Source organism: Ochotona curzoniae, unplaced genomic scaffold, assembly GCF_017591425.1.
Source record: "Ochotona curzoniae isolate NIBS_2020 unplaced genomic scaffold, NIBS_Ocur_1.0 scaffold_3835, whole genome shotgun sequence".
Classification (NCBI taxonomy): Eukaryota; Metazoa; Chordata; class Mammalia; order Lagomorpha; family Ochotonidae; genus Ochotona; species Ochotona curzoniae.
The window spans coordinates 37,131,942-37,204,030 of NW_024467114.1; the positions used below are offsets into that span (position 1 = coordinate 37,131,942).

Genomic DNA, 72,089 nt, shown 5'->3' on the forward strand with positions numbered 1-72,089 from the left:
GAAATAAACAGATATTTTTGAAAAGAACAAATTCAAACTTCTAATAGACATATAAAAGAATGTTAAGATTCCCTAGCTATTGTGAAAACACAAATAAATCTGCATTGAGCTTTTGAGATTTCACGAAACCCTACTTCACTGTTGGCAATAGTGTAGACTAGCAAAAGTACTATGGATATCTGCTATATCATCATATTAAATCAGTTTGGGGAAAATATTCAAAAGAAATGAAATATAATTATGAAAATGCAACCTTTAATGTTATATTTACAGCAGCACAATCTACAATATCAAAAACGTGGAAACAACCCACATGCCCATCAAAGAGAAGAGGATGAGGAAACTGGGTATATCTACTCCATGGGATACTACTCAGCCATTAAAAAGAACGAAATCTATTGTCATTTGCAACAAAATGGTTCCAACTACAAACCTTTATGCCCTGTGGAATTAGCGAATCCAAAAGGTCAAATATATGTTCTTTCTGGTATGAGAGAGATGTCATGCACAATGTAAAATCACTAAATATTTATGTAAATGTGGATACACATATATTTATCTATATTAATTATATAATTATGGAATCAAAAATACTGGTAAAATATGTTGCGGTATGCACATCTACTTCCAAATAAAATACGGATTTCAAAAACAACTGTTAAACATATCTTAGCAATAGAATGTTGAACATTATACCATTCTCTATACCTACAACTTTACAATACAATTAAACAGTGAGTGATGGTCTGAGATAGTTTTTCAAATACTATACCATTGTTTTAATATAGGGGAAAGCAGTGGTGTGAGAGGAATGGGGATGTGGAAGGGGACATTCTGTAATATGAAAAAACTGTAACATGAAAATTAAAGATGAGGGAAATCCATCTCCTGAGAAAACTCCACCCTCGAATTTTGCAGTAGCACACATTGCAACTGCTCATTCATAAAAACAATGATAGTACATATCATTCAGAGCAATCCCAGGATGTTGCTTATCCAAATATTCCAGAGACACAAAATCTGTGTTCAGAACTCATCCGTGTTCAAAAATGACTATAAACACAGCATTTCATATCTATTTTCAAGTGAACAAGCTTTGCTATATTCATATAGTAAGAATGTATGTGATGCAAAATGCTGCCTTTTTGGAGATTGCTTTAGAATTGGTTTCCAAACTGATGTTTTGTGGGTAGTAAATCAATCTGGGACTTAAGAAATGGTACAACTCCCTAAATCATATGAATGACACATGAAGTCCTTCTGCAGTGTTCATTTTAATGCTGCATAAAGATCTAAATCTTCATGGTAGAGAACCTACACTGAAGAAATAGGTTGTGAAATCACCAACGAAATGCAACGTGAATGAAATTTGTGCAGTTTCCATGACAGACAATTCCTTTTCATGCACCTTTCTGGGGAGTGTGTCTGGTGAACACAATTTAAATTGTTCACTGTAGGCAACCATTATGAAAATAAGCATGTTCAGTGCTCTGGGTAACAGAAGGTTGAGCACTCTTTGGAGACTCATCATAAATGGCATGTGCAGGGAACATTGTACATCCCAGATGATTTTACAGTAAAATTCAGTGCAACTGTACTTTCATGAAGTAACGTTAAACATGTATTATCAGAGAAAACCAAGAATGTGGGTGAACCTAATATTTCAGATACATTATACTTGTTTTTCTTAAAAACTTAAGAATCCCTCCTTTATTTATTTATTTATTTATTTATTTATTTATTTTAGTAAATTGAAACACAAACAAGAATTTAAAAGGTGCTCAATAACAAGTTTGCCAAATCATGTATTGAGGATTTTTTTTTAATTGTTATTAACATTGTATTATGTGATGCAGTTTTACAGGCACTGGGGATTCTCCCCACATCTCCCACAACCCTACCCCCATAGTGGATTCCTCCACCTTGCTGCATAACCACAGTTCAAGTTCAGTTGAGATTCCTTCATTGCAAACATATACCAGCATAAAGTCCAGCATCTTATTGTCCAGATAAGTTCAGTGGCCTCTTGGGGAGACCTTCTCTGGTCTGAAGGTAGAGCTAACAGAGTAAAGTTCCGGTCAGTTAAAAGCCCCAACTAAACATCAGCATCAATATACAATGTTATGGAATTAATTGACATAGTATTGAGTAGACAATATGTTAAAAATAATGCAAGTTCAATTCTTCAAAACATCTGGGTTGAGACAGTATCAATGACAGGTTCAAAAAATAACAAACAACCAAACAAAAATTACAGGTTAAATCAAGGCAAACATGTGGTATCTAACCTTTTGGGATTCGCTCATTTCCCTTAGCATTATAGTTTCCAGTTGGGCCCATTTAGCCACAAAGAACTGCATTTTTTTTTCATAGCTGAGTAGTATTCCATGGAGTAGATGAACCAAAGCTTTCTTATTCAGTCTTCTGCTGATGGGCATTTCGGTCGCTTCCATGTTTTTGCAATTACTGATTGTGCTGCTATGAACATAGGGGTGCATGTTGGTTTGTCGTGAAACAGGTGTTTTGGATATATTCCTAGGAGTGCTATCGCTGGGTCATACGGTATGCAGATTTTGAGTTGTTTGAGTGTTCTCCAGACTGATTTGCATAAAGGCTGTACCAACTTGCAGCTCCACCAGCAGTGGGAGTAGGGTTCCCTTTTCCCCGCATCCTCGCCAACAAGTGTCATTGGTGTTCTTTTTTATGTGTGCCAATCTTACTGGTGTTAGGTGGTACCTCATCGATGTCTTAATTTGGATTTCCCTTATTGCCAGGGAACTGGAGCATTTTTTCATATGTTTGTTTGCCATTTGGACTTGTTCCTTTGTGAAATGTTTGCCCATTTCCCGTGCTCATTTCTTGAGTGGCTTGTTTGTTTTGGTTTTTTGGTTGTTTTGGAGTTCTTTGTATATCCTGGAGATTAGCCAAAATGCTTCTTAAAAATGTTTAAGTATAGATTGAAAATTAATGTTTTGTGGGCAAATAAGACTTCTGTATTTATCAATCGATAGACTTTACTAAACTTTATAAATGGTATGCAGAATCCCTTCTGCGCCCATTTATTTCAGTATTTTAGCAACATTTACAACTTTAAAAATTCATTTGTGAGAACACTGGGATAAAAAGGTTGCTGGAATTGCTAACAGACTGAAAATCAACTGAAATTCCTGTAGTTATCATGACTTATAGATTTTTCAACTATGTTTCATGAAATCATGTGGTATGGATGCGTTGTCAGCCTTGTCTAAGGAAATCTATGTCAAACTAAGTAAGTTCCGTGCATTGAGAAACAAAATCTGGCAGACTCTCAAGAGACATGTCTTAAGCTACGCCTCCAGAAACAACTGCACAACCCAAAGTATTTCCCTGTGACTTTCAATACAATTGTTCTTTAACAAAGTAATCCTGAATATGCATTATACACAGAGAACTCAGAAGGCTGGTGCCCCTAATATGTCCCAGTGCTACAGAATTATTATTATTATTAATATCATTAGCTATTGTTATTTTAATTTTTGTCAAATGCCTGTGTTTTCAGAAGTAAGTTTATGGATAAACAAACATTAGCCCTGGCTGCATGAGAATAAGTGTCTACAGTTACAAAAACATATTTTAATTTACCAAATGGTGAATAGTGAGTAACATCTGTCTGCCACAAAGTATTAGCCCTTAGCCCTCAGAGATTCACCACAGGAGATTGTAGGAATGGCACCTGGAAAAAAGGCATGCATGATTTACAGGTATGGGCAATCCTTTTGAGATCTTTAATTGGCACATTTGGAAATTGATTATGGAGTCCTGTCCAATTAATATAGGTATGATCATGTAGCTCCTGAGCAGCTTGTAATGAATTAATAATGACTCATAAGAGCCAGAGTTTCCTCATGAAAGAAACCTAGGGATGTTTTGGTGATCCCTAAGATGTGTCGTTTACAGGGGCTGGGCCTGCCCTCAAAGAAACATTCAAGCCTGAATCAAAAGAGGGGTGATAGTATTATACAACCTTATGTATGCCTGAGCCAATTCTGGATCAAATTTACAACATAGAGGCTAGCAGAGAACAGATTAAAATGTTCTTCAACTTTTGAGAGAGCTAAAATTACAGCAAATTGTTCCTTATACTGTGATGATCTTTGACATGGCTCAAAATAGGTCTTACAGACATGCTCAGGCAGAACAACCACTGCTGCAGCCCCTTCTCATCCTCCATCTGTGAAGACATTACCAGTGTGGCATGATAGTTTGTTGGTAAAAATGGCAGGGTTTTCCCAAATCCAAATGGACCCACTTATATGGCCCATAATGGCAGTCAATGGTGCTGAGATAACCTTTAGGAGAGGCTGTCAGTCTGTTGCTATTTCTTTGAAATGGTTCACCTGCTCAACAATTGGATATAACCTGGCATTTCACCTGAGAATCCCTTCCCCAGCCCCGCCCACTTAACAGTCATCCTTAGGCATTCACCTTTCAGGAACAATCCTTGGGGCCTGGCCACAATCCCTACCAATCCCACCTCCATGCCTTGCAGGCTCACCTGAACTTACGGAGACCCAGGTGCCACCTTCTTCCCTTTTCTTGATGCTATTCCACCACCTTCGTCCTGTTCTGATGAGCTGGAAGAAACCTCCTAAAGTAGCTTGCTGCATCTGGTGTTTTCGGCTCACGGTAAAAGAGCTAGGCTATAGGAATTAGCTGTACATAATAATGTAAGAACTGTTAAATAACCAGCACAAGCACCAAAATCTAAATCCAGAAAACATCAAAGTATTAGTGGAAGATACAGAAAGCAAATATAAAACAAATATAAAAGTTTTTAAAGACTTCTTAGACAAGTCACCAAAAGCATAGTCAATTAAAGTCAAAATAAACAAATGGGACTACATCAAACTAAGAAGCTTCTGTACAGCAAAGGAAAGGATCTACAAAGTGAAGCAGCAACCAACAGAATGGGAGAAAATCTATACACTCTACACAACTGATAGGGGATGAATATCCTGGACTTACAAACAGCTTCAGATGGGCCTGGCACAGTGGCCTAGTGGCTAAAGTCCTCATCTTGAATGCACCGGGATCCCATATGGGTGCTGGTTCTAATTCTGGCAGCTCCACTTCCCAGACAGCTCCCTGCCTGTGGCCTGGGAAAGCAGTCAAGGATAGCCCAAAGCCTTGGGATCCTGCACCCATGTGGGAAACCCGGAAAAAGTTTCTGGCCCCCTGGCTGTGGATCGGTGCAGTACTGGTCATTTCAGTCACTTGGGGAGTTAACCATCAGATGGAAGATCTTCCTCTCTATCTCTCCTTTCAGTATATCTGACTTTGTAATAAAAATAAATTAATTAAAAAAAAAAAGAGCTTCAGAAGTCAACGACAGCAAAACACACAACACTGTGAATAAACAGACGAAGGAAATGAACAATCATTCTTCAAAAGAACAAATTAAAATGCCTAAGAGTCATATAAAAGACTGTTAAGGTTTCCTAGTTCTCCAGAAAACACAAATAAAAATCACATTGAGGCTTTGTGATTTCATGTAACTTCCATGAGATTGGCCCAGATTCAAAAATCTACTCACAACAGCTGCTAGCATTGATGTGGGAAGAAAGGCACCCTACTTCACTGTAGACTAGCAAAAGTACTATGGTTATCCATTGCATGATTACATTACATCATTTTTGGGAATATTTCCAAAGGAAATGAAACATTATTATGAGAAAGTGACCTGTAATGTTATATTTACAGCAACACAATCTACAATATCAAACACATGGAAACAACCCACTTGCCCATCAAAGACAAGTGGATAAAGAAATTGGGTACATCTAATCCATAGGATACTACTCAGCCTTAAAAAGAAGGAAATTAACCTTTTCAACAAAATAGCGTTGACTACAGGCCATTATGCTCAGTGGAACTAGCGAAACCCAAAAGAACAAATATATGTTCTCTCTGATATGAGACAACCTTCATGCAAAATATAAAATCAGTTGATATTTATGTAAATGTAGATATACATATAGTTATCTAGAGTATGCTTCCTATGTTTTTCTTTAATAGTTTGATGGTTTCTGGGTGTAGATTCAGGTCCTTGATCCATTTAGAGCTGATTTTCATATAATGTGACAGATGTGGGTTTTGCTTCTTAATTCTGTAAGCTGTTGTCCAGTTGTCCAAACAGCATTTGTTGAATAGACCAGGATTTTTGCCTGGATTGTATTTGTGAGCATTGAGAAAGAGGAAATGGGGCTGGGACAAGGGTGGGATATTCAAAGAACTCCTTAAACTCACCCTCCTTACCCTTTAAAATCTGTAACCTGTGCATAATAAAGTGGGTATTCCTCACCAGCTTGCCCCATGTGTTTCTTGTGGCTAAAGAGCACTGTTGCCATACCCTTGGTGACCCGAGGGGCCTGATGGCAGTTCTAAACCCTGAGAACTGGTGCCATGACCAGGGACTGCACAACCTCAGGACTTTAGAGCAGGGACTTCAAGACCTCAGGTAAAATTTAACAGAACTGAGATTTTATGCCCTATCCAGTGGGACTCTGAAATTTTGTGTCCTATTTTGTATCCTACCCAGTGGGCTCTAAGATTTTTGTGCCCTATCAAGTGTGCTCTTGAGATTGTGTGCCCTAACCAGTGGGTTCTGACATTTTTCCATCCTGATTTGTGGATTTAGATTTTGCCTAGTGGTGGACACCCCCAGTTTGTACTCTGAGACATTCACCCTTTGATTTAGTTTCTGTGTTAGATGATATTTTCCTTTTTGTGGAACTCCTATCTTGGGTATTATTTGCTGGTATGTGGCCATGGAGTATATGAATTCCAGAGTCTTTGAATCAGAAGTGCAGAGTCAAGCTGCACAGTTTGAATTTGAATGGAAAGAAGGTGAGATTACACCCATTGGAACCTTGGCTAAATGCTTCCCTTTGGTGTCAATTCTAGGTATGTTGATTTTGTTAGCCTGGCGTTCTATTGCCAACAGCTGGCTACTTTTGATCCATCCAGACCTCAATTACCTGATCCCAAATTTTCTGTTGCCTGGCCACCCATTTTTTAAATATCTTTATAAAGTGATAGAAAAACAAAAAGTCAAGAAAAAAAAAGAACTAATCCACAAAACTTGTCCTCTGGACTTGCAAATTCTACCTTGAAGATCTTTTATTGTAATGAATGTTTTGCAAACTGACTTCATCTGCATATCCATGGCAACTTTGGGAAACTTAGAATTCAAAAAAGACATTAGTCTCTCTTAACTCTTAAGCTTTCATTTGTGACATTTTAAACAATGTGAAATTATAGTGAACAATTTGTTATAAAACTGAACTCTAATGCACTATTAAATTATTTCAAGGTATAAGTAAAATTGATGTGGTATTTATCATATTCAACTAACTCTGTGGGAAACAGGTGATTTATAAGTGACTAACCTTAACTGCTATGGACATTAAAAAAAAAAAAAAAAAAGCTCCAGAAGCTTATAATGGGACATTTGAGACTCCGTATTACCTCTTTTTTTAAATATTTATTTATTTATTTATTTTACGTGATACAGTTTTATAGGCACTGGGGATTCCCCCCACCCCTCTTTTATTACCTCTTAAAGGTGATTACACTATCTCTACAGACCAGAAAGAGATCCTTTAGCAGAAAAGGAGGACAAGAGAAGGTTTGTAATCCCAGTCCCAGTGAGACATTCTGAGGTCCCCCAAGAGCTTTTGCTGTAAAAGCAGCAGACTTTTTCACAAAGGCTGTCAAGAGGGACTCCCAGGACCGTGTCCCAACTGCAAAGAGATCACTGTGAGGAGAAATTTGAAGGTCATCATGGATACAGATATATGCCTGGCACTATTCCTTCTTTCACACAGCTCACAAAATTCACACCGGTATAGCCATCCACCAGTCAGCTGTAACTCGGCATTTCACCTGAGAATCCCGTCCAGAACTCCCAACCCCACCCACTCATCAAACATCCCTAGGCACTCATCTGCAGATACCAATCCCCTAGGGACTGCTCTTAATCCCTCCCAATTTGCCCCACCACACCTTGCAGGCCTACCAGAACATAAGGGGACCAAGGTGCCTCCATCTTCCCTTTTCCTACTGATCTCCACCACCTCCACCCTGCTCCTGCCCTGCTGGAATAAGCCTAAGATACCTCATTGCATCTGGTGTTTTTGGCTTAGAGTAAAGAACCAGGTTGTGGGAATTAGCTGTGTGTAATATAATAATAGGCTATGATCTAGAACTTTGACTGTTTTAAATAACTATCAATCACTGTAGATTTAACTGTCCCTGCAGGCTGATAATTTGGGGCTAACCACATCCCCTTGAGTCTTCCACTCGGACTGAAGCAGCCCAGAATACACAGACTCCGGTGCAGCACTAGATCAGAATCTACCAGGCCTAGATGGTTCTCATGGTAAATGAAAACAAAGTTTTCCCACTCTACATGGAAGAGCATCTTACTCTTTCCTTATCTCTAGCTTTGGTATCCTTTCCTTTTAGAGTGACGAAAAAGATCTCTCAGGAACCGAAGCTAATTGACACAAAGACCATTGTTCCCATTCAGAATGGAGATAGAAGCTAACATAGAAGATTTAAACATCCAGGAACATTGATTTGCTGGCCTATTACTCTCAGCCTGTTCCATTGGCCAGGCCCCTACTGGGCTATTTCCCAGCCTTCCATCAAGATTTTTGCTAGAACCATGGAGGTGTAGAACACCTTTCCTGCTCTGATGCAGAGTCCATGTCGCCCTCACCTCTTAACTTAGTGAGGATTTCTGTTTGTCTACCTAAGACTCTTTTGTTCCCTAATTGTCAATGTATGACTTTTTCTCTTAGAAACAGTTAGTTGCTTGTCTCTGCCATCAGTATGTAAAATTCTGCAAAGTCCTACTATAGAAGATGACTAAAACCTGCTAGATCATTGTGTAGATCTGTTGCCAGCTACTATATGATTCATATAAGTCTTTACAGCAAGTGCTGTGTTATTGTGGTACGTTCTAGGATGGTATAATTGCTTTAGAGCATCAAATATTGCCTGTTTCCTGCCTAGATGCAAAATGGCCTTAGCACTTTAATGCTCAAGATTCAACAGGAGAAGCTTCCAAACTTCACTCAATGCTTCAGAAACTCGATGACTTCTACCTTCTATCAGGGACCTCTAGAACTGAAATCCCTGGAGAGTTCCCTGCTGATGCCCTTGGCCTTTCAATGCCCCTTTTCAGCATGAAGCAGCCAATGATTGTTGCCCTGTGTTGCTGAGAGCAGCCAGTAACCATTTTCCCGGAGGGATATGCCAAGCCAGATGGTAATAGGCAGTTAGGGTCTCTCATCCCTGGTGAAGTTACCTTTTCATTTCCACAGTGTATTGGACTTAGTATCAAGGATAGGCATTCTGCATGTAAGGTGATGCTATAGCTTATGAAGTTCTTAGGTTAAAATTGGTCCTCAGATCTCTGTACCAAATCCTAGAATCACAGGATTTATAACTGCCCCTTTGGTAGAAGTGTTTGTGGAAGAATTTGTTCCAAAAGCAGAGGGGGAAGATGTGGGTGATCTCCCAGGCCCCTGCCCTGCCCTGCTGCCTGCAGAGTGTTGCCTAAGCCTTACCTTCCCCATGGACTGAGGCACAGCTTTCAGGCCTACATATAGAATGTGACCTTCAACATGACCTCCAAGTCTAGGGGACTGCACGTGATACATGACCTCTGATATGACTGGGTGATCGAGGGAAATAGATGTCTCATACAGCCAATTACAACATTTTTGGTGGACGTGGATTCTGCTGGAAGGCTCCCTCCTGCTCTCCCCTTCCTTACCCTTTAAAATCTGAAATCTGTGCATAATAAAGCAGACATTCCTCACCAGCTTGTCCCAGCTGTTCCTTTGGAACAAAGAGCACTGTTGCCTCATCCTCAGTGGCCCAAGGCACCTGCTTGCAGGCCTAGACACAAGCATTTTTCAGGATAGCTTTGGCTATCCATGGACTCTTGTGTTTCCAGGTGAACTTTTACTTTCTCATTTCTATGTTTGAGAAGAATGATATTGTGGTTTTCATTGGGATCATATTGAATTTGCATGTTACCTTTGGAAACATGGACATTTTGATGCTGTTGGTCCTGCCGATCCAAGAACATGGTACATTTCTCCACCTTTTAATGTCTTTTATTGACTTCTGCTAATGCTTTTCAATTTTCATCATAGAGATCTTTCACATTTTTCACATCTTTGCTTAGGTTTATTGAAAAGCATTTCAGATTCCTCCCTGTTAGTTAAAAGTCGATATATTTGCAAGTGTTTCTCAGCCATGAAACTTTTTGTATGTACTATGTATGTCTATAAATGGTTATTAATTTTGAAGTGTGCTACGCAGGCAACTGTCTTATAAGTTCAAATAGTCTCTTGATTGAGACTTTGGTTCTACAATATATACCATAAATAATGTCTTATATAACCCTTTGTTCATTTAACATAATATTGTTTAGTCTTTTTAAAACTTCCTCTATTGTATTAATTACATTGCATTATGTGACACAGTGATATAGGCACTGGGATTCTTCCCACCCTTCCTAAACCCTCCGCCCATGGTGAAATCCTCCACCTTGTTGCATTACCACAGTTCAAATTCAGTTGAGATCTTTGAAAGTATTTACCAAGCATAAAGTCCAGCATCTTTTTGTCCTAGTAAGTTCAACGGTTTCTTGGAAAAACCATCTCTGGTCTGAAGGTAGAGCCAGCAGAGTATCATCCCAATTAATTAAAAGCCCCAACATAACATCAACAACAATTTACAATGTAATGGTATAATTGACATGGTATTAACCAGTGTGTTAAAAGGAAAATGCAGGTTCTTAACCACAACCTGTGACTTCTTCATAGACATTTCAATTTTGGTTTATATACAACCGGGTTCTATACACTTTAAAATGGCTATAGATTACTATTCAGCTGTGTTGTGTCTATTCTCATTTTAGTGTTTAGCTGTTTATAGTGTTGCAGCATGATTTTGCTGAACCTGGTTGTTTTTCAGGTGGTCTGAACTAGTTTATAACTCGAACAAGACATGTGTCAACAGTTGAAGTGCAGAACATTTTTAGGAGGAGTGTGCAGATAAATCCTCAATACCCCAGTGAGGCATAACTAATCTTTGTGTCCCACATAGTGAGGTATTTGTGAATCCACGCTGACCATTTCCTGTTTGATTCTAAGCTTTCATTGTCATTGTCTATCTATTCTAGGGTTTTTGTTTGTTTGTATCTTTGTTTTTTTTTTTTTCTGAGGGGTTTCTGGAGCAATCTGATGGTCATTGTCAGAGAGGATGGGGACCCAGAACCAGAACCAGGCAAAGACCAGAAAAATTCTCTTCCCTAGTCCTGAAGGAAGTTTATTATTCTTCTGTTTCTGCAGACCACTCAGGGCTCCTGGTTGTCATTCCGATGATGCTGGTTCCTGTATGGCAGAGTTTGGACTTCTTCCACCTGCTGTGGAGGATCCAGATGGGGGTGGGTGACCTCAGAGTTCTCGGCCTCTGAAGGCACTCCTATTCCCTGTGATATCCTTTGCAGTTGGGATGTAGTCCCTGGTGCTCATATTGATAATCTATGGTGAAGATCTGGGAGTCTTCAGGGTTGGGATACGAGCCTCCTCCTGTCCACCTGCTCCACTCTCAGGTTCCCCCCTCCCCCTTGCTCCACGTGCATAACCTCCTGTTAAGAGGCTGTCAGGATTGCTCCCGATTCCCCCCCTTATTCCTGTGTAGCTTTACGATTTTCTAATTTTCTAGTGCCAACTGGAGTCTGTTGTCTATGAGTTACCAGATATGATCCTGATAGGTTATATTTCACATCTTCCTCACACTTTTTAGGGAAATGGAAGATTTCTCTGCACTCTCTCCCCATTATGGAATAAAATAGGGTATAAGAGTGTTTTAGATTTTACAGTTCTTTGATGTAGATCATAAGCAGTCTGACTCACATTAATTGTTGATTTATAGATTACATTGCATTATCTTCTTGCATTAGAAACAGGCTGTTTGAGCTTGTAATAATATTGCAACCTACAGGTACTATTTTCCAGATTGACATCATTTCATCTCAAATTAAGGCAAACATGTGGTATTTAACCTTTTTCGGATTGTTCCTTTCTCTTAGCATAATGGTTTCCAGTTGGGCCCATTTGGCCACAAAAAACTGCATTTCGTTCTTTTTTTTTTTTTTTTTTGATAGCTGAGTAGTATTCCATGCAGTAGATGAACCATAGCTTTCTTATCCAATCTTCTGTTGATGGGCATTTCGGTTGCTTCCATGTTTTTGCAATTACCGATTATGCTGCTATTTACATAGGGGTGCATGCTGGTTTCTCGTGTAGCAGGTCTTTGGATATATTCCTAAGAGTGCTGTCGCTGGATCATATGGTATGCAGATTTTGAGCTGTTTGAGTGTTCTCCATACTGATTTACATAGAGGCTGTACAAGTCTGCAGTCCCACCAGCAGTGGAGTAGGATTCCCTTTTCCCCACATCCTCTCCAGCAAGTGTTGTTGGTGGTTTTTTTGTATGTGTGTTATCCTTGCTGTCATTAGGTGGTACCTCATTGTCTTAATTTGGATTTCCCTTACTGCCAAGGAACTTGAGCATTTTTTCATATGTTTGTTTGCCATTTGGGTTTGTTCCTTTGTGAAATGTCTGCCCATTTCCCGTGCCCATTTCTTGAGTAGTTTGTTTGTTTTAGTGTTTTGGTTGTTCTGGAGATCTTTGTATATTCTGGAGATTTGCCCTATATCACCTATGTAATGTGCAAAGATCTTCTCCCATTCTGTGGGTTAATTTTTTTACTTTGTTGATTGTTTCCCTTGCTGTACAGAAGCTTCTTAGTTTGATGAAGTCCCATTTGTTAATTTTGGTCTTGATTTTAGTGCTTTTGGTCTCCTTTTTTAGGAAGTCAGGGCCTACACCTAAAATCTTCAGGGTATTTCCTACATTTTCTTCCAAAAGTTTGAAGATTTCTGGGTGTAGGTTTAAGTCTTTTATCCATTTAGATTTGATCTTAGTGTATGGTGAGAGATATGGGTCTATCTTCTTGTTTCTGCGGGCTATCATCCAGTTATCCCCACACCCTTTATTAAAGAGACATTCCCATTTCCTTGGGCTGTCATTTTTCTCAAAGATTAATTGGCTGTATCTATGTGGGTTTCCTTCTGTTGTTTCTATTCTGTTCCATTGATCCTCCTCTCTATCTTTGTATCAATACCAGGCTGTTTTGATAATCACTGCCCTATTGTATGTCCAGAGGTCCTGGACAACGATTCCCCCCTGTTAAATTCATATTCTTCAGAATGGGTCTAGCTACTCCTGGTTTTTTGTGTTTCCAGATGAACCTTTGTATCGTTTTTCTCAGTTCTATGAAGAATGTTTTGGGTAATTTGATTGGGATTGCATTGAATGTATATATTGCTTTTGATAGTATGGACATTTTAATGATATTGATTTTGCCTATCAAGGAGCATGGGATATTACTTCATGTTTTGAAGTCTTGTTCAATTTGTTTTTAAAGTGTTTTGTAATTTTCTTCAAAAAGGTCTCCTACATTTTTGATTAAATTTATTCCTAGATACTTCATACATTTCTCTGTTATTTTAAATGGTAACTTGCTTGTTAGATCTTCTTCCATCTTGGGGCTGTTTGTATACACTATGGCTTTTCATTTTTATTAATGAATTTTGTACCCTGCCATTCTACCAAACTCTATTATAAGTTCTAGGAGTCTCTGTATTGAGTCTGTTGGTTCTTCTATGTATAGGACCATATCATCTGTGAATAGTAATAGCTTGACCTCTTCGTTTCCCATTTGAATTCCTTTGATTTTTTTTTCTTGTCTTATAGCCTCTGTGAGTACCTCTAGTATTATGTTGAATAGCAATGGTGATAGTGGACATCCTTGTCTTGTTCCAGATCTCAGTGGGAAGGGTTCCAGTTTTTCTCCATTCAGTTTGATGCTGGCATTGGGTTATTCATATACTGCTTTGATTATGTTGTGGATTGTTCCTTCTATGACTACCCTGGTTAGTGGTTTTAGCATAAAGTGATGTTGGATTTTGTCGAAGGCTTTTTCTGCATCTATTGAGATTATTATATGATTTTTGTTCTTCAGTTTTGGATGTGGTGTATTACATTTATGGATTTATGAATATTGAACCATTCCTGAATTGCAGGGATGAATCCTACTTGATCTTGATGAATGATCTCTCTGATGTTTTTTGCATTCTATTGCTAGGATTTTATTGAGTATCTTAGCGTCAATGTTCATCAGGGAGATCGATCTGTAGTTTTCCTTCTCTTTTAATTCTCTATCTGGTTTTGAGATTAAAGTGATGTTGGCTTCATAGAATAAGTTTGGAAGTGTTGCTTCTTTTCCTATTGTTTTGAAGAGCTTGTAGAGGATTGGGGTTAGCTCTGTTTGGAATGTTTTGTAGAATTCTACAATAAAGTTATCTGGGCCTGTGCTTTTCTTTGTTGGGAGATCTTTGATCGCTGACTCTATCTCTGATTCAGTTATGGGTCTGTTCAGGTCTTCTGTTGCTTCTGAGGTTGGTTTTTGGTAGGTGGTGGGAGTCTAGGAAACTTTCCATTTCCAAGTGGTTTTCTGATTTGTTGGAATATAGTTCTTTGTAATAATTTCTAATTATTTTCTTAATGGTTGCAGTGTCTGTTGTTATGCTGCCTTTTTATCTTTGATGCTATTAATTCTCACTTTCTCTTGCTTTTTCTTTGTGAATCGGGCCACTGGGGTGTCTATTTCATTCATCTTCTCAAGAAACCAGCTTTTTGATTCATTAATTTTGTGTATAGTTTTTTTCATTTCTATTTGATAATTTCCTCCCTTGTTTTAATAATTTCTTATTTTTTATAGTTTGTGGGGTCATTCTGCTACTGTTTTTCCAATTCCTGGAGGTGTGTGCTTAATTCCTGTATTTGATGTCTTTCTTGGGCCTTGACGTGAGCACTAATTGCAATAATCTTACCACTTAACACCTCTTTGGAGGTGTCCCACAAGTTTTGAACTGTTGTATCTGAGTTTTCATTGGTTTCCATAAATATTTTGATCTTGTCTTTAATTTCTTCTCTAACCCATTGTTTGTTTAATAGCATATTGTTCAACCTCCAAGACTTTACGCATTTCCTCGGGCATTTTGTGTTGCTGATTTCCAGTTTCATTCCGTGATGGTCTGAGAAGGTACATGGTATGATTCTGATTGTTTTGTAGTTAGTTAAACTTGCTTTGTGTCCTATCCTGTGGTCTATCCTGGAGGCGGTGCCATGCACTGCTGAAAAAAAAATGTATAATCTGCGGCCTTTGGATGAAATATTCTATAGATGTCTACCAAGTCCAGTTGTTCTATTGTTTGTGTGAGCTCTGTAGCTTCTCTGTTGAGCTTTTGTCTCATTGATCTATCTATTGGTGTTAATGGGGTGTTCAGATCCCCCAGGATTATCTTGTGTCTATCTATATCTCCCTTTAAATCTATAAGTAATTGCTTCACATAGCTGGGTGCATCTGGACTTGGAGCATAAATGTTAATAATGGTAATTACTTCCTGATGGATCTTTCCTTTCAACAATATATTCCCTGTTCTTTTTGATGTTTATCATGTTGAAATTAGGACCACTACACCAGCCTTTTTTTCTCATCCATTGGTGTGAAATATCTTTTTCCATCCCTTAACTTTCAGTTTCTTAGTGTCTCTTTTGGTTAGATGCATCTCTTATAGGCAGCAGATAGTTGAGTCCTATTTGTTAATCCAGTCTGTTAATCTATGTCCTTTGACTGATGAATTTAGGCCATTTGTGTTCAGGGTTAATATTGAGAGATTGCGATTTTGTCCTGCCATGTATGTGTGTTTTTGAGGTTGTTGGTATCTAATTGTCTTTCCTTGCGTGTACTTCAGTGGGGAGGTCTTCCCATTTGCCATCCTTTCTTATGGTTTGCTTCCTTTTCCTCTGGGAGTAGTGCATATTCTTCTAATTTCTCCTTGCTATGGAAGTATCTAATTTTATTCTTAAATACAAATGAAATCTTTGCTGCATACATTATTCTTGGTTGGCAATTGTTCTGTTTCAGCATTTGAAAGATTTATTCCATTCTCTTCTTGCCTGGAGCATCTGTTCTGAGAAGTCAGCAGTGATCCTGGTGGACCTGCCTCTAAATGTAAGCTTGTCTTTGCTTCATGCTAGCCTCAGGATTCTTTCTTTGCATTTGTTGGAGGGAAGCATGATTACCACGTGTCTTGGAGAAGATCTTTTTTGGGTCAAACCTGTGGGGCATTCTCTTGCCTTCCTGGATTTGGACTGGACTTATGTTCCAAGCATTTTGGAAGTTCTCCTGTATAATTTCATTGAGCACCCATTGTATGCCTGTCTCTTTTTCTATACCTTCTGGGAGGCCTATGATCCTAATATTTGACTTCTTGATATTGTCATTCATCTCCTCGATTGCCTTCCTAGCATTGCTCAGTTGTATCTCCAGTTGGTTAATAATCTGCCTGCTTTCATTCTGGGAATCTTCCAATTCGGATATCTTGTCTTCTGCTGCAATAATTATTTTGGTTAAGCTCTCAACTCTGTGCTTGAGGTCAAGGATCTCCTTTTTGACTAATTTTGTTTCTGTGATTACGTGGTTTTTTAATTCCTTAAGTTCCTCCCATCGTTTTTCATTGTCTCTGAAGAGTTCCATAATTATTTTTCTGACCTCCTTATCTGATAGGTCTTCAATTTCTTCATCTGTAATCTCTGCGATTGACCAGGCCTTTTGGTGACTTTTTGGGGTGGCACTGGTTCCTTCCTGTGACTCATTTATCTTCCTGTGACTTAGCCCCATGTCTATATGATATAAGGTATTGCTGGCCTCACACCCTTGATGTCTGCTGCCACCTGGTGGCTGACCTGAAGTCTTGATGACCTAGTTTTTTTTTTTTTTTTTTTTTTTTTTTTTTCCTTTCTTTGTGTCCTGCCCTCTGCTCAGATCCAAGCCTGTTTAAATCTGACTGAGCCAACAGTTTAGGCACCTTTCAAGGGTTTTGTCCCAAGTTCCTCCTGCTAAGAGCGGGCACTTCCCTGTGCTAGCGACTCACCAAGGTTCATGCCCTGAATTTTGCTAGCCCAATTTCACTAGCCCAATTTTCCTCCTGCTAAGGGCGGGCTCTCCCCTTTGTTAGCAACTCAGTGAGGTTCACTCCCCACTTGTCCGATTTTGCTTCCTGCTAAGGGTGGGTTATCCCCTGTGTTAGCGACTCACCAAGGTTCGCTCCCCAAATTTCACTGGAGTCTCTGCAATCCAGGGCTCCCTTTTTGTCCTTCTCAGGTTGCTGGTCCCAGTATTTCATGATTGCTTTATTGCCATATGCCATTTTTCTCAGTCCTGGCAGGACTGGGGAATTTCCCACAATGTTTTCCGCGGTTCTTTTCTTCTCGGGCTCTCTTCAAACTGCTGCTGCCCTAACTTTTAGGACCCTCGGTTACATCACTCTAACTCCGTTGGCCATCTTTACGCCCATAATATTCTTTAGTCTTCATGTGTGTGCATATCTTCTTGGGTATTTTGACCTGCTAATCTTCAGAGTTACTTCATGTTGATCTGAGAAGAAGCATGCATGATTTTGATTTTTAAATTGCCAACTCTGGCCTAGTTTTCTGGCCTGTAATACGATCAATGCTGGAGAAGGTTCCATGTACTGAATAATATATATATATTTCATATATTGTTTTTTTCTATATGTTGGAAGGTTCTGAAGGCATCTATTAAGTCCATTTGTTCTATTATCAGGATGCTCTGGTGTTGCTTTTGTTAAGTTTTCAGCTCATAGATCTCTGGAATGAAGCTAGTGGGGCATTACCATATCTCACTATTATCATATTAAAGTCAATGTCTCATTTGGAATCCATTCAAATTTAATTCATATAACTAGAGGTTTTGGCATTTGGCACATAAACATTTATTAAAGCAATTTCTTCTTTCTGAATAGATTATTTGACCATGATGTGGTGTCCTTCATCTGCTTTAGTGCTTTTCATGTCAAAGTCTATGTTATCTGAAGTAAGAATGGCTACATTATCTCTTTTTCCCTTTCCATTAGCCTGGAATATTCTTTTCCATCATTTCACTGTCAGTTTACACAAATCATTGTTGCAGAGAACTGTCTCCTGTGGGAAACGGATGGGTGCCATTTGCTTTTTGATCCAATCCCCTGATCTATGACATTTAGATGATGAGTTTAATCCATTTACATCCACAGTTTGCTATTAATAGGTAGCGATTTGGTACTGTCATTTAAGCAGTGTGTTGTTCATTTTTGATTTAGTCTTCTCTTACTGGGCCATTGCTCACATTTTCCATTGAACTTGGGAGGTACCATTTCTTTTCTTCATCAGGAGGACTACTTTAAGAAGCATTTGTAGAACAGCCTCTACATACAAGACAGTGGAGGTGCATGCTTTGAGAATTTGTTTGATGTGGATGAATTTCCCTTCATTTTTTCAAAGTCAAAGGAAAGATTAGCTTGATAATTTATTTTGGGCTGACAACAGTTTCCTATTAGACTCAAGGTCACTCAAGGTCAGCTGTGAGTCTGATTGGTCTCCCCTTATAAATGATCTGATTTTTTACATGCATATTTAAGAATATTAACTTTTTTTTCCTACTAATTCGTCAACTCTCCTAGACAAACTTTCTACAAAAGTGTCTGGTCAAGTGTACACTCTAAGGTGAACTATGTCAGCCAACAGACCTTGGACGGCTTTTTCAATTTTGGAACAATGAAATCAACACTTTAGAAGTATGAAAACAACTTCAGCAATACCCTTGGAAAACGCTCCATGTCAAGAATCCCGGAATGACACTGAGTGGCTGTTTCCTATTCCCAGGTGCTGATCCATCTTTGCATTTGGGAGTGGTCCTTTCCTCTTCTCTCTCCCCTTTTCCCAGATACAGAAGGGAAAAAAAAATGGAAGCAATTTTCTAATCCACTTTTTCCCATTTCTTGACTCTTCCCACCCTAGCCAGTGGTCCAGATGGGCATATGTCCTTTACTATGTAAACATCATGAAAAAATAAAACAAATGTATAATAACAAATGTGATACCACCACTTCGATGTGAAACATTTATCTTGGATCCCCATTCCATTTAGTTTAACATTTTCGGTAGCTGGTGCAATAAAGTTTTGTGTTATTTATCTATAAATATATTCTTAAAATTGGAACAATTTGTTTCACATCTCTAAAGCTGAATGAGGCTCGCTCACATAGTTTGTTTCACAACTCAGTGCCTACTGTGTCCCTTGCTAGGATAAGCTTTTTTTATTTAGACAGAATTCTTCCAACCATTTAAAACCTGCCATGTGTTGTATCAATGTCATTTCCTTACAAAAATTACCACTTCTATATGACTTAAATAAGTAATTAGATGTAGATGTCAAAATTAATATCTGAAAATTTAAGCTTGAGTAGTTTTAAAATAAAATATTTTAACAAGAAGGTAAAGTTAATGTTATTGTGAAAATAACATGATATAATAGGACATATTGCAATCAGCTTAACTTACCCATTACACATTTTGTACACATTTCCGTGCATCACCCTTAATGAAAAATTATATCCAATTTTGCTCAATTGAGACACACAATGTCAAATATCAGAAAGTATTATATACACTGAAAATATAGCTAAGTAGAAAGAATACATAACAACAAGTTAAAGAAACATGTGCACTGTATTCAACTTGGATTAATCAGAACCTTGGTCAGAGAATATTGCTATGGTTATTGGAACCCAGTTCTCTGAAAAAAGACAGCAATCTGTAACACATATGCTCTTTAGCAGAGCTTCAAATTACATAACATAAAATTTCCATAATTTAAAGTATATATATATATGTATATATATATGGCAATCAGCATCAATAAATAGCACACTATTAATACTAAGCTGATGAGAAGGAGCATTGAACAATACACAGTCATACGGAGATGCTGTTTGTATTGAATAATAAAAATTAATACATCAGATCACTCCAAAGAGCATAGAGGTAAAAGATTAAGTAAACCTTGGGCTTTTTGCCTCCCAGGTCTCCTGTACTTGTACTTTCTCAAACTGCCTAAAAAGTATTCAGGCCATTTTGACCTGCTCATCACTTAGGCAAATTAAAGAAGACTTTGGGCATATGCAATTGACAAATCTTCAACATTCAAGCACCGAAATCCCATGAGGGGGCTGGATTATCCACCAGTTAATCCATTTCCATCCAAGTCAGTGCTTGTGGCCTAGGAAAGCAGCAGAGGATGACCCAAAACCTTGGGACCCTGCATTCACATGGTGAGCCTGGCTCCATGCCTTGGACTGACACAGCTGTGGTTGTTGTGGCCACTTAGGGAGTGAACCAACAGATGGAAGATCTTTGTGCCTCTCCTCTCAGTAAATCTGCCTTTCCAATAAAAAGAAATGAATCATTAGAAAAAAGGGACTTTTAAGTAAAACATGCTCTGCACATAAAGGATGTATCAGTTCCACTAATGTTGAATGCTTACAAAGTTTCTAACTCCATGGTAGTCACAATGAAGGACTGTGAAGGAACCATAGCCCTACTCAGCTTGTGGTTGCTGGGTATGTGGCCACTTTTGGAGTGAATATTATTTCCAGAGTGCAGGAGGGTTGAGAGTTTTGTTTGAAAACCCTCAGGAAATAGAACTTGTACGGACTGATTCCTTTTCACTCCTAACCCAGACCCAGAATGAGAGAAGAGATGGCAAATTTGTTTGAGGACATGTTAAGAGAGATGGATAAGGATTAGTGGAGATGCAGAAAACACATGAGTACAGTGTTTGGAACAGACAAATTAGTGCCAGAGAGAATATACGGACATGGAGGTTAATAGAAATCCCACTAGCAATCAAAGCTCCACTGCAAACAGATGCAGTTGAATCAAGCCATAAAGCCACAGATCACACTGATTATTTCATACCAACATGAGCTGAAACAGAGCATCCAACCTCTTTTGCACAGGTACAGCAATGGGAGAGGTGTTTGTAACCCAGCTTGCCTCCACTCTCCACACCATTGCTATGAGTGGCATATTGAGTGCCATTTGGAGGACTGCAGCAAAGTGCCTGCAGAAAATGGCAAGGTGAGCATGGGCTAAGCTTCAGGAGAACAAACATACAGATCTGCATGGATTTTCCCTGCAATCTGATATCATCAATGTATTTTGTTGGTCCCACCAGGAAAATCATACTGATTTGGAATCTCATGATTACATCCAAAATCAGCTTTGAGCTGCCCCAATCTAGTTGCTAGCAGATTCTGGCAATAAGAGGAAAAACACCACATACTACACAGAGCAAGTCTAGAGCAGAACACATAAGGGAAGGAAGTACCATTGACAACACTGTGATTCAATTTAAAGACATAGATTTTTATCTTCCTAATACTGGGTGCTACTGGAACTATGAGCAAAATAAAGGCTGAACAGAGAATGGCAGGATTATGACATAGGATCTCAGGGTATAGTGGAGACCTGGGTGCTGCTGGCACCAGAGGCTGTGGCCAACGCTCAATAGGAAAGGTAGAGACTGAAACTCATTGAAGGGAGTGACGCCAGCGACAGAAACACAGAACCACACAACAAACTGGGCCAGTAGAGTCAATGCAGAGTCCTGAGTATGACACAGATTAAAGGGAAAAAATGGCCTGGAGGGAAGAATTAGCTAATATGACAAAAGAAGAGGGAAAGGAACCATGCTTTTACTTAAAATAATAAAAGACTACGTTAGCCTTATAATTAGCTGATGAAGACATTGGGAAACTGCCAGATAAAGAATTCATAAGAATTACTATAACGTTCTTTTAAAAGGCAAGATGAAGATACTGGTGTTAAGAGATTTAGGAATGTATTACACAGGTAATAGCAGTACTGAAACAAAATAGAATAGAAATGAAGAATTCAACAGAACAACTTAAAAATACAATGGGAATTCTCAATAACAGAGTGAGTGAAGTAGAAGAAACAATTTCAGAGCTAGAAAACACTACAGGTTAAAGTGCCAAAACATTCAGAAGCCTTAAAAAAAAAAAGGTACAACTGAGAAAGCCATGAAAGAGATTACCAATGCTTCCCCATCATGCATCACAAGGATATGTCAGTCTCAGAATCAGCTGATGAAGACAATGAAAGACTACCACATAACGATTTTTAAAAATCATTATAAAAGTGTCTTTAAAACTCCAAGAAGTAGGAGAGGGTAAAGCAGTTCTCCACCCAGGGCTATGGACAATCAAGCAAAATCTGGTGAGTGAAATTTGGTGAGTCACTAAACACACGGAAACACCCGGTCCTAGTAGGGAGAGAGGGGCAAGAGGACCCCAGGAACAAAACCCTGGTGAAGGGAGTTTGAAGTGAGGAATGTGTGGCAAACGTGGAGTGAACCAACCTGGCCAGAGGAGGGAATGCCTTTACACAGAAGGAAGCAAAGTGGCCTGGTGAACCTGGGAACTGGAATCCTCAGGCACTGGATTGTGGTGCTTTGTGGGCCACGAGAACTACATTAAAGGGAAACATAATATCTACTAATATTGCCTGGGACTGAGGTGTCCATGGGATTGCAGAGTTACAGGAGTGAGGAAGAGGGAAGTAGAGTTAGGTCTCCCAGCAGTTAGCATAGAAATTTAAAAAAAAAAAAATCAAGGAGAGCAATAACTCATGTCACCACAGGGGAGCAGCAGAGGTCAAGGGTTAGAAGTAAACTTCCAGGACATGGATCAACTTCAAGTACCCAAGAAAATATCCCAGCAACGCATCAGAGACCAAGACCACAAGAGAACAAGACAACACAAAGGCATGAGGTGAGGTTACAGGTGAAGAAATGAGTCAGATGAAGGAACCAGTGGCAACCGAAAAGTGACCAAAAGGCCTGGTCAATAGTAGAGATGACATATGAAGAAATTGACAAACATCAGTCACGGAACTCAGAAAAATAATCATAAAACTCTTCAGAGAAAATGAAAAACAATGGAAGGAGCCCAAGGAATTAAAAAACCATATCATGGAATAAAATATGTCCAAAATGAAATCCTTGGTTTGCAACACAAAGTTCAGAGCTTGACTAACAGAATGAATCTAGCAGTAGACATAATCTCAGAAATGAAAGACAACCAGAATGAAAACACGCAATTCGGCAAACAGCTGGGGAAAAAAAAATCCTGAACAAAGCCAGGAAGATCATACAGGAAATTAACAACAACCTCACAAAGTCAAGTAGCAGAATTATAGGCCTTCTGGTAGGAGTGGAAAGAGAGACATGTTTGTAACAGGTACTCAATGAAATTATACAAGAGAACTTCCAAAATTCTTGAATCATAAAGCCAGGTAAATCCTAGAAGGACAGAGAACCCACAACAGATTCGACATAAAGATGCCCTCACCCAGACATGTCATTCTCAAGCTCCCCTACAACAAATTCAAGGAACGAATGCTGAGACAAGCAAGGAGAAAAGACAAGATTACATTTAGAGGAAAGCCTATCAGAATCATTGTCGACTTCTCAGAAGAAACGCTCCAAGCAAGGAGAGAATGGAGTAAAATCTTTCAAACCCTGAAACATAACAATTGTCAACCAGGAATAATGTACCCAGCAACGATCACATTTGTATTTGAGTATTAAATTAAATACTTCCGTAGCACAGAGAAATTAGAAGAATAAACCAGCAAAAAACCATCTTTAGCAAATCTCCTTAGAAATGTGGTAAACCCAGAAAGAAAGGATGCAGATCAGGGCCTGGCATGGTGGCATAGTGGCTACAGTCCTCAGTTTGAACATGCCAGGGTCCCATCTGGGTGCTGGTTCTAATCCTGGCAGTGCTACTTCCCATCCAGCTCTCTACTTGTGGCCTGGGAAAGCAGTCAAGGACAGTCCAACTCCTTGGGACCCTGCACCCAAGTGAGAGACTCAGAAGAGTTCCTGGCTCCCGCCTTTGGATCAGCACAGTACCAGAAGTTGCAGTCACTTGGAGTGCATCATCAGACAGAAGATTTCCTCTCTGCCTCTCATTCTCTCTATATATGTGATTTTGCAATAAAAAATAAAGAAACATTAAAAAAATAAAAGAAAAGAAAGGATGCAAAAGATAATCAAAGATGGCAAATGGGAAGACTTGCTCACTTAAGTCCACACATGGAAAGAAAATTAAAGAGATAACAACACACACACACATACATACACACCTATGATAGGTCAAAATCTTATCTTCTTAATATTAGCTCTAAGCACAAATGGCCTAAATTCATCAATCATAAGACATAGATTAACAGAATGGATCAACAAACAGGACTCAGTTATTCACTGCCTACAGGAGACACATAAAAACAAAAAAAAGATGTTAAGAAGCTGAAAGTGAAGAAATGGAAAAAGATATTTCACACCAATGGACGAGAAAAAATAGGATGGCGCAGCTGCTGTAATTTCAGATAACATAGACTTCAATGTGACAAATATCAAAAGGGACAAAGATGGTCACATTAGAATGATAAAGCAAACCATCCACCGGGAAGTATTTACCATTATGAATGTCTACACACAAAGCACAAGTGCCCATAGCTATGTGAAACAATTACTTACTGATTGAAGGGGAGACAGATACACTTATAATCATCCTAGGAAACCTCAACACCCCATTAACACCAAAACACAGTTCAAGAAGACAGAAACTCAACACAAAAGCAATAGAACTTACACAGACAATAGAACAAATGGATTTTGTAGCCATTTACAGAACCGCCCATCCCACAGGCACAGAATATACATTTTTCTCAGCAGTGCATGGCCGATTCTCCAGGATTGACCACATGATAGGGCACAAAGTAGATCTCACTAACTTAAAAAAAATGGAACCATACCATGCACCTTTTCAGACCATCAAGTAATGAAACTGGAAATCAATAATTCAAAAATGCCCCCAGAAATATTGAAACTCTTGGATTTTGAAAAATATGCTGCTAATAACCAATGAGTCAGAGAAGAAATTAAGGATGAGATCAAAAATTTTATGGAACCCAAGAAAACTCAAATACATCACCCCACAACTTATGGGACACTGCCAAAGTAGTCCTAAGTAGTAAGTCCATTGGAATTCTTGCTTATGTCAAGGCCCAAGAAAGACACCAAGTAAAGGAATTAAGTGTAAGCCTCCAGAAATTGGAAAAGCAGCGACAAAATGACCCCCAGGCAATAGAAAATGAGATATCATCAAAAGGGGAAGAGATAAACCAAATAGAGATAAAATATATAAAATCACGAATCAAAAGTTTGTTTTTGAGAAAATAAACAAAATAGACACTCCACTGGCCCAACTGGCAAGGAAAAAACAAGAGAATATAAGGATTAATAATATTAAAGATGAAAAAAGCAACATAACAATAGGCACTGCAACCATTAGAAAATATTAGAGTACAAACAGCTGTACTCTAATAAATCAGAAAACCACTTGGAAATGGAAAGTTTCCTAGACTCCCACTACTTACCAAAACTTAGCCCAGAGGCAACAGAATACTTGAATAAAACTATAACTGAGGCAGAGACTGAATTAGTAATTTAAGATCTCCCAAGAGGAAACGCACAGGCCCAGATGTTTTTATGGTAGAATTCTACAAAACATTCCAAACAGAGCTAAGCCTAATCCTCTACAAGCTCTTCAAAATAATAGAAACCCATTCTATGAAGCCAACATCACTTTAATAACAAAACCGGATAGAGAATTAACAGAAAAGGAACTACAGACCGATCTCCCTGATGAACATTGACACTAAGATTCTCAATAAAATCCTAATCAATAGAATTCAAAAAACATTAGACAGAGCATTCATCTGGATCAAGTAGGATTCATCCCGGGCATGCAAGGATGGTTCAACATACGGAGGTCCATAAATGTAATACACCACATCCAAAACTGAAGAACAAAAATCATATAATAGTCACAATAGATGCAGAAAAAAACCTTCGACAAAATCCAACATCACTTTATGCTAAAACCACTAACCAGGGTAGTCACAGAAGGAACAATTCACAACATAATCAAAGCAGTGTATGAATGACCCAATGCCAGCATCAAACTGAATGGAGAAAAACTGGAACCCTTCCCACTGAGTTCTGGAACAAGACAAGGATGTCCACTATCACCACTGCTATTCAACATAATACTAGAGGTACTCACAGAGGCTATAAGACAAGAAAAAAAAATCAAAGGAACTCAAATGGGAAACGAAGAGGTCAAGCTATTACTATTCACAGATGATATGGTCCCATATATAGAAGAACCAATAGACTCAATACAGAGACTCCTAGAACTTATAAGAGAGTTTGGTAGAATGGCAGGGTACCAAATAAACTAATAAAAATGAAAAGCCGGGTCTGGCGCAATGGCGCAGTGGTTAAGGTCCTCGCCTTGCATGCCCGGGATCCCATATGGGTGCCAGTTCTAATCCTGGTGGCCCCGCTTCCCAACCAGCCCCCTGCCTGTGGCCCAGGAAAGCCGTCGAGGATGGGCCAAAGCCTTGGGACCCTGCACCCACGTGGGAGACCCAGAAGAAGTTCCTGGCTCCTGCCTTTGGATCGGCATAGCATCAGCCATTGCGTTCACTTGCGGAGTGAATCATCGGACAGAAGATCTTCCTCTCTGTCTCTCCTCTCTGTATATCCACCTTTCCAATAAAAATAAAATAAATCTTTAAAAAAAATGAACAGCCATAGTGTACGCAAACAGCCTTAAGATGAAAAAGATCTAACCAGCATAGTGACATTCAAAATAACAGAAAAGAAAACGAACTGTCTAGGAATACACCTAATGAAAAATGTAGAAGAACTCTTTGAAGACAACTACAAAAAACTTTAAAAAGAAATTGAAGAAGACTTCAAAAAATGGAGAAACATACCATGTTTCTAGATGAGTAAAATCAGTATCATTAAAATGTCCATACTATCAAAAGCAATATATACATTCAATGCAATCCCAATCAAATTACCCAAAACATTCTTCATAGAACTGGAAACAATGATACAAAGGTTCATCTGGAAACACAAAAAACCAGGAGTAGCTACACCCATTCTGAAGAATAGGAATCTAACAAGAGGGATCACATTCTAAATCTTTAGACATAGTATAGGGCGGTGGCTATTAACACAGCCTGCTATTGGCACAAATCGAGAGGAGGGTTAATGGAGTAGAATAGATGCATCAGAAGGGAACCCACACAGATTCAGCCAAATAATCTTTGACAAAAAAAAAATTACAAAAAAGACAACAGTCCAGGAAATTTTAAGATCTCTTCAATAAATGCTGTTGGGATAATTGTTTGATAGCCTGCAGATACAAGAAGTTGGACCCACATCTTTCACCATACACTAAGCTCAAACCTAAATGGATAAAAAACTTAAACCTACATCCAGCAACCTTCAAACTTTTGGAGGAAAAATGTTGGAAACACCCTGCAAGATTTAGGTGTAGGCCCTGGCTTCCTAAAAAAGAAACAAACAAACAAAACACACCAAAAGCAATAGCAATCAAGACCAAAATAAACAAATGGGACTACAACAAACTAAGAAATTTCTACATAGAGGATGAAATAATCAATAAATAATAATAAAAAAAAAGAAACCTACAGAATGGGAGATCTTTGCACATTACATAGGAGATAGAGGACAAATCTCCAGAATATACAAATATTTCCAAAACAACCAAAACTACACAAACAAACCACTCAAGAAATGGGCACATTAGATGGGCACATTTTACAAAGGAATAAATCCAAATTGCAAACAAACATGTTGGAAAAAAATCCTCAAGCTCCTGGCAATATGCATCTTTTTGTGGCAAAATGGGCCCAATTGGAAGTCATTATGCTAACGCAAATAAGCCAATCCCAAAAGGTTACCTACCACATGTTTACACTAATTAAAGATGAAACAATGTCAGTCCTAAAAATAGTACCTGTAAATTACATCCTCAAACAGCCTGTATCACATGCAATAAGATATTGTGATGTAACCAATAAACCAACAATCAATGAGAAACAGACTGCTTATGATCTATATCAAAGAACTGAAAAACCTGATATGCTTTTAATACCCTATGTTATTCCGCAACAGGTTGGGAGAGCAGAGAAATCTTCCACCTTCTTAGTGTGTGTGAGGAAGATGTTAAGTATAATCTATCAAGATTGTAACAGGTAACTTATAGATAACAGGCTCATATCTGCGTTAGACATTAACAAAACTATAAAGACACAGTGGGATCCAAGACAGCCTCTTAACATGAGGCCATATGCACAGAGCAGGACAGGATCTCAGAGTGGAACAAGAGGACAGGAGTAGGCTTTTGTCCTGACCCCAGAGACTCCCTGTACCTCATAAAGGACTGTCATTATGGGCACCAAGAACTATATCCCAACTGCCAAGATCACAGGGAATTCGACTGCGATCATAGGCTGAGAACTCTGAGGTCAACCATTACTTACCAGATCTCCAGCATGGGATGGAAGAAGCCCAGAATTCTCCTCACAGGGTCTAATATCATTGGAACAACAGCCAGGAGCCCTGAGCAGTCCTCAGAAATGGAAGAACAGTAAACTTCCTTTGGGACTTGGGAGAGGAAACTTCTCTGGTCCTTACTTAGCTACAACATTGCTTCTCTAACCTCTCTTGCAATGACCATCGGGGCTGCTCTGGAGTCCCCAAAATTAGATCAGATGGGCAGACAGAGAGCAATAAGGAAAGCTTAGAACAGACAGGAAAAAGTCAGCTTGGACTCCCATATACCTTACTACATAGGACACAAAGATCAGTTAGTCCTCACTAAGGTATTGAAGATTTCTCTGCACACCCCTCCTAACACTGTTCACTCATTAATAGCTAATACATGATTTGTTAGCATTGTATGCCTGTTTGTACTAGCCTAAAATTCACGAAGTTCAGTAAAAATCATGCATGAATACTATAAGCTGCTAAATATAAATATGACGATAAAAAAGACACATGATAGCTGAATAGTAGTACCCTATAACCATTTTAAGATTTATAGCAGCCAGTTATGTATAAACTAAAATTGAGATGTAAATTAAGTAGTTAAAGGATTTGATTAAGAACTTGCATTTTCTAACACATTGGTGGTTCAGTACCATGTCAATTAACTTCATAATGTTGTAAAATTCCATGTTTCTTCCTGTTGTTGAATTTGTGTTGTGGCTTTTCATTGGAGGGGATGATAATCTGTCAGCCTTACCTTAAGGTCAAAGATGGTCTTCCACTGAAACTGTTGAGTTTATCTAGACAATAAGATGCTGGACTCTCTGTACAATGAAGGAATTATAACTGGCTGTAAGCTGTACTACTGTAATGATATGGAAACTATCAATGTAGAAGGAGAGCTTGGGAGAATCCCAGAACCTATGGAACTGTCTTGTAAAATGAAATAATAATAATAATAATAAGCAGATCCTCAACAAGGAAGAATTACACCTTCATCTATTTCTCTTGATATTTTATTTTTGTGACAAATAATAAATAAATCTAAAAATCTCTTGTCACTGTAAGCAGCAGCAATAAAAACAACCACAGTTAAAAAAATACCCAGAAGTATATAAAAAGTTCCAGAAAATAACAGCAATGAAACAAAAATAAAACTGAAATATTAGAAATGGAGAGTAAAATAAAGCAAATCAGAAATTCAATGGAAATGATTAGAAATAGAATGATTGAGGCATACAGAACTAGAAGACTTTTTCTATAAAAACAATCAGACATATGGAAAAAAGAATTGAGTAAAATTAAGGAAAGAATCTAATAATCACTGAACTTCATGAATCAAAAGGCCAAGCAAATGAGTTATAGGAGTTCCTGAGCACAGAAGCATCAGTTGGATTGGAAGATAATTTGACAACATAAAACATTACAACTTCTACAACATGGAGAAAAAATGAGGAAACCACATATGGGAAGAATAGAAAACCCTGAATAGAGTCGACTAGAAGTGATCCTTGCCATTGTCACATTATAGACAGGATCTCTTCAGTTGAACATTAAAATGGTACGTAAATACACAAGTGAGAGGCGGTGTGGACTGGCCCGCTAGAGTCAGGGCAGATGAGGAGGAAGACCCCACCTTTGAGGAAGAAAATGAAGAAATTGGAGGAGGTGCAGAAGGTGGACAGGGTAAAAGAAAGAGACTTTTTTCCAAAGAATTGCAATGTATGATGTATGGTTTTGGGGATGATCAGAATCCTTATACTGAGTCCTTGGATATTCTTGAAGACTTTGTCATAGAGTTCATCACTGAAATGACTCACAAGGCAATGTTGATTGGAAGACAAGGTCAAGTCCAAGTTGAAGATATTGTCTTTTTGATTCCAAAGGACCCAAGGAAGTTTGCTCGGGTTAAGGACTTACTTACTATGAACGAAAAATTGAAATGAGTTAGAAAAGCATTTGATGAAGCAAACTATGGATCATGACACCTTTCGTGCTCTCTAATGTCATATCTTCTGGGGAAACATATGTAATAACAAATTTTCTACAGAAATGTCCTGCTATCTATGCATGAAGATGAAAGATAGAGAAATTAAGTTTTTAGCATTTATTTTATGCCTTTAATTTTAGAATATTAGAGACCTTAATTGTTGTCTTTATATCTATACTTGAATTACTTATTGCATTTTAATGACTATACTAATAAGTTAAAATACCTTGCAGATCATGCAGTTCTTTCTGACTTTGGACTACATAGATGAAGTAATATTTATGTGTAAATTATAATTGTGCCGTTGTAAGCAATATTGTTGCTGTTTAATATATGAAACCTAAGTGACATCTTTGACTGTAATACCCGAAATAGTGCTTCAAGTAATCTGAAGTTTTTAGACAATAGTAGTTTAAGAGGTGTTAGTTTTAGGATAATATAGGAAAATGTAGTTTTGTAAGAATTTTGTCTTAAAAGATAATTTGTTTTTAACATTGTCCAGATAAATTTTTTTTTTTGAAAAACAAAGTTTTATATAAGTGCTTTTGTATTGAAAGATTTTTTTTATTTAAAAACTTTCATGGCTTATGACATGCTGTTTGTTAAGATTTAGAAGGATTTATTTGCCCAGATCAGCTTAAGCTTCTAAAAATAATAACATTGAGTAGCAGGAATGGGATTGCTTAAAAAGCTATGGCAGGATTAGCATTTGAAGTAGTGTTTTAATAACATTTGTACCTACTTGTCCATTGTGAAAAGTGTATTTGACTAAAACCATGTGTAGTTCAGAACATACCAATTTTGTGTTTCACTTATTGTATCAAATTACTGCTCTTAGCTTGAAATAAGGGTTGAAACTACATTTAAGGAGATTGTTGAGTGTTACTCTGTGAAGCTGAAGTTTTTGTGTGCTGCTTATAAGTGTTATCTATACTTGGGTGACAATTTTACTTTCTTAATTTATTTGAATGAGTAACAAAAAAAAATAAACAGACTAATGCTTGAGGTTGTGATTTGTAACTTTACTTTTTTTACCATATAAGGAATAAGATACGAAAAACAAACAATTGGAAGCTTGGAAAAAAAATACGCATGTGGGAAACATCAGATAACTTATAAAGAAATTCCAATCCAACTCAGAGGTGACTTCTCACAGGAAATCCTAAAAGTTGGAGAAGAGAGTGACATATTTCAGATCCGAAAAGGGAAAAATTGTCAGCCCAGAATAACATACCCAGCAAGTCTTTTATTTATATTTAAAAATGAAATAAAACATTTCTAAAGCAAGCAAAAAATGAAAGACTTCACCTTGACAGAATGTTTTCCACTACTGCCTGTTGATTGATTTATTTATTTACAAATATATTAGTTGAAGCAGTCTGGTCAAGGTCTCCCATGCAGGTACAGAGTCCCAAGACATTGGGCCATCTTCAGCTGCTTTCCCAGGACACAAGAAAGGAGCTGAATGGGAAGTGGGGCCACAGGGATTAGAACAGGTGTCCATATGGGATCCTGGCACATGCAAAGTGAGGACATTAGCTGGTAGACTACTGCAACAGGCCCAGCATATCCTCTCATAAAAAAGACAAGAGTGGAACCTGCTCCAGCTTCTGCTTCAAGAGAAGTATAAAAAACTCCTGCATGTTTCATTGAACACCTTTTCATCCCCACGGCTCCCGCTTTCTCCCTGCCTCGCAAATGCATGTGGGGAAGGCCCAAGAATGGACTTCCCTTTCACCAATAAAGGGCCTCTTTCCATCAATGAATCAAGACTTTTATCGCCCTAGTGGTCTGCGAACCTAACACTGAGTATTTGTGCAAGACAAATACAATATTGGCCACCATCTAGGTAGCAGGGTGAGTGCTACCCCGGGGGTTGGGTGAATGGAGATCTTAGCTGCATGGTGGCTGCTGGGTGTAGCTAAGTTAGGTACTCAGAGCTGTACAGCAGCAGCTGGGGGTACCTGAGTCAGGTTGGACTCAATGCTTGTGGCCCTAGCCCCAGCCACTACTGCCAAATGGTGTGCAAATCCTGGGCTTGCCCACTGGCCACCTGGTGGTGAGCTCTGGGATCTTGGGGGAGTTGAATTACAGCCGAGGAAAATCCATGGAGAAGGCCACAGTACATGTAAGTGAGGAATTAATTCTGAAAGACTCCCAACAAATGGCTGCTATATTTGCAAGTAAGTGGAGGATCTGAGACAAGGTGGTTTGGAGGGGAGAAACCGGAAGATCTATATGGGTCAGACTGATACACCTGCCAATATGGGAGTCCTGAGTAGGGCATGCTAGCATGAAACATTGCTGACCAACCAATGACGCTCCACATGGAAGTTAAGGCTGGAGAGTTGTCTAGCAAGGTTAGATCTCAGTACCTGCTGAACGTCGGAACAGGGGACAGGTCACATTAGGCACGGCCATGACACAAATCAGCATGTGAGACAACCAGGTCTGGGGTTAGATTATGTGGGGGATAAGTGGGCCCAACCCTGTGGAAATACAAGTCCCACTGGTCAGCTCAAGAGTTGGGGTGGGGATGGGCTGAGTTAAGTGTGATGATGGAACCTGTGATCATCCACAGGTACAGGGATGGGGACTAGTCTAGTCATGCTGCAGCAATCACATTTGCATCCAAAAACAGAGTAGGGCAGGATGGGCCACATGAAATCTGTGGCTTTGAATAGGCCTGGTTGTGGAGAGAGGCAGATGCTTTGGCTGGTTTGTGGTTCCCATTGGTGAGTGCAAAGGCCTGAGTGGGGATTGCTATCTGATCTGGATATGGGTGCAGTATTCCTCATCACAAGTGTTGACTTGATCTGGGATGCACCAGACTGGGCTAGACTCCTGTACCGCTGATGCTCCCTAAAACCAGGGTAGGTATATGATGGGCTAGGCCAGGTCTCTATCCCTATTGAGCCATGTGTGAGCTGTGTCAGGGGGTGTAACAGGTTGGGCTTGGCTGTAACACCCAACAGTCAAAACTGCAATGGTTTAAAGGCCAGTCGGGGAAGGCCACTGTTCTTTGTGGGACAGAAGGTGGGCTAAGTAGGACAGGACAGTTGGACCCACTGGTGTATGAGAGGTTCCGATGCAGGAGCTTGGGCAACTCCTCTATGGGGACACACAGTCCCTACAGGTGAGCACAAAAGTATAAAATGGAGCAGTCCAGTAACTTTGTGGTAGAACTAGTTCGGGCCAGTTAATATCCCCTGCTGATGAATCTGAGCACCAGAATGGAATGTGGGTTTAGCAGGATTGGGTTGCAACACATTCCAGTTCATGAGAAGGCTAGGACTGGGGCACAACTAGGCTGGGCAGGCTGTAGCTTATACCAGTATGAGCTGAAATTGGGAGTGGGCTGTACCCAGGCAGGCCACAGCACCCACTGGCAAATGCTGAGGTGAGATGGGCCATGCCAGACTTGTCAGAAGCCCTCGAGCAGCACAAGTGAGGCCAAGGGAGGAAGGGTTGAACCCAGTAAGGAGCCTGTGTGAGGTGCCTATGCTAGAACACCATTCCCACTGGTGAGCATGAGAACTGTGACAGGGGCAGGCTAGACTGGATAGGGCTATATTTGAGGTCGGACTCCTTAAGCAGGATCAGGGGAAAGCCAGGCTGCATTGACTGTTCCTACTGGAGCATGCACAAACAGAGTGGGATTGGGCTTGTTGAGCTGTGCTGCAGCATCAGCAGGGAGATACTGACACGGGAGACAAAAGCTGTCAAGTTAAACTCAATAACTACCTGAAAGTGCAACATTTCAAAGTGTGAGTAGGGCCAGTAGGGCAACAGTGGGCATTTCCCTCTTGGGTTGATGCTCCAATGAGGAAGTATTAGAATCAGAATTGGGACAGGCATGGCCAGACAGAGTGGCACCCAGTGGAATGTCTTTGGACTGGATAGTGGGGCTGATTGGGTTTAACTATGCTTCAAAGTTCATTGATATGTATGAGAACTGAATGGGATGTGGGACAGACTGGAACAGGATGTTCTATGTACTGGCAAGCACAGGAACCAGGGCAGGAGGTGGGCCTTGTTGGGATTACTGCAGATCACTCTGACTGATTAGCCTGTATCTCCCACTGGTTTGCGTGGGATCTGAGTGTGCAGTGGGCAGGATCGGGCTGGACTGCAAGAGCCATTGGCTTGTGTGGAAGACAGGAATGAAGATAGAACTGACTCAGCAATTACAACCACCAGCATATGTGTAAGCTGATTGGGACAACAGATTCTGCCGGACCCTGGATGACCACTTGAGCTGGTGGTGAAGAGGGTGAAGACACTTCCTTTTAGAGCAAGAATACTAGTCGTAGGGTTACCGAGGGTAGAGATGCTTCCTATTTGGTTCAGGAAACATCTTGTTTGGAGACAGTGGTGTGGGGACACTTCCTAATATAGTGATAGACATGGTGCTTCCTGTCAGGGTGTAGGGTCAAGGACACTTCCTGAGTTATTACTTCCTGTTAGGGTGGAGGGGGAAGAGCACTTCCTCTCAGTTAATGTCTGTGTCTTCCCAGCAGGGATAAGAACCACACAGTGCACCAGAATACCAGGTTCATCCACAGGTGTCATAACAGGTTAGGGCAGTCACTTAGGTAAGTGTGAGCTGAGAGAGCAACTGCACATGATCAGCAGCCTGGCCATGCAGGTGACCACCATAAGACAACAAGATCACTCCGTGACTGGAGTTTGGTGTGGGAGGTCACCTGTGAATCTCTGTCTGCTTTGCCTACCTGGTAGGTCATAGGCCCATGGCACACTGTGTCCCCCAGGGGAACCATGACAAGTTTTATCTTACTGAGATTTCATCCTGGATTGTTCACTGGGCATACGATGAGAGCAGTGTCCTGTACCACAGTTTCTTTTTTCTGTCCTTGGAGGAGTTGTGCTGGGATTTTCCTGATAAGCATTTCTAAGTTGAATGCGACTCATATCCTATTTGCTAGCCACATGTGATGAATGTAATGGGAAGCCTAGCTTTCTGCATCCATGCTAGCTCACTGCCTACCTGCCCATGACCTGAGGTACAGCTTCCAGCAGTGCATGAGGAATGTGTCATTTGACTTGGTTGGAGGGTCCATAGAGACAGGCATGAAATTTGGAGCTTTCTGGGTGATCTGAATTTACCAGCAGGTGCTGGGGACCCTGGATCTTGAAATATCAAGGCAAAGAGGTAAAGAAGGATGCACTGGTGGCTTTGTGCGTGAGAGACTGTGGGAATTTTTTTAAATTATTATTTCTGGCTTCTTTCACCAGAAGGAGCACTTCCTCACCAGGTTTTTCTGTTTCTGATTATCCTACTTCCTTTCTCCATGGCAGAGACAGAAATGTCTACAGTGGCTGGCACACCAGTGAATATGAGACATGGACACACATTTGCACAGGGAACAGGTTTATTGCTTCACATTGGTCATGGGGAACACAGAACACAGGAAAGGGACACCCAGTCGCCAGGATATTGTGATTGCCATTACCTGTGGGAACATCAAAGCATTGAAAGAAAAGATTAGAGACGGATGCAAGAGCAGGTATTACCAGAAGATCAGGGGGAAGATTTTTGCCCTGGGTTCCAAAAGCCTTTGGCAGTAGGTGCCTCAATAGAGAAGGAAATGTTGATAGCAGCTGTGATTCACAGCAGAAACAGCTTCTGGAACAGTCTAGAAGGTATTTCTGGAACATTCTAGAAAAAGTTTCTGTCAGTTCTGGAAGGCATTTCTGGAACGTTTTGGAAAGGAATTGCAAAACTTTCTGGGAAGCCTTTTCCAGAACATTTTGGCAGGCTTTAAGAAAGCTTCATGGAATTTCTCAAAAGGATTTCTGTCAGCTTTGGTCAGCACCCACTGCTCATTTTACATGTCTCAGCATCCAAAGTGCACAACTGCTTTGGGTAGCTCCACCCACATCTGTCTGGATCCACCTGCCCCAGCCCCACATCAGTGTCAACTCACCAGGATTTGTCCACGGAATCACTGCTAGCAAGCGTCTGCAGGGAAGACAAGTGTGCCACATCAGCCCTGCCCTTGACCCCACCTGACACTGTCCATGTGGGCATTGCCATGGCAGCTCACCATGTGATGCCACTTCCTGGATGTTTTCTCGGGATATTCCATTCGCGTCAGTGGCGTCTCCATATGACTGAGTCTGTGCACGACTTAGCTGGCCACCCTGGGCTGCAAGGGGTGCAGGAAGAGAAACACATAAATCAGAGTTCAGCCATGACATGGTATTGGGGACCTCTTGGTCTCTTTCCAGGCCCTGCCAACACTGACTCCTCTCAGCCATAGAGGATTAAACCACGGAAGATGCTTTGCCGTGAATATGAAAACCAAGTATCATAAATATATAAATGAATGACTAGGCTATAAACACACGATTGTGAATATGCATATTAGGATTAGGGAAACAGAGGTGAGTTTGTGTGTAGGGTGCATGTTTGAATGAGAGGAAAGAATTGTCAAATCAAGGGTTTGTAGTTTTCTAGTGAAAAACCATGGACATGCAAAGTAGTATGTTAATGGAGGGGCTGAATATGCAGACAAGGGGTCTGAATATGCAGATCATAGGTTTGCATATGTGAGCGTGCTTTATGAAGAGGCAGATAAGGCGGGAGCCTAACTCACCCAGGGCCACAGTCATGTGGGTTTCATGCCCATTGACATCCACGTTGTGGTTGTAGAAGACAATGAAGCCAGGCTTCTGCACCAGGAAACGGTAGTAGTTCTCCCCAGAGTCTGTGAGAGATGCAAAGAGTGACCAATTCCAGTGGTTGGGGGGCAGGGTTACAGGGTGGCGGTCCACCCTAACCCCAGAACCCAACCTGAGCCTGGGGTTCCCTGTCACTCACACTCGCTCCTGTAGTTTCCGTCTGCCCCCTTCTCACCCACGACAGTGTACAGGACACAGCGGCCATCCTCCCTGCAGGGGGTGGGATGTGGGATGAGGTGTCAGTCACCAGACTTTTAAGCAACTGTGCAGGAATTGCTCTCAGGCACATCAACTCTGGTAATCGCTATGGCCACCAGGAGAAACCATCCTCCAACACATCTATCACTCACATTTACATGGCAACCTTGGCAGATCCTCTCACCACTCTGCCCTTCAGGTGAAATTTCTGCACCTCCGACCCGCCCCCACAATCTCCCAGCGTGCCCAGGGAGCATGCCCACTTGATGTAGAAGCTCAGGGTGATGGTCTGGCAGCCGGCCCCAGCACATTCAATCGTCCGGAAGTAGGGTCGCAGAGGCCCGCCCTCGCTCGTCTTGGATGGATCATCAGAGGCCACAGCCTTGGTGGTCCAGGAGCCAGTCACCTGTGGGGGAACCAATGCACTTGTCCCTTTGTCCTCCTGCCCGCCAGCCCTGCCTCCTCCCTGTCAATCCACGCAATGTCCACAAAGACCACTGTAGAGCTGCCTATCAACCATATGAAAGCAAGGTCACTCCAGCAGCACCAGGGCCAGGGATCACCTCTGCTGAGTCCACGTCTGCCCGCACTGCTGCCAGCACGAGGGCGAGGAAGAGCAGCACAGCCTTGGTCGTCATCATCTTCTTCATCACCAGTTGTTGAGACTCAGGCTGATGAGGCAGCTGCCCTCTTTTATACCGGTGCCCATTCATCACGTGGGCTGTGACTGAGCCTCTGTAAATATCTGGTTGGACGTCAATGCTTGCCCATCACGTGGTGCTGGGGTAATCTGCAAACATCCTGGTTGGCCATTGCCAAGCAAGCCTGAGAGACAGATCCCCACTTCCTTTGGCTTGTGAGGAGGGGAAAAGTTCTGGCCATAGAGTCATGGATAGTGCTATGGAGACAGTTGTGGGCCATGTGTATGACCCCATGTATGTGTCAGTAAGGACCCACAGGGATCTATCATGGACGTCTTTCAGCCTTGTGGAACTTTCTCAAAAATTCTCCAACTTCCACATTTTGACACATTCTGAACAAGTCTGTCTCAGATTATTCTGGGAAAGTCTTTCCTTTCCCAAACATTCTTCCACAGTCTGTGTCTTTGAGAACATTCTGAATAAATCTCTGTTTTCCAGAACATTCCAAAAGAGTATTCTGGACTATTCTGGAAGATTACCTGTCTTTCTGTGACCTTGATTTGCCCCCTGGGTCCATAGCCTCCTGGTAACCTCCACGCTGACTTCCTTGTGACCAATGTTATGACCACATCAGACCAAGACTCTGCCGTAGAAAGGTCCAGAAACAATTGCAGACACTTGATCAGCTTGGGTGATGGCTGCCACACCTGATTATTGTGTGACCTTTTGGCAGAACTTGGCATCATGCACAATCCAGTGAGTGACAGTGACCTTCATGCTCTGTTGTGCCTTGCATGGGTGAATGGATCTGGTTTCTTCTTATTTTATGTCCCCCAAACACCACAGGGAACACTCATTTTTAGGTCTTCGACCTCATGAGGGCATGAGGGAATCAGGGGGACACATTGGGGGGCTGATGTGCTTGAGAGGCCACTCTTTTCTCAATTGTTACTGAAACATCCAGAACTTTCCAGGACTTTCCAGACCCCTCCCGTAACAGTTCTTAACCTTTCAGAACATTCTGGGACTTTACAGAATGTTTTAGAATCTTCCAAAACATCTCAGAACCAATCAATATTATAGAACCTAATAAAGCTTTCCAGAACCTCCCAGAACCTACCACAGTTTTCCTTAACTTCCCAGAAGTTTCCCATTCTGGAAAGGTCAGAGGTCCTTGGGGGGAAACATGGGAAGATGGAGAGGCCTGCTAGGCCATCCTTTTCCATGTCCTCAATCTTTCATGAGCATGTAGGATTTTCCAGAAGCTCCGAGAACCTTTCCTAACCTTCCAGAACATTTTGGGACTTTCCAGAAATGGTCAGAAGCTTTCTTCCAAAATATCTCAGAACTGTTCTTAATTTTACTGAACCTTATTGAGTTTAGCAGAATGTTCCAGAACCTTTCCAGAAGCTACTGAAATTTTCCTTAACTTCCCAGAAGCTTTCCATTCTGGAAAGGTTAGAGATGTCAGGCTTTGGAGAATGACTCCCGCATGTCTTGGTTCTGTTTGCTTTTGGGATTTCATGCATCTACCCATGGAGGAACAGCCTCCAGAATGTTCTCTGAGCATGTTTGTCCCCATCAGTCAGAGCCAGTCTTCTGGCATTTGTGTCTTTAATCCCTGCTGAAAGAAACGTGACTTCCCATCACCTGTCTGTCAGTATTCCCATTTGTCACAGGCTCCAGCCTCCTCAGGATGTTTATGGTTCCCAAACAACTGCTTGTCAGACACCCAGAGATAGCCAGAACCAGGTAGGTGGGTTTCTGGGTCCTGCTCAGAAAACCACCAGGAAAATTATATGAATTTTTTCTTTTATGATTTGCAGTTTCTGGCATGCAAAAGTGTACAACACTGTAGAACCTGTTAATACAGATATGGATCAAATTGTTCTGCAAAATTTACAGTTTAATATTGAAGACACATATATATTAGAAACATGAAATACCTATTTTATGAAAAATATTTTCATTTGTAGTGATAATGTAATTTCATATATATCAATATAATTCATTATATACAAATATTGATAGGAATTTAACATTCAAGTTTATGATTCTATATCTATAAATGTCAACATAATCCCAATATCCATTGAAAGGTTGAAATGATTTATTGGATTAAACATATACTTAATCATAAGAAATACATAAAATATGAAAAATATGAGTTTGAAACAATCTAGAGATCAATATATGTAAAATGGATTTTGACAGTGTTACATTCGATTTTACATGATGATATTATTTAATGTATCAATGTACATTATTAACACATATGAATATGATTCCAAGATCTGGAGGTATATTTATTAAATTCAATCTACGGATGCATAATTGAATGTAAAATATGAAAATCTAAAAATAAGTTATAATATTATTAAATATAAAAAATCTGCCATTATTGACAAAACGTATTTTAATCTAAATTTATAATGTTGTGTATATTTTTTGGTAAAAATACATGTGCAACATTATTTGAAATACAATTAATGCATAGATGAAATTAAATATCTATAAACATTGATATAATTAAGTATAAGCATCCAAAAATAAAATTAAATGTATAACATCTCTTTTTAGATTATTTGACTTCCATTGAGGAAACACAGCTGTTGAGTATAGAAAACTAGTGTAAAAGGCCTTTATTCAAGAAACTCTGCCTCAGCCCTTTCTCCCATGCAATGGAGAAGCAGAGACCCAAACGGGAGAAGTCAGGGACAAAAGGCACACAAGAGAGCATGCAGGAGGATTTAAAATCCGTCCTGAAATTGAGACCCCAATGGATTCAGCTCAAGTCCTTCATAGGTGAGGCTTGCATTTGTCAATAGGTAAACCCATTTCCATCAGGGCTTTGCTGACTTGGTGAAGCTCTGCCTCTCTACTGTCCCTGAAGTGTCTGCCCTGAGGCAAGGGTAATATGTCAGATCTGAGGCAAACTCTGCCCGTTTTCTGTAACTGCAGCATCCATTCATTCCGGTCTCTTGATTATAGGAAAAGTGGCAATGAGTTTGACCTGGCTATTTCCTGTGGAGGAGGGGCATTGTCATTACGCAAGGTCCAGAAGAGGCTCTGCGGGCTCTGGAATATAAAGGTGGAATAGCATTTGGTTGAAAGAGACCTGTAAAGCTTTGAACACTGTGATTATGAATGAAGTGAATATTGCAAGAAATGAGAGGATAAAAATCAGAAGCATCTCTCAGTTCCTATCTCTCCCATGTTTGAAATATCCTTGAGCTTGTAACCAACATTCGGGAGTACCCTGAAACCCACAGGGAATTGAGGAAGATGAGGGTGATCTTGGGCTGATGGTTGCTTAGCCTTGAAGCCTTTCAGGACTTATCTGTCAAAAGGAGCTTGTGCCATGATTGGTCAGTTCCCATTTCGTGCACGATGTTAGTTCTGAGACTATTGCCTGGTAAAACATATCCTGATTTTGCTAGCCTTGCTCAAGATCTGGGGGTCAAATAAGTCCCGATTTTTAGGATACAACCAAGAGGTGTTTAGGAATCCACTTCAGCAACAAAGTAGAGACAATGAACTGGCTAAAGAGAGAGACTTGCCCCCTGCTCCCTGGTCTAGCCTGTCCCCAAAGTGTATGACAGAATTTGGTGCAGATTCAGTCTGACTTTGTGTGTGATCACTACAGGAAAGAACCTGCTGTGCACCAGGACAGGAAAGAACATAAGGAAAATGACCTGACCAAATTAGCACTCATTTATTTTAACCCTGAATGTAAATGGATTAACCAAATCTATCAAACATCAGAGAAAAGTAGAGTGTGTCAAAAAAAATCAAACAAAACATCTATTTGTTGCCCACAGGAGACTCATTTCACCAAAAATATCAGCTGAAACTATACTTCATGGATTTTGATTTTTTTTAAAAAAATTCATTTTTGCAAAACATTTCCCTTTTCCTTAAATTCTTCACTGACCCATGCATCAGTTTCTTCAAGCAGCATTATTTTCTTCAAGAAGATTCATGATTTTCTGTTTCATTTCTTCAGCAACACATTAGTCATTCAGTAGCATGTTATTTAACTTCATGGCATTTTTAATTTCTTTTTGTTTCTTCCTGCTGTTGATTTTGTGTTTGTGAGTTTTCATTTAAGGGGATGTATAGCGACTGTGTATTGGAGACTATCATACCCAGAAGCATGTCATTGCACTTTATGGCATTGTAAATTTCTATTTTTCTTCCTGTTAATGATTTTATAATGTGGCTTTTCTTTTAAGGGGACTGATAGTAACCATGCAATGTAGACTATTATATCCAGATATTTGGATGCAAGACAGTATGGCATCTCTACTTCCAGATCAAAGATGGACCTCCAATGAAACTGTTTATTATATATCGATAGTAAGATACTGGACTCTCTGCCATTTTCCATGTCCCAAATGATGCGATTCAAAAATTACCATTGTCGTCTTTCCCCGCCCAGCACAATCAGCAAAGAAAAAGTAAAAAGCAGAGCTCAGAAGTTTGCACTTGATGATGATATTCCCACTTGTCTAAGAAGACCAAAGAAAAAGTAGCAATGAATCTTGGGAATTTGATGTCATGAATAGCAAATCTCAAGAAAGTATCGCTACAGGAAATTAGAAAAATGGCCAGTGAACTTGATCATTTGAAACGTACAAAGTCTGATAGACCTGCAGCAGCCTTTATTTTTCCTTATGCTCTGCAGCCATCCCCTCCTCCCTCTCCCTGGTTGTGGCCATCACTGTCACTTCTGATTTCCTGAGCATGATGGACTTGGGAAAGTTCACGTTGGACACACATTATGATTCTAACACATTATGATTCTAACACATTATGATTCTAAAGAGGAGAACATAGGGTAGGGGAGAGAATTTGGAGAGGAGGAGGGGGAGCCCACTGCCAACTAAATCATATCAAAAAACAAGAAAAACTATGGAAAATATTTGAGTGATAACCTTATGTCAATAATTAAACCTAATCTGTATTTTTTTTCATATACGGAGATTCACTGTTGTTCCCTACAGTCCTAAAGCTTTTGCCACAGTGTAAAAAAATGGTGCCTGACGTACCACTACTACAGTTCCTGATCTGCTTGCTGGCCATCAGATATGAGGGCTACCCAGACCTGTCTTGTGTGGAACCTGTAGAATGACACGTTTCTGCAGTTCACTGACTCAGAAATTAGTTCACTCCCAGCTCAGCCTATGTTCATTCCTTTCCCTTGCCTTTGCAAAATGTCACTCAATTCAGCTCTAGGTGGCTGACTGGGCTGTGAAATCCACCCTGTTCTAACACTGCCTGTATTGAATCTGTGGCTCTGTCTCTGCTCCTGGTCAAATCAAACAGACCAGCAGGATGGACAGTTCTTTGTCTGGGTTCACATCCCAAGCTCCCACTGAAAGTCCCTTCCCACCTGGTTGCTGGTGGAGTTCTGGCTGCTGGTGGAGTTCAGATTCCCGTTAGCTGAATGCCACTGCAGTATCAGTCACAGCAACACCACACCGTTTTGCTTTCCTGTGTCTGTCAGTCTCCAGGTACGCCTCTGTTGTCGTTCTGTCCTCTACTATTTCCTGGAATGTGCCCTCTCTGCTTCATCCTGATTAAATGGTTTTCCGTCCATTTAAATGTGGCCTTATCCTATTCTGCCATCTCCATGTAAGGGGATTCTATACCTAACATTTATCTAACTTCTAATATAGATATTAAGCCTTTTTGGAAGCCCAAAATTTCAAGTTTCAAGTTTAGGTCTTTTGTATTTCATGTGGGACCTCTTGGAAATATCAAAGGATTTAGACAATTTGTAGAGACATAGACTGACCAGATGATTTGGGTTTTATTAAAGATATTGTCAAATGCTAAGTGGTAAAGTTTTGCTATCTCAAAATGCTACTACTACAGATGTCTAATTAGATTTTGTGTATTTTCAAGAGTTTCAGAACAGAGGAAGCTTAACATGAGTAAAATGAAGGACAAAAAGCCCTGAGTGGCCACAATGTATTTAACACATCCCAACTGCTGATCCTGGATTCCTGGGTCACAGGATTTGCACTGACTGCCTATAAGCAGGGAAATCAACATCTGATCTCCTTCTCTTTGAGTGCTCATCTGGGACTCTGGAGAGCTGGACACAGCACAACGTCATGAGTCAGGATCCGTATGAGACATCATTACAAGCCATCAGGTTTCTGAATGGTGTGAGAGTGGTGGTCACTTGTCTGTGTTGCTGTCTATGTTTCTGTAAAAACTATTTGACTCTACAGGTGTGGTGCAGAGATAACAACTATTAATCAAATCTCCATTCTTACAGTTCTGTAATGTGTATTTTACAAAAATAAAAAACGGTGTTGCTTACTGTAACACTACGTGCCCTCTATACTCCTTGGGATGAAATAAGGAATGACTTCCTCATAAATTATCTCTATACCACTATTTTAGTCAGTGTTATTTTAAAAAATTTAAATTGTTAACATACATTACTAATCAAAAAAATATTGTAATGGGCCTGGTGCGGTGGTGGCGCAAGTGGTTAAGGTCCTCGCCTTGCACGCCCGGGATCCCATATGGGCGCCAGTTCTAATCCCGGCAGCCCTGCTTCCCATCCAGATCCCCACTTGTGGCCTGGGAAAGCAGTCGAGGATGGCCCAAAGCTTTGGGACCCTGCACCCACATGGGAGACCAAGAAGAGGCTCCTGGCTTCGGATCGGCATAGCATCGACCGTTGTGCTCACTTGGGGAGTGAATCATTGGATGGAAGATCTTCCTCTCTGTGTCTCCTCTCTGTATATCCACCTTTCCAATAAAAATAAAATAAATCTTTAAAAAAATATTGTACTTTTTAAGTACTATTAAATGTATTTTAGAGTTTTCTATAACAAAGCATTATTTAAAAACAGATGTGCTCATCTAATGTATATTTTCTAAGTCATCTTAGAACAGTTAAATATAAGTTGGACAAAGGTAAGAAACAATTGGGGTCCTTTCAAATACCATGTAAGGTAACAGGTGCCTCTTTTTGTTTACAGAGGTGTGTGTTTCCAGACATGACTATCTGAAATTTGACTGTTGAAAATCTTTCTTGAAATTCAGTTTTATGTTCTATTCTACATACATTTATAAAATATGTTTTAAAAAGAATGGCAAACTTACGTTAATAAAAATAAAAAGCAATTCTAATCAATTACTGTGGGTAATCCACTGTGGGTCCAGCTAGAGGAGCTTATAGTAGACTGGATGTGTAGGGAAGTTGAGGACACTTCACTTTGTGTGGGGAAGGATGCTGAATTAGGAGTTGATGGGAGCTTAAGGGAAGATCAAAGATGAGTGAGTGTGTTTGGAGCACTAGGAAGCCTCTCTATTTGATGCATACCAATGATTTCTGGATTTCCAGCTTTTGATGAGACTTCCATAGGCCTGTATCTGTGCAGGATGTGGACCCTGTCCAGGTCATGGTCCTTTATCATGCACAAACATGAGATGATGTGAGTGAGGTGGAGCAGTGGACTTATACAGAATTGTCCTAAGCAGAGTAGGGCTTCAATGTGGATGACTTTGACAGCCATTGTCCCTGCTTCCAAGTAGGGTCCAGAGGTAGTTCTGTAGGGGAACAGCATGAAGATGGCAGTCCTGTAGCCACAAAGCTGTGAGGTAGCTAATCTTGTGGAAGCATGTTCCCAGTTGGCACCAATGACTTTAAAGTAGCTTGGTCCCCATGGTTAGCCCCATTTACTGATATGTCCCTTCTCTGCCAGTACCACACTCATCGAACGTCTGCCTCTGGGAGAGGTTATTGGTATTTCAAAATATTCACACTGCTCCTTTTTCCAGCTTTATGCTCCCTGAATTTCAATAAAATATAGTTCATTGTGGCCCAGGGTGCTGAGTCTGATTCATTAAGCACTGTTTCAATTCCATGGGTCATGACAACCTTAACCCACTCCAAGCAAACAGAGGATGCTATCTGGATAGGTATAGGGATTGCCTCTCCAGGGATACAGACAGACTTGCCCATGTTTCATAAGGGAGCATTTCCTATTGGTAAGGCCAAGTTAGACAAAGCCCAGCAAAAGTTTTTCAGGGCCGCATCAGAATGACCTAATGTCGGGGACACAGGATCTAAGGTCACACAGGATAATTGACCTCCCATGTGTGTTTCCTGTGCAGCCTCAGTGACCTCATCTGTGTCAGGGGATGCCATTGTCTGTAAGAGGACAGAAATGCATGCACTACAACTCCCTGCACACACTGAGAACCCGCAGCTCCCAGGATGAGGTGGACTCAATGGCCTCACAAGGGCAGGAATGACTTCTTTCCTCAAGTGATATATGTAATTGGACACAGCAGCCATCACAGTCCCTGTCCTGTGCTCAATGATGGCATGTTGGCATAAGCACTGGGATTCATCCAGTGGCCAAGGCATTTGTGTCAAATGCACATTGCATCAAGGGAAACTAGTCTGACTCTCAGGGTGACCATTGTGGCCTGCTTTGAGTGGCCTGAGATGGAGTACTTCTGGCTGAAAAGCATTTGGTACATAAGGATCCCAACACAGTGACCCCCAGCGCAGTGACCACACCCTTCTCTGAGTACCTGGGATCTGTGTGTTCCCTGGGCAGGCATGGCTCACCATGCCTTCCTTAAGAGGAAGCCACTATTATCATCCCTTGTTAAAAGATGAAGTGCAAAGCCCAGTGTGCAAAGTAGCTTGGAGAAGAAGACTCAGGAATTTGTCCCTTTCTTTCAGAGGTAACAATCCTGGAGAGTTACTGTGTGGGAATCTCAGCAGCTCCACACCAGCCGTGGTGTGTGCCAAGAAGGAGCATGTGGACAATAAGGAAGCCTACAGGGTCATGTATCTGGTAATAGTAATAGCATTGATAAGCCAGCTTAGTTATCATTCCCATGAGCTTTCCTGCTGGGAATGCTCCAGAACACCATCAGTCCGCACTGTGATATCTTTAACCTTCAAGGGTTATGCATGGAAGCTTTGAGCATTTTTTGTTTGTTTGTTTGGTGCGTCATAACGGTTTCAGCTGCCTTGAAGTGAGGGTATCTATGCAAATGTGCACCCCACACTGACCTGGGCTGCAGGTGAAAATTTGGATCTGACTCAGTAGGGATGTGAACACCCAGGTCAGCCAAAGCCCGCAGAGTGTCATCTCAAGTTCTAAATCCTGATGTGTCTGCTGGTAGGAGCTCCTGAATCCTACCCCCCCCCCAATAGGTCAACCCACCCAGAATGGGTGTGGAAAGCTACAATTTCCAGGGGAGCAGGATGCTGCAGTCTGAATGGGTTTGATGAGATTTTAAGTTTTATTTCTATGTTGCCTAAGAATGAGGGAGCGTCTTTGTATGATAGAAAGAATTTTCAAAGTACAAAAATAAATATCAAAATATATCACCTTATCCATTTCTCTAGCCCATATTATGTTATCTGGATAAGTTAAAATTTCTCTTGTGTTTATTATGTCACAGCCATTATCTTCTCTGTTGTATGCCAAGGGTTGGCCTTTGGCCACCTCACATCAGCGATTTCACATCATGAAATAACTTCTCTTTTAAGATATATTTCTTTTTGTTGGTAAGGCAGATTTGCAGAGTGAAAGAGACAGAAAGATTTTCCATCCATTGTTTCACTCTCCAAATGTCCGTAACAGCTGGAACTGATGATTTGATCTGAAGCCAGCAACCAGGAGCCTCTTCTGGGTTTCAAACATGGGTACAAATTCGCAAAGATTTGAGCCATTTCCTTCTTTTTTTCCAGTCTACAGGGAATGAGCTGGATGGGACTTGGAGCAGCTGGGCTGTGAACTGGTGCTTATATGGGACACAGATGCTCATAGGTAGAGAGTCAGACACTGAGCCACTTTGCTAGCCCCATCCCGGATTATCTTGACCACACAGGCTTTGCCAGTGTCATGAGTTCTATAGCTAGTAGGTGTGGGTAGGAATTCATTTTTTTTTGTATTTCTAGTAATAGTTTATTGATTTCCAAATGCACAGGGATGCCAAATCTGAACATCCTGGGATAGCAGTAAATTTCTCACAAAATAATTTACAGTATGAAAACTGAAACAGTAACTCAACATGTAATTCCCTTGAAAGACTGAGTTTTCCCTTGTTTAATGTAAGTGGTGGAAGGGGAAGGTCACTAAGGAGGGAATGTGATTGAATGGGCTTCCTAGCCAGTGACTTTGGTCTTCAGCACCTGACCTCCTGTGGGTTTCTGGTGAGTGAGTTAGCAAGCAGAAGCTATCTCCCTCTCTTCTTTATCTGACACTCCCACTCTCACTCTACCTTTTAGGTAAAAATTAATAAGCCATTAAAAGCAGAGCTCTCTTAAAACTAAATATGGGAACTGTGAATCAAGAATAGGAATTTTAAAAGCGAAAACTTATGTATTAGTACAAGAATTGAAACAGGAAGCAAAAGGAAACTGTTAGGATTGATTCCAACATCCAAAAAATTAGTTTCCGGATGATGAAAGAAACGTATTATCAGAGATACCATTAAAATAGTTGGGAAATTATTAACATATCTTTTTAAAGATTTATTTATTTATGTATTGCAAAGCCAGATATACAGAGAGGAGGAGAGACAGAGAAGATCTTCTGGCCGATGATTCACTCCCCAAGTTGCCACAACGGCCAGAGAAAAGATCATCCAAAGCTAGGAGTATCCCAGAGAATAGTAATGAAAAGTACCCATGCTTCATTACAAAACCAGTAGTGTAGATACATTTTTCTCCCCGTTACCTGGTATAGTGCCACCAGTTTGATTTGGGTAACTGTATCATTAACATAATTTCACATCCACAGACGATTCTACTCTGTTACTAAAAAAAAAAAAAAATAGGAGTTTTCTATTGGATAGACAGAGAACAGATTTACATATACAGAGAACAGATTTACAGAGAGAAAGATCTTCCATCCACTGGTTCATTCCCCAAGTGGTTGCAGCAGCTGGAACTGATTTGATCAGAAGCTAGGAACTAGGAAATTCATCTGGACTCCTACCCAGCTGCAGAGTCCCTAGGCCCTGGGTCATCACCTGCTATTTCCTCAGAACCGGGGAGGTGGAAGGGAAGTGGGGAAGCCAAGATATGAATGGGAGCCCATCTGGGTTCCTGGTGCATACACGGCAAGGGTTTAGCTACCAGGTTATCAAGGCAGACTCACCTCATCTCTTTTAATAACAAAAAAATACACCTACATTTTGTTTAGTGGCATTTTGTTGACAGACACGATTCCCCTGCTTTCCTTTGTTACAAGCAGCACAGAAAGCAATGGAAATCAAAGCATGTGTTCACATAGCACACACTGACAGCTCTCATCACAGAGCAGCTTTATTCAACAAAGAGGGAGAGGGAGAACATGACAGAGCAGGAAGAGTTTTTTATTTGCTTTTGCACTCCCACATACAGTTCACAACTCTGACCTGGCAGCCCAGGTGTGGAGTCAGAACTCAATCCAGGCCTCCCCGATCAGTGGCAGGGGCCTAGTATTTGAATCATCACTGGAAGCTGCCAAGGGTCAGCACTAGCAAGAAGCGGATGTCAGGAGACAGAGCTGCTGCGTGAACATTCTGCTATGGGATCAAGTGTCCGAAACAGAATTATAAACACTAGGCCACATACTCATCCTGAACACAATCACTTCAGTGCACCTGCTGAAGAATACAGAAGCAGTTCCTGTAGGAAAGTCAACAAATTTCTGCTCTCACTAATTCTTAAACATTTCTTTTCTCTGATAATGCTTGCCAAATATTTGTACATTTTATGAATTCGAAACAAAGTGTTTCTGCTATGTTTGTTAGAATTTTCCTGATAGTAACCAATGTTGTCTATTTACTGTTATTCATTCTGTAACTTGACTGTTTATATCTAGATCCCATAGATTCAAATGTATTGGGCTCTGTGTTTTTTATATTTTTTGGCACACACAGTTTCTTTTTCTTTCTTTCTTTCTTTCCTTCCTTTCTTTCTTTCTTTCTTTCTTTCTTTCTTTCTTTCTTTCTTTCTTTCTTTCTTTCATCTATCTATTTTTATATGCACTTCCATCAGCAGTAAGTTTATTACATTCTTTAAAAATGTTCTCTACCTACTATTTTTTCCAATTCATTTTTCTTATCAAAAACCCTGTGTGTTGCACATATGTAACCATAACAATTTCTTTTCTCATTCCTTATTGTTAAAATACAGTTACTTTATACATGTATATATTCTTAGCAGTATGGTTCTGAATTTTGCTTTTTTATTAAAAATACATATGAGAACAGATTTCTATTACTTGCATTGTCCTCTCTTGCCCTTTGAATTCAATAAGACATTTCTCAAACATAATAAATGCTTGCATTTGAAGTTTTGTTTCCTTTCTTTTCATTAATTACCTTTACAATTTAAAACTTAGAAAGTGGCTGGTGTTGTGGTGTAACAAACAAAGCTTTTGCTTGAAATGCTGACATCCCATATGGGCAATGGTCTGTGGAACCTGCTGTTCCACCTTTCTCCAACTACTTGCTAATGTGCTTAGGGAAAGCACAGGAAGATGGCCTTGGGGACTCTGCAATGCACATGGGAGACCTGGAAGAAGCTCCTGGCTGCTGATTTTGGCCTGGTTCATTGCAGACCCATTGCTGGTCAGATCTCTCTTTCTTTCCCTGTTATAGGTAATTCTATAAAATAAGTAACTATATAAGTCCTTGAAAGATTAAAACTATTTCTAAATGTAGCGGATGGTCCATGCATTTTCTGGTGCTTTCTATATGAACAAGAGTTACCTGTCAAGTTAATGACTGCTTTTGTTCTTCCTTCTCTACTATCATCTCAATTATTTCTGATTTTATTCTCCGTGGATGCACACCCAGAGAAGAATTAGTGTATTGTATGGTAGTTCTACTGTTAATTTCTTGTGGAAATTCTCACTGTTTTTCATAAAGGTTGTACTAAGTCTCCAATGTACAAGCATCCTTTATGTACCTCTCCATGAGCTCTTCCATCTTACATCTATTTGGTGACAGGCATTATAAAAGACATTAAGTGGCATCGACTGCAATTTCAATTGGTGTTTTCTTGGTACCAGAGGTGCTGAGCACTGTTTCTTTCTCATATACTCATTGGCCATTTTGATGTTTTCTTCCAAGATACTTAGATGCTTATCACATTCTTTGTCCTTCGAAATTCTTGTTGTTTTTTTTGCTATTGTACTATCTCAATTCCCTATACACTTGAAATATCACTGCTTTATCAGATGTATGAATTCTAAAACTTCTTGTCTTAATGCATGGGTTGTCTCTTCATTTTGCTACGTGTCCCTTTTATTCTTATTTAAATTTCCTTGTTGTTTTTCCTTTTTTAAAAAAAATAGTTTTATTATATTCCATCATATAGTTTTGTAGGTATAGGAATTCCCCCCTTTCTCTCCTCTTTCTCAGTCCACACATTTCCCCCAGATTATTAGTAGTGTACTGCTTTAGTAAAAGTTAGAAGCTTGACATTCTGCTATCTAAGCACATCATGGCATTGTCACTAAAGACAAAGGCAGGAAATCTAGTATCACACTATCAATGTATAAATAATTGTTTTACTGGAACACTTTTATTAAAAAAAATTGGGGAGTGGAGATGCCTACTGCAATGTATCTTCATTTCTCAGTATACTAGTCTCTATTATACATTTCTTGCATGAAAACAAAAGTATATATTTATTTACCTAGATATGTGTCTGTTTTGTATGTTATTTTAAGATCGCCTTATAAGAAGCAGAACACATGATCTTTTACTGAGCATGGTCTCTAGTTGGGACCATTTTGTTGCAGATGATATAATTTCATTATTTTTTATTGGTTATGTTGTATTCCATGGAATAGATGTATCTCTGTTTGTATATTCACTCCTCTTTGGACTGGTTTCGAAGTTGTTTCCACATATTTGTCACTGTAGATTGTGTTGCTGTAAATATAGAACTGTAGATCCCTAAAATGGAGGCAAATGATTGGAATTTGTGTATTTGCTAAGAGGATGGTAGACAGAAGAGAGAAGAGAAGGGAAAATCCAATGCAAACAGCACTTCAAAAGACTCTGAAAACCCCACTTGCACAGGGGAACCTGGCATGCAGCTGAACAGCAAGGCATGTGCAGAGGGAGTGGCAGAGGTCATGCCTCATGTCCAGGTCAGGTCAGGGGAACAGACCAAGGGAGCTGGCTGGAGCAGCCCTTGAGATTTGAGGCCCAGCTAACTCTTGCCCTTGAGCGTGAATCAGCCCACTGCTGTCCTGAGATGCTTTCCAATCATGGGCAGTGTCTGCAAATCCAAGCAATATTTCTCTTTTATGGCTTTAAATCTTTAATTTATACTTGACACAATTATTGAGTGCCCAATCAGAATTGTTTAGTAATGTAGCTCAAAAATCTATTTTTGTTGTTGTTGTTCTAGGTGGGTAAAAATGTACTTAATGGCTAACTCCAGTTAAAGAAGCAGCTTGTGATATTTTTTTTACATACAACCATTTAATTTTTAATATGGATTGGTTTCTTTTGGTAATTATAAAGAAACCACTTTGAAAAACTGCCAGCACATTCATCAAAATAATGTAGCACTTTGCAGGTTAATCATTTCAATTTATTCTGAATATTTTTAAGTTGAATCATGATCAACATTAAAATAGATTAAAATAGGAACTTTTCATATACCTTGTAGACACTGGGTACATATTTAGAGCTGTATTAAGTTTAAACAAATTCAAACATTTATTTGAGGTAACATGTTTGAGTGTTTGTGAGAAGTAGCCATTTAGCCTATCAGGTAGGATGACTGTGGTATGCCTCAGAATGCCCGGTGTTCAGTCCTGACACCAGTTCTCGTCTTCGGCTACCCAGCACTGCAGATTCTTCCAGGCAGCAGAGACAGCTCATGAAGCTGGGTTCCTGCCACCCAGGTGGGAGACCTGGATGGATTCCCTGCTTGCTGCCTCCCGCCTTGCCCCGCCTTGCCCTGGCTGCAGCATCTGTAGGACCAACGGACAATGGGAGTGTTTCATCTTCAGTTGCTTCTCTGTAGCTCTCAAATAAACAATAGTGAACTTTAAAAAATAACCTCCGGAGTAGAGGCTTATTTTTGGCAATTCCTTTTTTTGTTTGTATGTGGCTAGAAAGTCATGTCTCAGGTTCTCATAAATAAAATAGTTTCCATTCTAATTAGTGTAAGGCTTTGGAGTCGTTGTGTATTGTGCATTTCTTTCATTTCTATAGTTCCTAATTTGCCAAGGGTCTCCTCTGTCCCGAAATCGCTTTGCCATTCTAGATCAGTAGAACAGGAACCACAGGCTGATTACACTAGCTTGTGTCAAGACTCAATGTATTAATATTCTGATCTTAATTTTGGACATCATGCATCTTACACTTTCACAATATCTTACTAATTTTCCAATGTCAAATTCTGATTTTAGCCTAGATATTCTATCATGACATCCAGACGACAGCTCCTTTGATTTAATCAGAATCTTAGCTCATTAGGATATTAAAAATGATCCAATCTGTCCTGACTATGTGAATCCCTTTCTTTCCTTTTAGTTTATTTTTAATTTTTAATGTGATGATATTTACATAGTTGATTAGGGTTGGCATGGTTCAAGTTTAGCGGGAAGTGGATGAGACCATTGTTCCAAATTTTCTTTTCCTTCTTCCTGCATCTGGGGGAAGAGATGAGGTAATGGGAGAAGCCACACCCAACCTCCCAACTGCCTCAGTGCCTGATTGTGTGCTCTGAGGGTTCTGCTCAAGAGGTGTTTGTAGTGTGAAATGCTGCCCATCTTGCAAGTGTAAGGATGAGAAAATCCTTTCAAGGTTCATTGGCTTTTGTAGTCCACCTTAGAGCCTGAATCTGCTCAGAAATTTGCTGTGAAGCTTGGCTAGTTTATTTGACCAATTTGTTCTGCCTTCTATTCCCTGCTATGCAGATGTCCTTTGCTGGCTCCAGCAGGTTGTCAAATCCTCCATGAGCATTTCTTTGCCTTTCATTTCTAAGGCACTGAGGAGGCATAGCCCAACCTGGTTCTCCACCCTAACCCTGTTCACATGCATACCTGGGTTAGGGGGAGACCCAGGCTGGGCTGAGCAACCACAACTACCAATGCATACATCAGCCAGAGTAAGTGTATGTCGGTTGGGTTTTGTCACAGCATTAGCTTACAAGTGTTGGAATGGGGGTTAAATTCTGTCAGATTACAACATAGAGTCACATTGAAAGTACAAGATCTGGGACTGGGAGTGGCCCCAGTAGAGAAACTCTAGGCACCTTTCTGATAGGCTTCAACCCCCACTGGTGAGTGTAAGAACCAGGGCTGGGGATAGTCCTGGCTTGACAGGCATTTAAACCCACGTGGATTAGTGTGGGTTCGATAGTGGCGTTGGTTCAATTTAGCTAGGCTTCAATGCTCATTAATATGTACGAGAATTGAATGGGATGCAGGACACACTGGACCAGTCTGCTGCACATACTAACAAACAGAGGAACCAGGGCTGGAGGCGGGCCCAGTGAAGGTTACTGGGGTGTTGTCAGACTGGACTGCAACTCCCATCAGAGCACATGAGGGCCTAATACGTGGAAGGCAGGGTTGGACTGGACCACAACATCCATTTGTCTATGTAAGGGACAGGGCCGGACCCAGCAATGTGTGTATTGTCTGATATAGGTAATAGAGAAAGCTGCATCCCATACCGGCAAGCACACACAAAAGTCAGGTGTGAGATCACATTGGAAGAGGTTTCTTTGGTGATATACCTGACTAATGTGCTGGACTCTGAACTCCAATCATCCGGTCAGACCACGGAATGCATGTGTCAGAACACTGGGCTTCCTCAGTGCCTTAGACAGAAAATGGATGGCACACACAGATTCTCATGGTGTTTGGTTTATGACCTTACTATTAATTTAGAAATAACAATAGTGCTTTTGGTATATGAAAATTTATTCTGATATCAAAATAGATGATTTTATGACATCCAGTTTATCACAAAGTAGTTGACTATGATTTTAAAAACATTTTCACAAAACAACAATGGTTTATGATGTTAAAATTTTATGACAGTGGAACAGTCACTTTATAGCAATGCAATTAATTAGGGTGACACAATGGTAGTCTTAGCACTTTGTGATAGACTGTATATTGAGCCTTAATGGTAGGCTTATAAAATCAAAACCTTGGATTATTACTTACTAGTTGACTATGGCTTCACAGAGATTTTATTAAAATGCAATCCAGGTTAATGTCATTAAAATTGATCATGATATCACAAAGTTTGATTTAGGATATCATAATTGTTTTTGATATCTCAGTGATAGGACAATGGCTGTTTCTGACACCAAGATCATCATGAGTGCACAATGAACTTTATAAATTTTCAAGAGATTATGTCAGTACTATGAGCATTATTATATCAGAATGTTAATTTGTCATATACTCATTGTTTGAATTGTTACTAAACTTTTGTAACAAAATGTTTTAAAACTTCAATATTAATTATCATTGTGCAATTGTTGATTTATGACATCACTGTTGAAAATTGTATAAAATGCTAGGTATATATTGAATGAAGGCTTTCACTTGCCAAATAATCATGATGTTAAAATGTTTTCACACCAGTACATTGGAAGTTTATAACGTTCAAATTAATTAAGGTGGCAAAACGGTTGTTGGCATTGAACTTGAGTTCTGACATTACAGTGGAATGTTTACAGTATCAAAACGTAGTTTACCAAAACACAATTGAGTATCATATCAATGTATATTTTATGACAATTGTAGATTTTGACATCAAAATTTTTGATAATGCGAAGCATAGTTATTGACATCAAAACTGATTTTTGCATCCTTTTGGTACGTTGATAATATCAGCAATTTTCTGATGGCACAATATTTGGTTTATGCCATCAAAATTGATTATGACATCTAAATACTAAGTTATGGTATAAGATTTGTGATTTATCCCAAAATAATTGACTATAATTTTACAGTAATCTTGGTACTAAAATTGTTTTCTGACTATATATATATACATATATATATATATATTGAATTTTTGAATTATGTGTTACAACTTCATATAGATGGGGATTTCCCCCCAAACTTCCATCCCCAGACAGATTTTCCTCATTTTACTACAGTGGTATAATCCTTCAGGCTTATAATTCCATCAGTCTCTTATTTAAGTGTACACCAACAATGGAGGTACAGGGAATGTCAGACAGTCCAGCCTCCCATTCTCTACACTTGTCCAACAGTTTCATTGGGAATCCATTCTTTGTCTGGTAGCAGGGATGCATGTTGCATTATATCCCCACATCTGGATATGTTAGACCCCAGTACTCCATCATTATACATTTCCATAATTGAGAAACCATGAAACAATGTCCACCAATGATATGAGTTAGAACAACAGACTCAACAACAACAACAAAAAATTACAGTTCCATAAAAACAAAACAAAACAAAACAAACACACCACTGAGTAATCAACACCTGGGTGACAAAAGGGAGATACAAAAGTCTATTGGGAAAAATTATTCCACTGTATAATCCATGAGCCAGCAATTAATTTGATGAGAGAAAAGAGAATATTTGGAATAAATAAAACTGAAATGAAAAACATCACAACACATGGGATGCAACCAAAGCAAAACAAAACAAAACACACTAGAACAGTATGCATCAAATTATTGAAGTTACACTTTCTATGCTGGTTTCCTTATATAAGAGAGAACATATGGTATTTGTACTTTTGTGATTGACTCATTTCACTGAGCATAATAGTCTCTAGCTGGGACCACCTAGTTGTAAATAGTATAATTTCATTCTTCTTAATAGCTGAATAATATTCCATGGAGTGGAATTCTGAATTATGTGATACAATTTGTATTGGATGGGATTGTCCCCACCCCCAATCTCTCAACCCCTGATAGATTTTCCCCATTTTACTACAATAGTGTAATCATTCATAAGGAATCAGGATTCTATTAGTCTCTTATTTAAATGTACCCCAATATTTTTGATACAGACAATGTCAGATAGTTCAGCATCACATTGTCTGCACTTGTGCAACAGTTTCATTGGCAATCTGTCTTTTGCCTGAAAGCAAGGATGCATGTTCCATTATACCTCCACGTTTGTATATGATAGATGCCAGGGCGACATCACTATACATCACCATAATTGATAAGTCATGAGACAAGGTCAACAACTGATATGAGTTAGAACAGCCACAACAATATCAACAACAATTTACAGCACCATGAAAATATGCACTACTGAGTAACCAACACATGAGTAAGAAAAAGGAAACAAAAAAGTCTCTTGGAAGAAATGATGCCATCATGTAATCCATGAGCCAGTGATGAATTCGACAAAAGAAACTGAATTATTTGGAATAAGCAAAACTGAAATAAAAAGACATCAAAACCCATGGGATACAGCCAAAAAAGTAAACAAACAAGTAAAAAAAACCAGTATGGATCAGATTATTGAAGTTACACTTTCCATACTTGTTTCTTTATAAGAGAGAATATATGGTATTTGAACTTTGGTGATTGACTCATTTCACTTGGCATAATGGTCTTTAGTAGGGACCAACAGGTTGTAAATGGTATAATTCCACTGGAGTATTAGTAACACCAGTGAGACTGGCCTATATTCAGAACAAAAGTTAATTGACTAAAAAAGTCAATAAGCCTCAAGAACCTGAGAGGGAAATGTGATTAACAAGTTTGTTTTGACAAGGAAATATTTTCAATTTATGAAGTTTTTCATAAAAGGTAACATTCATAACCTATTTTTTTAAGACTTATTATTATTGGAATGTCAGATATACAGAGAAAAGAAATACCAGGAATACCGAGCAAGACACTCTGTGCTACCGCGTGTCGAAGGGTGGATGTTTGGAAAGGTAGATGGGTGTATGGAGGAAAGCAGACTACTCCTGGGTCCCGAGCCTCCCCTTGTGCCCCAACACCCTCCTCACTGGCTCTAGAGAAAGTTCTTCAGCAGCTCAATGGAGTCTGCCTCTCTGCCATCTCTAGGCCTGTGGGGGAACAACTGAGGGACAAGGATAGGAAGCGATGGCCACCTCCAGGGTCTCTGTGTGCACAGCTGCAGGCCACAGGAGGGCAGCTGTGAGGAGCTGGCTGTCCTGACAAAAGAAGGGCTCCCCTGACAAACACCTCAATGGGCTCAGGCTGTGGTAGCAGCTACTGTAAGGATGTGCTGGCCACAGCCCCATGTGAGAACCTGGAAATCTATGATGGTCACCTGAATCACCACATCCCCTTGGGACGGGAAGCATGATCAGGAGATGGAAAGGAAAAATGCTTAGAGGACTCAGGTGTATGGCCAGGATCCTGGAACCTGCCCAAGAGCCAGGTATATCATGGTACCCATGGTGTGCCACTGCTCTACTTCAGCTCTGTAGGCCAGGCTGACACCTTTCCCACCATCAATACTGCACCTGCTCTCATACCTCCCCAGTTACACCACATGACCTAATGCCCAATCATTCAGAGATGGACAGTTTCTACCACATGAAATTAGGCACTCAGTAGATCAGGCCTCATCACAGGATATATCCCTACCACCTCCATCAACTTGTCAATACTCGTCACCCAACCTGTACCCACACCATAGCATGTCTCTCTCCATCCCAAACTCACTCCAGCTCTCAACAGCACTTGTGCATAAGGCATTGCCTGTGCAAAACCAACACAATGGCCTAGCAAGTCTAGCATCTCTCAGTGACTTCGTGCAAGGTGTCCATCACCTTTGGTGGCTCTGGCGCAGACATGAAACTACTACAAAGCTGAGCATTGCTTCAGTGCCAATGCCCATCAATGTGTCTGTCTCTTTACCCAGGGCAGTCTCCCACCTAATGTAACATGAGGTGTTACTGGGGACACACACATGGGGGTCCAGGACAGGTGTGAGTCTCTGTTCAGTGTCTAGCCAAGATGGATCCTAAACGCCTCCTGAGAACAGTTCAGGGTTCCTCCCCTCATGCCAGAAATGTGAGGTCTCTGTGTCCTCCCTACTGTGTCCGCTGACTTGCCAGGTCTTGCATGGACAGACACCTCAAAGACACTGGGATGCTGCTTCACCCACTGAGCCCTGGGGCAAGCTCTAGGGTTAGAGATGTATATTGAGACAAAGCCCAGGACAAAGAAAGCAGGCAGGCAATGAGATGCTCCAGCTCATTGGGGTTAGAAGAACAGAACTCCCTCCCAATTTGCCCCATGGGATTCTGAAGGTGTCCCCAAAGGATGACCACATTTACTGACCTACCATCCTTCCACAACAAGTCAAATCCAGACACTCTCTGTACATTGGGAACAGGATTGCAAACTCCATTGCAGTTCTGACTACCACCTCCAGGGCAGGAAAAGTGGGCAATGGGAGGCACCTCCAGTAAAGGAGGAAGATCTAGGCCTGTAATCCTTGTGCCTCGAATCTCTCAAACTGGACATGTATTCCCTGAAGAAGTGAATTCCATGACCCAAGTCAGGCCTGCTCCGGTCACTGATGCACAGACATGTGCAAAACCAAGAGTCTGAGAAATAGCCATCACAAGGGCATGAGCAGAAAGGACAACATGCTGTCAGGGACACACAGGCTGTTTTTTGACCTTCAACACTCAGAAAACTTGGCCATACCCCAGCTGCCTGGGGAGACCTAGGGAGGCACAGCTGGTCTCCATGCTAGTGTCAAGCACTGGCTCCAACAGGACCATCAGTGTCCCCCAAAATTGGGATTGGGTACACATGAGAGCAGTGAGGTGATGCCTTGGATTCTAGGCAAAATCACCTGCACAAGGGACAAAGGAGGCCAGATTCAAACAGGAGCACAAACCTGGACAGTTGCAGCTCATCTTTAGTCTTTAGTGAAGTGGCCTGCAGGTGTGTGTGGGTGAAGGTGACCTCAGGGGATCATGGGAGCTCATTCCTGCACAAGACAGGAGGGAGGCAGGTGCTCTGTCCCAGGCTACGATGGACTCCCTTGCTTCTGCTCTGAACTATGGGCAGGGAAAGGACTGTCTTCCTGAGCAGTGAGCCCAGGCATCAGAAGGAAGACAGGATAGGCCTCTGAAAGACAATGGATTGTGCAGGCTCTGAGCCTGCAAGACAAGGATGCATATCTCATTCCAGAACTGCCTCACCAAATCTAACACAAAGGTGGCCACCACGCGTGCCCTGAGCCAGGTGTCTGTGCTATGGATTCAAAGTGTGCACAATGGGACAGACATCTGAGCTAGACTTGAAGGTGGACAGGCTAGAGTCCCCTGGAACTTTGGGGTAAGTCCAGTGTGAGGAGGGGGCTCAGCCAGGAGCCACAGGAAGTGACTTCGGCACCTGGAAATGACCTCACAGAGCTGGGTGCCTGGGCAACCAGCCCACATTCCAGAACTAGCTCTGAGCTAGTGCTAGGATTTGACACTAAGGAACATGTTCCTGTGTTGCTTCCCAAGACGTCGAGGTTCAGGCCCCAGGAAATGCCCCTGTGGGCCTCGGCCGAAGTGGTGGCCACGCTGGGCCACCCTGACCCCAAACGCATCTGTTGCCTGAAACGCAAAAAGGTCAGGGGGAGCCTGGCTGCAGAGACATTTGTTGGTGGGCCCACAAGGGAAAAGAGGAGCTAGTTCATTCCATAGATGATTGGGGATGTGGGAAACAAGTGTCCCTTCATTCTTGTTGGCAGAAGAGATTGGGATTATGCTCACACCGGAGCATGAGGGAAGGACAGAGGTGGGTTGGTGCACATGCCTGGGTTGTCCTCTCTGTTACTGTACCAAGGTCTATATTTGTCTCCCAGGATCAGGACAAGCCTACCCAGTGTCGGGAGGAGAGCTACGGGAAGTTTTCTGTCCATATTATGTACCCAACTTTCCCACCATCACCTGATGAACTAAGTGACTTTGAGCAGTGGACATGCATGGCCATGATATAGATTCTTCGAATGTCGTCACCCAACAAGGCACCTGAGCAGAAAGCCAGCCACCGTGCAGTCCTGTGGTCGTTAATGAAGGACCAATTGAAAATCTGTTAGATGCAGCCTCTTGGGAGGAGGAACTGAACTCCTCTGATGAGAGCTACAAACCACCTAGGCAGAGAGTTGGTGGAGGCAAAATAGTGGTGAGGGCACAGATAGAGCCCATGTACCCAGCACGGAAAGGCCCTATCCCTGACTTGTCAGATACAGTGGACCTCCAAGAGGAATCATCCTCAACCAAGGAGCTTCATACCACCTGAGCAGGGAGATGGCCAACATACAACGCTGTGTGTCACTGAGTAGGGCTCAATCAATACCCTATGAGATAGATCTTCCAAGCAGGAAGAATTGTCCTTCTCCAATGAGACCTTCATACCAGTGTAGCAGAGTCGTCAAACACATAATACTGGTGACAGCACAGATAGAGCCAATGTATCCTGCTCTGGAAGGCCCCATCCCTGATTTACCAGATATTGTGGCCCTCCAAGAGGAACTCTCCTCAATCAAGGAGAGCTCCATCCACCTGACCAGAGAAATTGCCAACACACAATGCAGTGTGTCGCTGAGGAGGACCCCATCCCTGACCTGCCAGATATAACTTACCACCAGGAGGAATTATCCTCCCCTAAAGAGGTTCTCAATGTGAATGACTTTGACACAGCCATGCCCACAGCCACCAAATAGCGCCCAGAGGTGGTCCTGTAGGAAAATAAATTGAAGATGCTAACTCTAGAGCCACGAGCTTTTGAAGCAGATGATCTGGAGGCAAGCCTGTTGCCACGTGGCACCAATGACTTTGAAGGGGACAGAATCACCACTCCAGGCCCAGGGTTGGCCCCAGACACGGATGTGTCCCGTACTTCTCCTCTCATGCCACACCTGTCTTCTCTTGCCTCCAGGAGAGTGTATTGGAATTTCCTGATCGTTATCCTGCTGTTTTTCTCAGTCTTATGCTCCCTATATTTTAATAAAATATAGTTCATTGTTGCCCAGTGTCTGTCCTAATACTGTATGAGCTCCCCAGACCGTGACCAGCCTACCCCACTCTTCATGCACAAAGGGGGCTTCTAACCATTGGGCAGGGATCCTCCGCACAGGACAAATGCCTTCTGCCCCCAGGGCCACAACCACACCTGGCCATCTTTCCAAAGGGAGCACTCACACAAGCCAAGGCCAAGAGACACAAGCTCCAGGAGACGCTGTGTGGGGCTGCACCTGAGCCACTTCATCCCACCGACACAGCACCTTATCTCTGACAGCACAGCTGACCTCCCACGTGTGTTACCAGTGCAGCCTCATGGCCTCACCTGAGTCAGAGGATGGCACCATTACCTGCAACTGAGAGAGGGCATGGGGAGTGCAAGAACTACACCTGGCTGCATACACAGGCAGCCCCCAGCTCCTGGCATGAGGCACACACACTGGCCTCAGGTAGTGTGGGTCATGTATGTAAGAGCTTTCCCTGTCCATTTCAAGGACACATCCTATCAAGGGGACCTAGTCCTTGACCCTCATGGTGCCCACTGTGGCAGCTTTCAGTGGCCTGCTTCTCCCTGCCAAGCATGAGACACAAGAGAATCCCATCATAGAGACCACATCCTTCTCTGAATCCCTGATATCTGTAGATTCCCTGGTGAGGCACCTGGCACCATGTCTCACTCCTGAGGAAGCCACTGCTATCTCGCGTGTGGATCAAATGGGAAGTGTAGTGCTGAGAGAGAAGCCCCTGCCAGGGCACAGCAGTGGTCATGTTGTGCTAACTCCCTTTCCCACACACAGTCCTGGCTGTGCGGGGTCGTCTTGGATTCTGGGGGCACATGGAGATCCCAGTGAGGAAAGCAGCACAGAGCAGAAGCCTCAGGAGGTCGTCCCTTTCTTTGAGAAGTGACAGTTGAATGGGCATCTCAGCTGCTCCTCATCGGATGATGTGTGGGCCATGAAGGGACATCTGGGCAACAGGGTAGCCCACAGAGCTGTGTCCATGGGAGTTTCACTCCCAGTGACATCATCCTTCTCTGGGTTGTCCTCATAGGAAAAGCCACTGATCACCATTAAGCCACACCCTTGTACATTCAAATGCGAGGACCACATCCAGGACAGATATGCTGTTTTTGCACTGGGTGACCCTACGTAGTGTAGTTGAGCTTCCTTGAGAACAAGTAGGCCCATATAACTGCACCCATAGTGTTCTGGGCTGCAGGTGTCCCCTGAGAATGGGACCTACAACAGAGAATTCCACTTTCAGCTACCCTAGGCCCACAGATCCAGGGCCAACCAGAAGTGTAGCCTCATGGCCATCGCTGAATCCTGCTGTGTCTGCTGGCAGGGTAGCCAGGATCCCAGCAGCTCAGTTGGCTGTCAAACAAAAAAGGAATCTACTATAATTTGTGGGACTGTCAGCTACTATCCTTAAAATTCTGATTCCTTTGCTACTAAAGAAACAATGCATTGTCAGATGTCTATATTTCTTTGTACCAAATGTTTGCAGGGACAAAACATGGATGACATGCTCTGTAGTTTCTTTAACAGTTAAGTGGAAATTTGTCAGCATGTTAGATTAATTTTCAATTAAATCATTGATATACAGGCTGAGTAGTATACACAGTATTTTATGGCAGAGAAGGTAAGTGTGAATGGTAAAACCCACAGGGATTGAAGTAAGTCTCTAGTTATGTTGAAGAACATTGAGGTCAGAATGCTTCTGTTAGAGAGAAGGATGTGGGAGGTGGGGGCGATAGAAGTTGCTGGGGTTCTCATTTGACTCTACTCCTGATTTTAAAAAAGAGGTGTTCCATGCCTCACACACAGAGAAAAAAAAATTAAAATCTGCTAGTGTTAGCAAATGTTTCATTCTAGAAATCTAAAAACACAGAATCCAGCTATAATGAGATATCACAGGGGCCAAGACCACACAGGAGCTGTGTGAGAATGGTTACAATTTATCTCATCTCTAAGTTACATGTTCTTTTTTTTTTTTGAAGATTTATTTTTATTATTTTTTCATTGGAAAGGCAGATATACAGAGAGGAGAGACAGAGAGGAAGATCTTCCTTCCAATGATTCACTCCCCAAGTGAGCACAATGGCCGATGCTATGCCAATCCGAAGCCAGGAGCCTTTTCCGGGTCTCCCACGCGGGTGCAGGGTCCCATAGCATTGGGCCGTCCTCGACTGCTTTCCCGGGCCACAGGCAGGGAGCTGGAAGGTAAGTGGGGCTGCCGGGATTAGAACCGGTGCCCATATGGGATCCTGGGCGTGCAAGGCGAGGACCTTAACCACTTGCGCCACCGTGCCGGGCCCAGTTACATATTCTTTTAAGGAAACCAATTAAAACACTGAAGGCAGAGCATGAAAAGCCTAAAATGTGTGACAGTTTTTGAATAATGAATATTCAGAGGCTTTTTAAACTTGTGTAAGTCTTGGAAAAAATATTGATGGATAATGAAAGATAATCATAGCTTCAAATATTTTAAAGCTCTGTAAGCATGAAGTCTCTAAATTATTCCAGGGAAGTGGACCTTATAGAAAGCTACCTGTGTGTTTGAACAAGTCCTCCAATAGACAGAATCGGATGGTTCAATTCTGTTTCCTGTGACCCTTTTGGATACCTTTTTGCAGTGCATTCTTTACAATGGGCCAGAAGACCAGCTGCATTCAGCTAACTCTTCCAGGTGTTTGGAGAAATTCTTGAATTCCTTTTTTCTCAAATCCATTTTGAAAATTCTACTTTCAGTGTTTACTATAAGAAAATCATCAAAATTAGTTTTTTTCAGATGTGTTGGACTCAATATTCATTATGCAATATAAAGTCAGCTGTTCTAATTTGGGATAAAATCTCAAGACAAATGAATGAGGCTAGAAAGTCAAATCCTTGAAGTAAAACTTTGGAAAGGGCAATGATGATTGATTATTCTAACTCAGTCTTTTCTGTCATAATCATAGAAGTAGAAATAAGTCTCAGCTATTTTTATCACCACAACAGCAATTTTAACCATCAAATAGAAATGAAAGAATGAAAATGTTTCCTATATTTCTGAAAATGTCACCCATTATCAGGAAGTCTGTCAACCTCATTGTTCTGAAACGGAGGAATGGAGCTTCTAAGCAGAAGTCTCTGTTACAGGACTATAGCCTGCAAGTACAAGTTCTTCTTACATTGCCGGAGACCTGGCCCAGCTGACTCAGGAACTTGCAAATGATGTGAGGATTGGCGAGACGATATGAAATAGAGAGAATTAGGTGAGTGAAAGGAGGCATGGACCATTACTGCATGATGCTCACCATGGACAACTCAGAAAAGATGCCTTCTTTATTTATACACAAATCATCACAAGCTTTTGCACAACATCCAATTGTTTCATTTTACTTCATTACAAAAAATGATTACAAAATCAATCCTAAAATTTGTTATTATTATTTTACTTTACATAAAATATTTTCAGCAAGCTATTACTCATTCAAACCTGCAGTGACCTGGCTGAATCCAGGAACACCACTGTTGGCAGCACATGCGGTTACAAGTGACAAGTGGTTTACTCATATTCAAAATCAAATTTTATTAAACACAAACTAACTAATATTGCTTAAAATATTAAGAATACTGAGTTAAAAGATCATAATTGAAATGGATTTATAAAAGCATATAGCATATATTCTTTCCTAACTCTTGTAATCAAATCAGGCATTAATTACCTTCACCTTCACCAAGTGCTGATTCAATTGTTTTTTGTTCTTGGTGTTGATTTGTTTTTTTGTTCTTTTGTTAAAGGGCAGTGAAAGGGATCAAGGCAACTCAGCCAATATACAAACAGAAGGCCTTTACAAGAAACTTCCTTTTATCTTTATAAACTGTTTTCTTTCCCTAAATATAAGTGCCAATGCAAGGTTGAGATTTTAAGCCATTTTGGGGGCTTCACTTTTGTTTCCCTTTACCAAACGCCCCATATACTTTCTGCTTTCCGTAGTGAGAAACCAAAATGTGTCATATCATGTGTTGTAACAGTTTGAGGCACATGGTAAACAAACTCTTTGTACCTCCATGATTGCCATTTCTTCTAAGATATTATCAAGCCATTTCTTAAGGAAAACATTACTTATGTTAGGACAAACTTCAGGACAAAGGTGGGCACATAAGAGGATGTTTGGAGACATTGTGGTCTCAATTGTATTATTGTATACTTTCAGCTGTGTGTCATTGCTTTATGTCGCTAAAGATGTTTTAATCATAGCATGATTGATCAGTTTGAGGTGCTATATCAATTACAAGAATCATTTCACTTTAGCAGAAAAACAACAACAACACCCTCAGGAGAATTCTATGAAACATCAGAGAGGTGACTGAGTGTCCATACAATGGATTGAGGCAGCAATGAAGTGACCAGAGACATTCTGCCAGGTCTTGCCATGAAGCCAGAAACTTGTCATAGCCTTGCTAACCAAGGAGAGGTGCTCATCACACACCCATGCCATTGACCCAACTGCATGGCTCCCCACACTGCATGTTTGTGATTAAAAAAAAAAATTAAAAACGCAAAGTAAATATGTGCATTTCTCACAAATCTGTAAGCTGAAGCCCTAGTCTTAGTAGAGTGGATTTTGGAGTAGAACTTTGAGAGGTCATCAAGGCATGCATGATGTTGGAACTCTTAATAGTGGGATGAGCTTCTGTAGAGAAAGGCTGAGCTTGAGCCAGTCCCTTTTCTACCACTCAAACCCACAATCAGAAGCGAGTGCTCTGTAAACCCACGGAGACCCTCTCCAGACCTGGACCAGTGGAGCATCCTGAATGCAGAAACATGAGACTATCACTTCCAATGCGCTTTACACAACACCCTCAGTTACGGTTCAATAAAAAAATGAAATGAGCAACTAAAATGCCTGTTTAAAAAGTATCAGTGACAAGGGACTCTAGGACACTCTGCATTTCCAGCCTTGAATTTTGCAGCTAATATGGAAAAGGAATAATGTTGGGGTTCACTTATTAAGTTGAAGACATTGGTGTGAAACTGGCACACAGGGAAGGTGGTAATGTAAGAACTTACGTATTGCCGGTGACACCCACGCCACCACATTCCCTTATCCAAGTGGAGGGACTAGGGTTGAAAAAAGAACAACAGACTGTGGGTCATTTGTGTAAAGAGTATGCTGTTTTATTAAGAAAGTGCTGCTGTTTTTGTACTATTTTCTGATGCCCTGTATCTGTCCTCCCTCACTCCTGGGGGCTTATCTATCTCTCCATGTGACATTGTTCAACCTTTTCCAGACACACCATCAGGAAGCTGCGGTTGGGTGGGTGGTCCAAGATATGCATCCTCAATTCCTAAAATTTTGTGCAGATTGCCGAGCAAACAATTCCGGGAATCACTCAAGCATTCTTGTGAACAGCATGCAGGCAAGATGGTGGAATTTTTCCATGATAGGGTCTAGGAGATGTCGGCCGCAACAGCATGTAAGCTTTTTTTCCAGTGTAAACAAAACTGTTTCTGACACTAGACCCAGTGGTCATTATACAACAGAGATACTATCCCAGGGGCTAATAACGTTGCAAAACTGGCAGTTAAGTCTGTCAAAAACAAATAACACAACACAAAACAAAACAAAAAACAAAACAAGATGAAAGGTTGCCAGTGGCTTTGATGAGGGAGATAATTTCTTCTCTAAAACTTTATCAAGAATGGGATGACAATGGTAGACATGTTGTTGCCTAGCAGACTTTACATTTTCCTCTATTTATGCAATGAAACTCACTATGATTGGGAATGGAACATGGAGGGAAGCCCTAGCTGGCACTGTCTGACTACCTGTTTTTAAGGGACACAACATGGTTCAATCAGGGAAGTCAACCTCAGAAAAAATAAAAGCTGAATTAAAAAAAAAAGATGAATCACAGTGACTATGATAATTTAATCACAATAAAAATATAGTGAATGTGTAACAAAATTTATTACTTTTAAACTAAAGGTGTGATTGTTAAGAAGGAGAATGGGGTCAGTTTATGGGCACTACAGTAAGAAAGTGCTGAACTTTAGACATGATTGAAGCAAAAAGACCATAATTCCTTTAAGTTCGTTCTGGACACTTTTGGAATGAAGTTTTCTTCTGGAAAGTTCTCACCTCATACAGCATGAACGAGAGCTGGATAATGGCATCTGATGACATGGTTTAACAGTGCTCCAGGTCCCCAAGATGGATGGACAGGCCGGGTCTCTCACCAAAGCTCAATGAATTAACATTAGTACGAAAACATATTTTGATCCTCACCTTCATGTGTGTCCATTAATGCTTGAAAGAAAGTGATTTGGGGGTATATTCATTACAGGAGAGCTGGAGAGCACAGATTCATAGCTAACTGAATGAACATTCAGTGTGCACTGATTTTGATGAACAAGCTAAAAATCATTGACGATTATGATCTTAGAAGAATGCTTGCTGATCATCTCACCCATCATAATATGTAGAAATTTGCTGATCTTATATCTGGATGGAAAATTAATATTGTAAAGCATGATAAAACTGGTGTCGATACAAGACCACAATTATAAAAACCAAATAACACAATTATAAAATAGGCAGAGATCTAAGCAAACAATTTGCCAAGATGTACAAATGGAAAACAACTATGAAAAAAAAAACTTCAAGATCACCTATCATGAAAGAAATGAAATAAAAATGACAAAGGCTTCAGCTTACATCCTAATAATGTCCACTATGAAAAACACGTGCCCCCCCCCACCACACACACAAATGAGCAAACGTTGGCAAGGATGCAACACTTGTTCAAACTTGAGATTGTAAAATGCTGAAGCAATTACTGAAAATTATATAAATTTTTCTCAGAAGAATGAGAAATTGTGGCCTAGTGAGTTAAACTGCTGCTTGTAATGGCAACATCCCGTGAACACTGGTTCAAATCCTGCCTGCTCCGCTTCTGATCCATCTCCCTAATAATCTGCCTGATAAAACAACACAGGATCCCCCATATACCTGGGCCAATGTATCTGTGTGGGAAACTCAGACTGCATTCAGACTCCTGGTTTTGGTCCGGCCCAGCCATGGCCATTGTGGCCACTTGGGGAGTGAACCAGCGGGTGGAACATCTGTCTGTCTCTCTATTTGTAATTCTGCCTTTCAAATAAATAACAGGAATCATTTTTGTTAAGATTTATTGATCTTTATAGGAAAAACAGATATACAAAGAGAGGAGAGATAGAGAAGATCTTTCATCTGTTGATTCACTCCCCAAGTGGCCACAATGACTAGAATTGAAGCCAGGAGCCAGGAGCTTCATTTGGGTCTCCCATGTAGGTGCAGGGTCCCAAGGCTTTGGGTCATCCTCGACTGCTTTCCCAGGCCATAAGCAGGGAGCTGGATGGGAAGTGGGGCTGCCAGGATGTAAATCATTGCCCATAGAGAATCCAAGCATATGCAAGGTAGGGACTTTACCTGCTAGGCTATCATGATGGGCGAAACAGCATGATTCTTAAAAATAAATCCCAAAACAAAACAAAAATCTAAACCTGAAGAGCACATGTTTACATAATCCTCAGATCTCACCTCTGGGCACATTTTCATAAGAAACTGAAATCAAGGTCTTGACGAGAATTTGACATGCAAGTGTTCATTACAGCCTCATTTTGATATCCAAGAGATGGAAATGGCTTAAGTGCTCATCAATGGATGAATGGATGGAGAAAATAAGACAGACCTATAAAGAAATTTCCAAAAAGCACTGTATTTGAAAGGCAAGGAACCAGACAGAGAGATATTTTACCTGTTGGGTTATTCCCCAAATACTTGCTAGGGATGAAGAAGGATGAAGTTGGGAACCAGGGGTCTTCTCTGGTGCTCCGATGTGGGTAGCAGGAATTCAAGTAGTTGGGCCATTCTCCACTGTTCCCTAACGCAGCAGCCAGGAGCTGGGTCAGAAGTGGCACTGCAGTCAGTTTGGGATGGGGGCATCCCAAGCAGAGGTTGATCATGCTGCATCACAGCACCCATTGGATACAATGAAACTGTATCCTTAAATGAAGGAAACCCTGCCCACTGCTGTTGTGTGCATTAAGCTAAGTGAAGTCAGTCACAAAGGATGAATACAATGTAGCTGCACTTACATAGGATGACTACAAAAGTCAAATCATAGCAATTGAAGTTAAAGTGGTGTTTATCATCAGAACATGAGGGGTCAGGAGGATGGGTATAGAATTTCAGTTTTATAAAGTAAATAAGTTCTAAAACTTTGTTAAAGAGTGATATGAATAAAGCTTTCTCTCTATATATAGAATTGTACATCAAAATATGACTGAGCGGCAGTTATGAGGTATTTCTACTTACCCCTACTAAAAACCACAACGAAGCAAAGCAACCCGTTCCTCCTCCCGCAACAGACCCTACGATGATTTACGTGATGGCAAACATTTGGTGTGTTCAGTAAAAAACGCTCTAGGGGGCCCAGCGCGGTGGCGCAAGTGGTTAAGGTCCTCGCCTTGCATGCCCAGGATCCCATATGGGCACCGGTTCTATCTCGGCAGCCCTGCTTCCCTTCCAGCTCCCTGCCTGTGGCCTGGGAAAGCAGTCGAGGACGGCCCAAGGCTTTGGGACCCTGCACCCACGTGGGAGACCTGGAAGAGGCTCCTGGCTTCGGATCGGCATAGCATCGGCCATTGTGCTCACTTGGGGAGTGAATCATCGGATGGAAGATCTTCCTGTCTGTCTCTCCTCTCTGTATATCCGCCTTTCCAATAAAAAATAATAAAAATAAATCTTAAAAAAAAAAAAAACCTCTAGGGCATTATGCCTAAGAACTCAGACTTTATCATTAGTACATTGATTGTAGTTCTTTTTCAAAATTTTTCATGTATTGCTTGGCCGCAGGCAGCCACCTCGAGAGCTGCTCCTCCAGCCCTCAGGAGCCGCCACGTCCTCATGACGCTTCCTGCACCATGGAAGGCCACTACACACAAGCGAATTCAGCAGAAGGGGCAAGCCTTGAAGGACACAGTCAACCGCCTGCGCATCAGCTTGACCCAGGCCACCAATGCGGTAGGCTCGGTCCACACCACTTCATGCTGCAGGGCCGTGCACATGGTGGCCGAACTCTTCTTCCATGCCATGCGGTACAAGGACCAGGATCCCTCGGAACCCTCATAACGACCTTTTGGAGCGCTCCAACGGCCACGCGGCTCCCGTCCTGGGAGTTGTTTGGGCTCAGTCCTCAGCTGTCTGGGCTGAAGCCGACTCCCTGCCCGAGGCCCTGAACTTGAGTAAGATCAGCTCCGACCTGGACGGGAACTCTGTCCCAAAGTTGGCTTTCACGCACGTGGCCACTGCCTCTCTGGACCAGGTCCTCTGGGCCATGAGCAGGATGGCTTATACGGGTAAGAACTTGGCAAAACTGGCTGAGAGATGGCGAGCTGTCGCAGGGCTCCGCGTGGGAGGCCATGGCCTTCGCCCCTTGTAGGAACTGGACAACCTCGTTGCCATTCCTGATGTCAACCACCTGGGTCACAGCGACCCTGTTTTACTGCAGCATCAGGTGGACATCTACCCAAAGCACAACAAGGCCCTTGGCTGGCATGCCATCATCGTGGATGGACACAGCGGGGAGGAGCTGTACAAGGCCTTGAGGCAGGCCAAACACCAGCCCACAGCTGTCATCGCCAGGACCTTGCAGGGCCACGGAATCACAGCAATAAAAGGTAAGGAGTCCTGGCACGGGGAGCCACTGCCACAATACACGGCCCATCAGATATAATCAGCAGGTGAATTTTGACCCTTTGTCTGATAAAGCAACGTTATCAGACTACTTTCAGGCTAGTTAATGACTAATAAGGTTGCGTTCACACTGGAATATAGGATTTCCCTCTATCAAAACCACAGGTGAACCTGAAGTGCTTTCTTAGCTTGCTAATATTGACATCTTCATCAGTTGGGTTTGCTATCGCATCAACTGGTGGCTTGAACAACAGAGCTTCATTCTCTCAACTCTGGGACCTGCAGGTG

General features: G+C 41.0%; 1 long non-coding RNA gene and 1 pseudogene across 1 annotated transcript; both read left to right on the top strand.

Moving 5' to 3' along the window:
• The first annotated feature begins 6,806 nt into the window (after positions 1-6,806).
• LOC121145791 lies at positions 6,807-30,556 on the top strand (annotated as a pseudogene).
• Positions 30,557-30,674: 118 nt separating this feature from the next.
• On the top strand, positions 30,675-42,764 carry LOC121145681. Its single transcript, XR_005882066.1, has 3 exons — positions 30,675-30,820; positions 31,001-31,004; positions 42,751-42,764. It is a non-coding gene; the product is annotated as an uncharacterized LOC121145681 (long non-coding RNA).
• The last annotated feature ends 29,325 nt before the right edge of the window (positions 42,765-72,089 follow it).